Source organism: Cheilinus undulatus, linkage group 3 (assembly GCF_018320785.1).
Source record: "Cheilinus undulatus linkage group 3, ASM1832078v1, whole genome shotgun sequence".
In the NCBI taxonomy this organism is placed as follows: domain Eukaryota; kingdom Metazoa; phylum Chordata; class Actinopteri; order Labriformes; family Labridae; genus Cheilinus; species Cheilinus undulatus.
The window spans coordinates 28,626,429-28,696,707 of NC_054867.1; the positions used below are offsets into that span (position 1 = coordinate 28,626,429).

The window sequence follows — 70,279 nt, forward strand, 5'->3', positions numbered from 1 at the left end:
AGTGCCACTCTCCAATGCTGGATAGCCTAAACAAGATGGTGTTGTGAGGGTTTCTCTGTTTGAGCTGAAAGCTTAACAGGTTTTACAACCCCAATTACAAAAAAGTTGGGATGCTGTGTGAAAAGTAACTAAAAACAGAATCCAATGATTTGCAAATCACACATCTCAAAAACACAGGGTCAGGGTCATGTTAACAATTGTGTAGCAACCCCTCTTCTTTTAAGAATAAGCCCTTAAATGTCTGGGAAGTGAGGAGACCAGTAGCTGGAATTTTGTCCCATTCTTGCCTGATGTGAGATTCTTCTGCTCAACTGTCCTCAGTCTTCTCTGCCCATTTTTTTTGTTTTGTTTTGTTTTATAATGTGCTGTGTGTTTTCTAATTGTGAAAGGTCTAGACTTCAGGCAGGCCAGTCTAGCACCCGGACTCTTCTGGGACTGTGAAGCCATGCTGTTGTGATGGATGCAGTATGTGTTTTAGCACTGTATTAGTGCATAACATTAGTTCTTATGCCCACACCATAGGCACTTTTGCAACCCCATACCATCAGAGATGCAAACTCATCTTGAGTCTGCAGGACATGGCTTCCATGGTTTCCAAAAACAATTTCCAATTTTGATTCATCTGACCACAGAGCAGTTTTTTTCCTTTTGTCTCAACCCATTTCAAATGAGTTTTGGCCAACAGAAGATGTTGGCGTATTTGGATCATGCTAGCATATGGTTTTGTCTCTGCATGATGCAGCTTTAACTTGCATTTGTGGATGGCACAGCAGCTAAATTGAGGGAGTGTTCCTGAGCCCATGTAGTGATTTCCAGTACAGAATCATGTCTGTTTTGCCTTGTCTCTTGCTCTCTTGCCCACAGAGATTTCTCCAGATTCTGTTCAGAATCTTATGATGATATTATACTTTAAACATGGGATACTCAAAAATATCCAAATTTCATGTTGCAGAACATTTTATGAAATTGTTTCACAATCTTTAGATGCAGTTTTTGAATATTAGTAAACTTCTGCCCAACTTTACTTCTGGGAGACTTTGCCTCTCTAAAATTCTCTGTTTTATACCCAGTCATGTTTCTGGTCTGATGCCAGTTAACCTAATTGCATTGGTACCACTTACTTTTCCAGCTGTTTGATGCACTGCTCTTTTTTCATATTTTACTTTTTTTGGGGGGGGGCTGTCATCAAATTCAAAATGAGCTAACACTTTGCATGAAATGGTAAAATGTAGTCTATTAGTTTACCATCTGATATGTTGTTTATGTTCCATTGTGAAGAAGATATGGGTTTAGGAGATTTGCAAGTCATTGCAATGTTTTCATTTATTTTTACACAGCAGCCCATTTTTTGGAATTTTAGGTTGTACTTAAAACAGGCAAGAGAGGATTTTTTTACTCATTAGGTAGAAGTTGTTTTTACCCTCCGTAGCTTTGATTTAGACCTTATCTTTATTTACCCTTTATTACTTTAATACCCTTAACTATTCCCTTTTCTCATATGGTGATTTTACCGTTCCCTTGCTAATAATGCAGTGGGCTAAATATACGACAATTCTCAAGGTTTGAACTTCATCGATCCACCCAAGACCAAATTGAGTAACTGGTGAATTTTTGTCTGTGATAAAGAAATAACCATAAGTGGGCGGGGATTATAAACTGCGTCTGACGTACGACGCAGGCGTTGTTTTGGAGGAGGAAGTGAAAGGGGAACAGAGAAGCTGGGGATAGCAGGTAGATAGCTCGCTGGCAGATAACCCTTCCAGAAAAGTGCCAAATTAACGCACCACTTGTCCAGAATTTGCATCGTCATTTGACTACCGTTTTTTAAAAGTTGCGCTCGCAAAGGGAGACTCATTTTCTACTAATTCAAAACGAGACATTGCCAAATTAACTCTAGCTAACGAAGTCAGTGCCAGTGAGCTAGCTAGCTAACGTAACGCCTAGTTAGCCACAGACGCTAACTGTCCTGAACAATAACAGCTGGTTTGCTCGCAGCCAGGTCTGTCCCCGTCAAGAAGTCGGTGCTCCGGTGTGTTACAGGTTGAAGGTAAGTTCTAAGACGACAGTACAGAGCAAATATATACTAAATTTGACCCCATTATCAGTTCGTGTTGAATCTTATTAACGCAAACGCTACACCAGCTAATGGTGGTGCAATAATTTTCGAGAAGCTACTTGGCAAAAACAAGGCCGGCCTGTGGCTCCTCTGGGTCGACTCTAGTAGGAAAGGACAACCGCAAAGACTTGGTGTGTCGAGCAAATCACCGCTATGGCTGATATTTATTCGTTACACTTGAGTTTTTTTTTTTTTTTAAATCTGCCGTCTTTGCATACAAGAAGGGAAATGAGTGTGATGGACTCTAACTCTTACATCTCCCATATAGTCGTTTATGGATGGTTGGTGAATTTCATGACGAGGGGACATATATCTGTAAGAGTTTAATACGTTGTACTTTAGCTGTAGTGTCATCAGGGGCTGGTCATGTGTTTTCCTTGTTATCTAGTTTTTGTTTCGGTTATGACTCACAGGTCACGTAGGTACATGTCGCTGGATCACAGACACCTGAACAACAATCTGCTGTGCCTACAACGCCCATTACATAATCAACAATATACTGGTTTTAAATAAAAGTCTGTTACTGTGAACTAAACTTTTAAGTCGTGTAACTGTTACCACATCCCTACACATATATGCTGACAATGTCAGTTAACTTTTCCTCGACTTTCTCATTTCAAAAAGTGAAATGTTGCAAAAGAGTCAGCCTATGCGGACTGAGACACGTCACTGCACCATGAATTTGTAATTTTCACCCTGTAAATTGCCCCTTAGGTGCCTCTGAAGTACCTGTGTTGAACTTTTGACCAGCTCTAATTTTGAGATTTACTCATATCCCATGAGTTTGCAGGAGTTTAATGGTTCTTTGATTAGAGTTTCTGAGTATAGCCTCTATTCACATTGGCCTCTATGGCTGACTGTCCTGAAAACCTTTCTCACAGTTTACATTATAGCCTACAGTACACAGCTGTGTCCAATTTTGTGCTGTACAGTCTACCTTCCAGTTTGTTTTGCTGCACTACTGCTATGACTACCTCAGTGTTTTGTCTGTAAGCTTATATGAAAAGACATCTTTTCTGTGGCCATGTGTTTCTTTTTTGCATCATAAACCTTAAATCAACTCGTAAGAGTGTTATTTCTCAGTAAATGTAGATCAAAATTTCACTTGAAGGATTACTGCCTGAAAATCTTGTACGGAAAATGCTTAACTAGTTACAGGGCTGTTTAAAGATTAAGGTTTTTAATCGCAGTTAAACTCTGGATTTTTGCAGTTAATCACAATTAATCACATCCATTTTATTCCATTTTAAAATGACACTTTTTGTCACCATAACTATTTTTGTGTCATTATGGATTTTTCTACTGTCTGAACCTAAGTGTAATTGACTTCCTGTGTGGATACAGTCCTGCTTTTATAGGGAGATGGAAGATTTTAGCTTAACAACAGATAAAGGAACTTTTTATGGACCGCAACAAGCTGCAGATGGCTTTTGAATTGTCCTCTGAGCTATCTGTGAGTTTTAAAAGGGAAAGGGACATTACGGAGCAGTGCTGGACTTATTTTACCTTTATCTCTGTTGCTGCAGGGAGACACTGACATGGTTTAGCCTAGGCCCATTAAAAGGCCCAATAAAGCATAAAGTTAAATAAAGTTTTAACCCTAGACCACTGCACTATTGCTCCAGTGGAGCAGTGCTACCCCTACAATAATTATCCAAAAAATATAAAGCTGTTAAAACTCTAATATGTGGATGTGTAAAAATGGGTTTCAGCTTCCAGTAACACCAGACAGGCTCTAAAACTCTATACTCCGCATTTTGTTATTGTTTGTTGGTGTGTGAATCTCTTCAAACCAGAGGTAATCTCTGATGAAAGCAGTTTCTTTATTAAGTGATTTACCAGTTTTGTATGTATTTATCAGTAGTGCGTGATTAACATAGTTTAATTTTTCTTCTTTTAAAACAAGATAATTGAGATTTTAAATGATTACTGTGCCACATGGCATGTAGCACTAGAATAGAAGGCCCCCTATGTCTTTAACAGCACAGCATGTTCTTTGCCCCTCCCACTAAAACAGCTCTCACTTAAATTTAAGTGTGGAGCAGAGGGAGCCACAGCACAGCCTCTGGGTAGTTTGAAAAGTGAAAGAGCAAAAGAAGATTACAGGCAGCCATTGGTTAATAAAACAGTAAAAAGATCTCAGTCATGTAGAGACACTTTGGTATTGAGGAGCTGGCCCTGGATTGATGCAGAATTGGCTTCACAGTTGTGACTGCCCCTCAAGAATTTAATTAATCATCCCAAAACCAAGCACAAAGTGGTGTATATTATAATCCTGATCTCAGGACCAATCCAAATATTATGGTTTTGGCCATAATCAAGTAGCCCTCATTGTGTCAGTTACACTTCTTTATGTCAGTCAGTTAAGTAACAGTACTCACTGCAATAATGTCGCTTTAAAAAAGCTATACATGTGTGTTTTCATGATTCCTCTTTAAAGTAAATGCAGACACTCACCTAGCTCAGTTTTTTCTTGACTAATCAGAATTGTTAAACTGACTGTGAAGAAAGATTTTAAAGACTTAGGCTGTATAACTTTGAAAAAGAAAAAACTGAAATAGTATGCCTTCTCTAAAGGTTTACAAAATGACTGCTAGTAAAGATTCTTGATAGTGATTTCTGTCAATCTCTGATCTGCAGATATTTACAAAAAACATATTTGAATCTAGGTCAGACCTAAACCTTCAGTCCTTAAAACACAGTTTAAGGATGAACAAATGAACACTTTCCAGTCCTAAAAATACACTTTACAGTGTAAGGAATGATGATTGATTAATAAAGAAAAATACTTCAGCTGATGCAGGTCTGTTGGTCAAGTCTAAAATCTGTTATTTGTTTGTACAGCCAAGATATTGATATAATTTAATTTTTATAGCCAAAATATTGGTTATAAACATGGGCAGAAATTTTCATATCTGCCAATACTGATCTCATACTGATATTATAAAGCATCTGTAAGTGATAGATGGTCACCAAAGTGGGGAAAAAAATATTTAAACTTGTGAATAAACAGAATTTCACGTGTTTCAGTTTAAAGGTTTAATGAAGCAATTATTCAAGTTCACTACAGTTCATCAGAATGAAACTTTTACCATGGCGATAGATCACACTTACTGAACATAATAAGATTATACACTTAAGTTACAGTTCCCTGTGCAACACGTACTTTTGTCTATATGTGAGTAAACATGTTAGATTTTAGCAGTTGTGAGCTAAAGTACCTTAACATCCTACACTAAACTAGCAGCATGCATCTATTTAAACAAAATGATAATAAACTAATATTGAATCCGGCAGGAGAAGTCTGTAAATATATCACAATTTTTCCAACAAAGCATTTAAGTGGGATTTTCAGGGTTTAATACAGAACCTTACCCAAAGGGAACAAACATTTGTTCTTTATCACTGTCAAATTCATTGACTTTGTGTAAAAAAACTACTGACAGCACAAATGAGTCTGAACCTAGAGTTACAGCTGTAATCTGCTCTGTCTTTGTCTACCACTCAGCTGTTTTTCTAAGGCCACACATCTGAGCTGAGTTTCTTCTATCATGTGACTGTGATCTGAGCATGCTCAGACATCAGGGATGTGCTGTAGTTCAAGCTGCTGTCTGCTAATCTCTGCTTCACAGTCTGCTTGTCACTCCAGTGCTGTGCTTGCTTGCTCTGTTCAAAAACAACACAAGTGTACTTTCCACACGACTCTCTGGAGAGTTTGTGTTTTATTGAGAGCGGTCTTAAACTTTGGATGACTTTGGAAGGCTCCATGAATTAAGTTTGTTTTTGCTCCTTTAAAGATGTTAAGTGGTGTTTTGCTCGATAATTGAGATGATGCAAAAACATGTCGGCACATGATAGATGTACACAAAGAGCTATGCTGAGATTTGAGTTTTCAGTCATGTCATACCTGTTATCAAAAACCTTTTTTTTCTGTGTGAAACATTTATCTACCTTTTACAGTGTGAAATTGTCATTTTATGCATTCTGATAATAATGTGTTAAATTCACTGATCATTTTCAGGGCTGTGAGGATTAAACACAGTCATAGATCAGATATATTCCCATCAGGCAGCTGTTAAAGCTGTTAGTCTCACTGAAAGTGTGCATGACTTTTGCAGACTCTAGTAGAGGTTTTCCTCATGCAAATAGCGCTGTGTTTGACTGCATATTTGGCTCTGATATGATAAAGGTGTAAAAAGATAAAGCAGTCCCCAAAGAAATCAAAGTTTATTTTTGTCTCTTTGGTCTGTTTGCATAAATATGGTTTTCAGATAATGTGAACAGACCGGAATTAACTTTTTTCACTGCCCCAAGTTAATTTTTGATTTGTTTCCTTCATAAAAAGTTTAGTCATTATGTTTGATACTTCAGCATAATAGAATATTTTATGATAGTGGGAATAAAACTAAATACAGCTTTTTTTTTTTACCACTTATGTCATTTATACGATATAGTAAGATTAATATGTCAAAGAATAATTTCATATACTTGCTTCAGTCACTGATTCATGGGTGGATTAATAACTTAGAACTTGATGACTATATTTTTACAGACAATCTGTAAACAGAAATACAGCTTTTTGCCCACAACTATATTGAAGCTGTAAAAAGTTCCCCAGTATTATCCAGTGATTAACAGTACTGTCACAAATTGCATCTCTGGCTGGCAGCCAAATTGGTGCCTCTGCCTTGTAGTCTCCATTATTAAACCAGGATTTAGTTTCTTCTATTATGGGTTGTCCCTTGAATAGTTGCATATATCAGCAGAAAAGTTCCAGATGTGTCACTTTATTGGTGCAGTACTGAGAGTGAGTCAGTCCTCTAGGAGGTAACTTCCTGTGGTGCGTGAGAGAGAAAGAATGATGTGTTCCTCGTGATTTGCCCAACAGCTTAGAAAGCACATGACTAGAATGAACGGTATTCGAACCTGATTGGTCCAAGGGCAAAGAAACTCGGCACACATACACACAAACTTTTGGCCTAATGTTTTCCAAAGGGCCTGAGTGCATATAGACATATTTAGCATACACTTAAATTATATGATCCTTGGACAGTATGAAACTGGTGATTAGGCCATAGCAATGAAGAGGTTAGAAAGGCGTGTGCTGTGTTGCCTGTCAGGGCTCTCTGTGTGCTAAAGGTTGCTGCTCTTTGTCTTTCAGCTGCTGTGGAAAAATGACATCCAGGAAGAAAGTGCTTTTGAAAGTCATCATCCTGGGAGATTCTGGGTGAGTCATTACTTGACATGTTTCTCTCATGTGTTTTAAGAAGCACAAACATCGGGCAGGAAATCAATCAGTCAGGTGTCTTCTAAAAATAGTTATGATGGGAATAAAAGTCGTACTTCCTTTATGGCAGGGGTTAATATTCGATCATCAGCTGTCTCCAGGCAGAACACAGCCTATTTTTTCTGCTGATGAATGAAACTTAATCACTGCTGTTTATATTCAGAAGTATGGCACATGATTGTCTGTGATAAATGCAGTATATTTAAAGCATTTCCTAATCATAAAGTTAGATAAAACAATAAAATAGTGGAAAAATGTTCATACATTTAAAAATGAATAAATCATAAACAACAATGGAAATATGACAGTGACACAGTTGGGAATGTGCACCAATCTCACAGAGAAATGTTGTGGAAAAAAACTGTGTAACAGTTACTAACCACAACATTTCATATTTCATATTTTCATATTGCAATCAAGAAATATTAGGTCTGTAGATATAGTAATTAAGACTTTGGGCTTGGTATTTCATACTGAAATAAAGTCCAGAGCTTTTATTTATTTATTTTATTTTATTTTATTTTATTTTATTTTATTTTATTTTATTTTATTTTATTTTATTTTATTTTATTTTATTTTATTTTATTTTACACAAACTTGAATGTGTTTGTTCGCCTATAATGAATGTTTTTGCATCAGGATGGACCCAAACAGAATATAAGACTTATTAATAGTTACAACTTTTTAATAATGGACCTGTAGTTTTGCATTTTGTGTTCACTTGAATTAAAGAAAAATATTAGTCATATATTCTGTTATCAAAGTTCAAAAAACAGTGAAAAATGTTTTCTTCTCGTTCTCGTGAGCTCAAAATCTTCTCTCATTCTGTTTTTGTCACCTCCCTTATAACCTTCTATTTCAGTGCCACTTTTATCTCTAGCTGTGGGTGCTTTGCCCCTTTTGTTGTTATACTGATTGTTCAGATTGAGTTTCATTTGCAGTGTGCTGTGGTTGCTTTCTCAGTTTATACAACTCGCAGATGCTACCTAAACTGATGAAGTCATAAAAAGCATGAATAGTCTATTGACAGCTCAGTGAACTCTTCACAGATTATATCACTGCATTCCTCATACTACCTATCAGTCAGTTACCTTCCCCTGTTCTGCTTTGAAGTATCTGAAGTATCTGTCTGTCTTTGTTGTCTTCTGTTCTCAGTGTTGGAAAGACCTCCCTAATGAACCAGTATGTGAACAAGAAGTTTAGTAACCAGTACAAAGCTACAATAGGAGCGGACTTCCTGACTAAGGAGGTGATGGTGGACGACCGGCTTGTGACGATGCAGGTACAGAGCAATTCAACTCAAAGGCTGCTTCTTGGTACTGTTGTGCTTCTCTGCTTCACAAGAGGATCTCATATGAATCTCTATTCATAGGCTACACTCCCACTGAGGGCTAGTTAACTAAAATAAGAAGCAGTCCAATCCCATGCAAAATAGATCATATATTAAAAAAAAGGAAAAACACTGGTCTCATGTCAGAATAACATGTCTTTTTCTTCATTACTAGGGAAAAAACTAGGCCGCCGGTACAAAAACTCTGGTGTAACTATGTTGTATATGAGCTGAAACATATAGAACACAATAATGCCTAAGTTTTAGACGGTACAAGTTTACTTTATAATATTCAAGTCTGCTTGTGATACCACTTGCTACTACTAGGGCATTTTAGCACAGGTTTCACCATGCTTTCTCACCAGGGGAAAATGGTTGAGCTGTTATTGTACTTGATTGCTTTTGTACAAAAACTACAGACAGACTGTCAGAAAGTCTCTCTTTTTACAGCTGTGCTCATGTGTTTACATAACCTGGCAGACTTTGTAAAATGTGTACCACTTTTTTTTGTCCGTAAGATTTTTTGGGCCATTTTTGTGCCTTTATTTGATAGAGGAGGACAGTGGATAGAGTCGGAAACAGGGACAAGAGTGGGGGAGAGACACAAGGTAAAGGGCCTCAGGCTCGATTTGAAACTGGGCCATCCACGTGCATGGGGCGCCTCTTAAACCACTAGGCCACCTGTGCCCCAAGTGTGTACTATTCTTAAATGAAAACATAAATGATCAGGCAAAATAAATTCATTTTATTTTAAATAGGATTCAAACTAAACTATGAGACATCTAAAAAAAACACAATCATTAAATAAAACAGAGAAAATACTGAGATGGTCCCTGTTCAGAAGTTTTCATACCCTTGTCCTTAATACCTTGTATCGCCCCTTTAGCATCAATGACAGCATGCAGTCTTTTGTGATAGTTGATGCTGAGAGCCTTTATTTTAAAGCTTTTATTCTTGGCAAAAAGTTAGGTCCTGTAAATTCCTGGGCTGTCTTGCATGAACTGCACGTTTGAGATCTCCCCAAAGTGGCCCAATGAGGTCAGGAGACTGTGATGGCCACTCCAGAACCTTCACTTTTTTTTGGCTGTAGACAAAAATGGGTTGACTTGGCCTTGTGTTTTCGATCATTGTCATGTTGGAAACTCCATGTGTGCCCCATGCGCAGCTTCTAGTCTGATGAGTGCAAATTGTCCTCCAGGATTTTCTGATAACATGTTGCATTAATTTTGCCATCAATTTTTTCCAAAATTCCTGTGTCGCTGTAGCTCAAATACCCTAAAAACACCGGAGAGCCACCTCCATGCTTCACAGTAGGGATGGTATACTTTTCATCATAGGCATTGTTGATGCCCCTACAAACACAACATTTATGGTTGTGACCATAAAGTTCAATCTTAGTCTCATCCCTCCAAATGATTTTGTTCCAGAAGCTTTGAGGCTTGTCCAGGTGCTGTTTTGCAGATTGTGAACGGGCTGTTCTGTGGCACTGGTGTAGTTATGGCTTCCTTCTGGCAACCTGACTATAACGCCCATTTTTCTTCAAGTGTTTCCTTATTGTGCTTCTTGAAACAGCCATACCACTTTTCTGTAGAGAAATCTGTACGTCAGCTGAAGTTATTCGTGAGTTTTTCTTGTCATTCCGAACAATTTTCCTGGCAGTTGGTGGAAATTTTTGTTTGTCCAACAGTGACTTGGTATCAACAGAACCTCTTATTTTCCACCTCTTCATCAGAGTTTGAACACTACTGATTGGCATTCTCAAATGTTTGGATATCTTTTCATATCCTTTTCCTGTAATATAAAGTTCAACTACCCTCTATCTCAGGTCCTTTAACATTTCTTTTGCTTTTCTCATGGCTCAGAATCCAGCAAAGTCAGCACTAGAGGAATTGTGCAGGGGTCTGTCAAGAGCCCTGAGACTCACTGACTTTTTAAACTGTTTGTGTCAACTTGTGTGCATATTATCAGGGCAAAACATCAAGGGTATGTATACTTTTGATCAGTTTTGGGTGATTCAACTTGTCATTATGATTTAAAAAGAGCAAATACAATTGCATGATAATAACTTTTTCATTTCCTGAAAAATGTGCAATATTCCACAAATTTGCCAGGGCATGTAAACTAACGAGCACAACTGTATATGAGGGCCACATGGCTCAATTTTTTGAGGTGCAGAAATTTCAAACACAGCTTTTGCTTGTAAGCCAGCCAGCTGGCATGCTACCCAGTGTTACATTAATGTCACAAAAGGTAGAGAGTTAACTCCAGAGTGTCAAGAAATGGAAGACACTAAGCACAGTATGCTGAACAGGATACAAAACCTTAGTTAACTGGATTTTAACTTCAGAACTGGGCCATCAACCAGTTCGAACCATATTCTTACTGAACGTGCTTGCATATTTTACGTTAGGATTGAGGATTCTGATTAGAGGAGGTGAATCTTTACAGCCCTAATCCTGGAGAAAGAGGTGGTAAATTGTTGTTAAACTAGAACTCCAAAGCTGTTAGTATTATCTACATATGTCTATTCAAATCTCCTCTAGTCACGCCAGTTTCCTGATCTTTTTGTCTCCTTGCCCTCATGTAGATCTGGGACACTGCTGGCCAGGAGAGGTTTCAGTCTCTGGGAGTTGCGTTCTACCGTGGAGCAGATTGCTGTGTGCTGGTGTTTGATGTGACTGCACCCAACACCTTCAAGACGCTCGACAGCTGGAGGGATGAGTTCCTGATCCAGGCCAGCCCTCGAGATCCTGAGAACTTCCCCTTTGTGGTGCTAGGCAACAAGATTGACCTGGAGAACAGACAGGTGGGTGTAAAATGATCATGCCTCCTTGATGTCATATTGAAGTGTTATGTCCATGATATAAGATCAATTCCCCTATTGTCTACATCACAAACAGATTCTGCTTTTTTAACTGATGTGTACCGGTGTTTGGTAGTGTATACTGTTGAAATGCAGCATTGTGTTTGCTTCTGTGTGCACTGCCTGGTATGTAGAAGGACTGAGTCCTCAATCAGTTGACATTACCATCTTAGTCAGCACAAATGCCCCACAGGAAGTGTCACTAATGTGATGTTTTTCAGCCTGTGCTTCTGAGTGAAAGTATTTACAAGTTTTCACAGACTCCTGCTGGTTTCCACATGTCATAGTTAACCATGGCTATGAGGTAATTCAGGTCTGGACTGGGTAGTTTCTTTTAGTCCTTTGTCAATCATATCTGAAGTGCACATGGAGAATTAGTGAGCACTGTATGTAAGTCAGCACGGATAGGCAAAATAATTTCAGAGGACATATTGTTGTAGGTTTATATAGACGGTACAGACTGTCTCCATTCAGCCCAGGTATGTCGACTTAGCCAAATGATGTTAGTTTACACTGAGTCACTGTGATCTGTTCATTCATTTAACCTCTGTTTACACAAAGATCAATCATTGGCACTATTCTTGCATGCACAAAACAGAAATTATCTTGAAAATTTATGGGTGACCTGCATGTGTGAATGCAAGCAGCTGAATTTTTCACCCAGACCTCACCAAGAATTTTCCCTGCAAGTTCCAAATGTATGAAGTTTAATGTGTGTTACAAAGCATTTTTGTTTTGTGAATTCAGCACAGGAGTGCAAATCAGTTTTTCGAAATGTAGTGTTTAGAAATCAGGTTTAAACTCTGAGTCTGTCAGTTCTAATATGGGAAAAACTGATTTTTCAGTCTCAGAAAGAGAGATAGCTCAAACCTGAAAAACATTAGCAACTCAAGTCTGTTCCAGATAGGGATAACTTAAACTCTGAGTCAGTTACTATGGTAACTAAGTCTGTTAACCTCACCTGTATGTGAGCAGATTTTCTTCAATTAACCCGGAGTTTCTCTCTGTCTCTTCCCTCTTACAGAATCAGAAATAGTTTTATTCCCATTATTCATTCAAAAGTCTGTCTCATGCAAATATTAATTAGAGATGAGACGGTCCGCCTTTTTGTCCCAATCCAATTCTGTTAAATATTTACTTGCAACCGATATAAAATCTGATATTTTTAAAATCATAATTAGTGCTCTTATTGTTTTTGGTGATACTGTGTAAGGTTGCACAAAGTTCTAGTAAATTTGAAACAGGACTTTTTATTCAGCCAACGATGTAAAATGTATTTTATGTAAAATAATGTAAATATCCGACCCAAAACCGATAATAAATCAGATCTGGCCCATCTCTAATGTTTATGTAGATTCAGTGTTTGTCTAAATAACAATCCAGTTGGTTTTTAGTAGTTTTTACTGAACTAAACAGAATAAAGGCGAGAGGATGTCTGTGTGTGAAACTGGCATTCGGTTAGGGATAAAGCTGATACACAATGAAATAGCCACTGATTAAAATTAACTTTAATACTTACATTTGACCTTAGTGATGCTTTTTCCACACCACTGTCTCCTTTGCTGATTAAGCTTTTTTCCCCTTTTACAAAAACATGGTATACTGGATGTGTGTATGAGCCTTTCTGGTTTGAGAACTGAAACAAGTGTGACGAGCTCTTTTTGACAGGGCCTCATTAATATAGTCTTTATTGTCGTGTTTCATGCACTGAACATAATAAATCCATAAGGGTGAACTTTTGTGCTTGTTAATGTACCTCAAGGCCTGAAATCCAACCACTATATTGCTTTTATACTATGTAATAATTCAGCCTGCTTTTATTTAAAAAGACTTATGTGGAGTTTGACATTCCTGACTTCATTGAAAAAAGATGTTCTTGCACAGCAAACCTTAAACACAGCCCTGTATGTAAACTCTCTATATTAATGCATTTCTCCCAATCTCACACACAGGTAACTACCAAAAGGGCTCAGGCTTGGTGTCTGAGTAAGAATAACATCCCGTACTTTGAGACCAGTGCCAAAGAAGCTATCAATGTAGAACAGGCATTCCAGACAATTGCACGTAACGCCCTCAAACAGGTGAGTTAGCATTGCTTAAATCAAAGCCCAGGCGACTTTAATTAGGTTTGTAAGGCTAACTATTTTCTCCGCTTTGCATCATCAGGAGACAGAGGTGGAGTTGTATAATGAATTCCCAGAGCCCATAAAACTGGATAGGAACGACAGAGCTAAACCTTCAGCAGAAAGCTGCAGCTGCTGAGGGACAACTCGGACCATCTTCTCTCTCGGCCATTTCTGAAACACCGGTTACATCACCTGCACCTCGCTCCCAGGGAAAGGACTTCCCTTCTGGTCTTCCTCCTTCACGCCACTTTTCATTCCATCCACACTGCCCCTCACGCAGCGCACTGCACATGGATGTATACGCCCCCACACGAAAAAACACACTTTACACACAAATTGATACACTAGTGTACTCTAAGAAATTTTGCTGACGAATCCTGTGCCCAAAGATCACACATGAGAAGAATAACACCCTTCTGACCTGGCAGTCCCTGACTTGATCATGTGTGATCTTCTCGCCCCTTCCACCCACTTTTCAGACTGTGGCCCCTGTGTCTCACACTGAGGGGGTGAGATGGAGCCACATTCAAAGAGGGCAATGGGGAACTCTACATGGACTGGCTGATGTTCTGTATTGTGAGATGATGTTGGCTAATGTCAGCATCCCAAGAATCTTGTTCTCTCTTTCTGCTTCCTCTTTGCTTTCTTTTGCCTTTGTGTCAAAAATAATCAAGTTGAACTATATATATAAATATATTTTAATTGGCTGGTGTTATTTTTCAAGCCAATCTGAAACACACTTTTGTTTTTGGTTTTTTTGCACTTTCTTTGTATGTTTTTGCCTTTAAATGTTGTAGAGGGATGACTGATTTTGGACAACGTCTGCTAGCACATGCCTTTCTGTAGGCGTCAGATCTCCCCCCACTTTTCCCCATCAAATATCCCCTTGAGAATCTGTCGAACACTTTGGTGATTGTACTGCCTTTTCCCTCCAAGGTTGCGTTAAGGGGTTTATAATTGCCTCACACTGCAGAAGAAAAGTTCCTAAGTAGACAAGCCGATAACGCAGCCACAGTGTAAAGCAAGGATCAATTCCTCAATATATTAATATTTGCCTTTTATGTAACATTAATTGTACTGCTACTATTACTGCTGTATGTGTTCTGTCCTTCATCAGACATCTTTCAGTGCTGTGTATTTACAGTATATGTCAACAACACAGCAAACACCTGTCTTCTGTCAGTTCTATGTTATTGCTGTTCTCTCTATCTGCTTGTAGCTCAGGTTGGCTAAGTACTTAATATTTTTAACGGATTGTGCATTACAGTGTATAGATGGTAAAGGTAAATGGCAGGCGGATTAAACCGAAATGGATGGTCTCTCTTTCCATTTAAAGAAAAATCCAACTTTTTGCCCTGGTATTACTCTTTCTCCTTATAGAAAAAAATCACTGCGATGCCAATGATGTTGTCAAAGAAACTGGGACGTCAAATAAAACTCTTGAATATATAAAATAATGTGTGGGATCATGTGTTGAAGATTTTAGTAGAAGGATAATCTCCTGGAGCAAAGAGGCACTGCCTTGTGTGCACGTTGACAAGTATGATTTTTTTAGAGTTTGCATGTTGTTAGGTGTGACTTTGAAAGTTAATTTGCGTGATTTATCTTCTCTAGACCTCTCTTTACCATGTGGTGTTGTGAACACAAAATGTTTGACTTCTGATTGTGTAGCCTCCATGTCAGTTGATGAGCAAGCACAATATTAACACCTTCAAACTAAAGCACCTTGATGGAAGGCAAGTATCATCCACATTATTAGAAACACCCGTGCTGCACCTATTATGGGATATCTGCGTCTTAAGTAATGCTGCATGACTTGAGCTTTTGTTGCACTTTTCTATTCATAAGACTACTTGAACAATTTTTACTCAGCAGCTTACTCCCCATTCATGCACTGATGGTGAAGGTTGCTAAAATCCCATTCACACACATATAGTTTGTTCCAAATCACACACTTCAGGTAGCATATTTTATTACAGTATGTAGTACACAACATTAAACACGGCAGGTTAGCTTTGCCCCAGATTGTGTACTGCCATTTCATACTTAGAGGAAGTTTAACTGCCTCTGTTTTCCTTTTTCTACTTCTCTCTTAAAAGCAAACTGTAACCGCCGTTAGGCGATTATCACAGATTTTGACGGCTATTTTTACCCACTATTAAATTAATGTATTTTATATTTTTAGTTTAAACATTGTTCCCACAAACAAAGTGAAATTATGCTTTAAATGTCTTTTTTTAAGAAAATGTGCAGCCATTCACTATCTAGCAAATCTATCTAGCTATTTAAATGTCTTTCTGATACCCACACTTCTCTTTGTGTCTGAGTTTGCGTACAGATACAGTATGCTAAATCCACCTTGAGAAAGTATCTCTCCACTTATACTAGAATTTTAACATTAAATAGAAAAAGAATTGGCTATTTACAATAAATGTAGCCATTCTTGAACAGTTACAAGCTGAGAAATTACCAATTAACATTCATTTCTGTCTGATCTTTTCTAGAGATCTTGGGAAAATAACTATTTTACATCAATCAGGAGAGACTTAATACCAGTTTAACAATAATTTATTTCACAATTTTTGAAAATGTGAAATGTCTTTGACTTCATCGTGATGTTTTTATGAACTTCAAGGGGTTAGTGAGGCTGATAGCAGAATAGGATACCCCCTATGGAGTCTTGACACTGGTGGTAGTAATGAAAGGAGTAGGATAAGATGAGAACCAGCTTCTGAGGAGCTTGATGAGAAGACTTGAAGATGGTGATGAAGGGATGCAGGATGGCATGGAGAGCTGGACCTGGACAAAAGCATCTGCTAAATGACATTGTAACAGAGCTAAAGTGAGTAGATGCTCATGCCAGCTCATTACCAGAGCAGGGAACGAGAGAAAGGTTATTATCAAAAAAGAAAAAAAGAAAGTTTTTATAAAGAAGAGGAAAAGAGATAACTATGTCAAGATCTCAAGAAAACAAACCAACCAAAGTGTTCTTATTATTGTGGAAAAACAGCAAAAAATTGACTAGTAAGTACAGTATATACACTCTGGGCCTCTGTAAATGATAAGACTTTTAGCCACATTTTCCCCAGAGACTTTCTTCACAGCACATTAAAAAAAAAGTCTGCTTTTGGGCCCCAACCCACCAGTTGAGAACCACAGATCTAACCCCCCCCCCAACAAAAATCAACTATTGATAATTTGATAAATACAGCAAAACTGTATTTATCAAATTATACACTGTATAAACGTAATGTGAAGCCATCCCCAGATCTCCAGTGTTCTTTAAAACCTAGTCTCTGCTCAGTTACTCCTGAGCAGGGCAGGTTTCACCACAGTGAACAGAGCTGGGGCAGAGAGCTGACTTCCTGTTTGTACACAGGAAGCTACACTGACAGTGCAGCTACTTCCGCCTTTAGCCGCCGCTCATCACACAGAGAAATGGTAAGAGAAATGACACAAATATCTAACATATCAACGCAGTGTAATTGCTACATTTATACCGTGTCGTTCCACATAGATTTTAGCCTAATACATTCCGTCGTCTAACACTACACCCATGAGAAATGAACGAATTTAGCTGTTTTTTTAACTAGCTTAGCAGAAAGCTATTAGCGTACATGCTAACGTTAGCTTGTCGGTGAAAAATGAGAAGCAGCTCTTTTAGTGGAAAACCTGCTGAAGGACAAACATACCGGTATGATGACGGCAAGAGAGCTAGTCATATTCCTGCAGTTACACTTATTTATTCAAGTAAGGTGGGGAAAGGACGTACACCAACGAAAGGAGGAGAAAACATCTGGTGAACTAGCTAGCTGTCACAGGTAAAGGCTGAAATGATGTTTTCTCTTAGTTGAACCTCTGGATCTGCTACGTCCTTCAGCTTTAAAATTGTTTTATTGCAAAACTGAAATACTGAGGGACAGCCCTTTACAGGAGCTGAAAATAAATATATTTTCTCTTTCGAAATTAGATATTTTCAGTCAGTTTTTAATGTAGTACTCCATAATTTATGTTTATTTTTATTCATCGGCTATAAATTCCTTTAGCTTGTACCGATTTGAATTCTGATATTTATATGCAGTTCAGAACCACAACTTCAGACCTTAAAGCACACAATTAAAATTTTGGGCATGGACCAAGTAACATTTATAATATTTATAATATTTACAGCAGATATAGGCAGATTGTTAATGTCAAAATATTGGCAGAGAAATTCCTATCTGCCGATACAACACTTCACTTTTTTGGCTAATATTAGATACTGATATCATAATGATAATATCCTGAACCCCAGTTTTGTATGCATTCCCTTTTCTCTGTTTTAAACACTTTCTATCTCAATTGAATTTAGACTGATTGATACGCTTGCACATTCATGCTTTCATTTATTCTCTAAAACCAGTACCCAGCAGACTGGTGACCATTATACTGAAAGCACCTGTCAATCAGTTTATGATGTTGATGGAGAAAAGGATGTGGTAGGGTTACATATTTCCTAAGCTTTAGAAAATATTTTATTTAAATCAGCATTTGATGATGATCACTAATCATTACCTCGTGTTTCTCTAACAGCAAGTGAAGGCTCCTCCTGGTGTTGGCATTGTGTTTTGCCCCAGTAAGCTCAGACATGAGGGTCAGCTTTCAAAAATAACAGTCACAGTACGGTTCAATCTAGAGTGAACGCAGCTTTGAAAATAACATTTCCCAACAAAAAGTTATTAGAATTTAAAATAGTTTGAGATACAGCATATTTTTGATTGATATCATTGTTATTTAAATTATCAATTGCATTGAAAAGTACTAAAGCTTAAAAAAATTACAAGTCCCTAGTCATATTTATCAAAAAGATGTATAATCAGATGAGCCAGAATGGATCAGGACCTAGCTAGATATAGTCGGACCCACCTCTACACTGTACTACTGGACTAGGTCAGGAACCAAAGTCCTTCAGGAGGACAGTGAAACTAAACTAACCATGGCCAAAGCTTTGAAAGTTGCAGCTTTGAAGCTAGACTGTGTTTCTGTCCCTGTTGTAGCAGCAGCTGAAGTGCCTCCTCTGGTTGACAGCTGCTCTGATGAAGGCAGTCAAGCTGAAAGAGTGGGCCTGCTGGCTTGGTTTGCCCTGGGGTCTCCTGGGGCAGCAATGAAATTCAAGAATCGCAGCTGTAGTGATAACCAAAGCAAAAACCCAGGTGCTGCTGGAGCGTCTGGGGTGCTGCAATGATGAAAAATTTCACATTTTTAAGCAGCCCAGTTAAGCCTAGAGTTACACGCAGTCAGTGCCCACTGAGATTAAAATGCTCTACATGCCTCAAAGGCCCAACAAAAGTACTCTGGGTCAAGGCTGGAGGCAGTCAGTGACCAGTTTCTGTGTAATGTTATCAGGCAGAGTAAAATCAAGGAGGAGTGTGTACCTCCAGGGCCTCTCACAAGGCAGTTTCTCCTGCAACTACTTTCACATTCAGATGATATTTAGGAAAGATCCATTAACTCATCTCACTCTTCTTCCGTCAGACGGCAACCTTGCGCCCTTATCTCAATGCAGTGCGAGCTACTCTGCAGGCTGCCCTCTGCCTGGAGAATTTCTCCTCGCAAGTGGTGGAGAGACACAACAAGCCAGAGGTGGAAGTACGGTGAGTCTGTCTTCACAACTTTGACTGTGACTCAAAGCTACTAAACCCGAGCAACTAATAAAACCCACCTCACCTCTTCATGTCCATGGACTGATTTTGTGTTTACTCCTCGCATTTTTAGGAGCAGTAAAGAGTTGCTTCTCCAGCCTGTGATCATCAGCCGCAATGACAAAGAGAAAGTCCTGATCGAGGGCTCCATCAACTCTGTCAGAGTCAGCATTGCTGTCAAGCAGGTCAGTTAGGAGGTCCCGTGTTATGTTTTTGAACCCTGATACTGAACTATGGTTGTTTAAACATGATTAAATAGTATTATCTTGTATTTAATATCCTGACTGTTGATTTATATAATGTGTTGTAGGCGGATGAGATCGAAAAGATTCTGTGCCATAAATTCATGCGTTTCATGATGATGAGAGCAGAGAACTTCTTCATCCTGAGGAGGAAACCTGTGGAGGTGAGTTGATGCTGAAATGGATCAGATATGATTTTTAATGTATCAAATATCGGGGAAAGTGAAGAGATGTTCTGTGAAAACAGTTCAACAGGATAACCTGCCCCTGAAACCTTTTGGAGTCGCTTGTTCACACAAGTCCCTTCTATCAGATATTTTCCCACTGACAGGGAGGGGGGTTTAGGAGGCCGGACACGCTGTACAAAGGATGTACATAGAAGGGGAACAGGCACTGTAGTCTGATGCAGTGACAACGGTATTTTCCTTTATATCAGTGATTTGTCAGACAGGTACATAATGACCATTTTTAACTTTTTAATCTGTGAAATTGTACGTTTTGGTTCATGTAAGTTCACAACTTTTAAAGTAAAAAAATCCGAGTTTCTTTCTTGTAAATGTGTAACTTTTTAAACTTGTACATTTCCTGTTTATTCTCGAAAGTTAATAGATCCTCGCTATTTTTTAATTTTTTTTGTAGTGGCCTTAATATGCCGTCTTCATAATGAATATTTCATACGTAGATCTTTTGGAAAAACTAAGTGTAGACCTATTATTTTGGGACTTTGTCAATGACAACAACTACAATTGATGTTAAGTTTTTTCCATCTGGGTCTGGGGGGGCTTTAAGCTTTTCTTACATAGGAGTAGAGGGGCCCCTAAGGAAAAAAGGTTGGGAACCTCTGTACTACACTGTTTTTGCCAGTTCTTGTACACAGCAGTTGTTACCAAAACATCATCAAGAACATGGAACTCTTTTGAGTGAAAACAAGAGAGAATTTGTTTCCATTGGATCAACCATTTTTAACAACCGTACAGCTGACCCTCGTCTTTTTTGTCGTCCTCACTTTCAGGGCTACGACATCAGCTTTCTCATCACCAACTTCCACACAGAGCAGATGTACAAACATAAACTGGTGGATTTTGTCATTCACTTCATGGAGGAAATTGACAAAGAGATCAGTGAAATGAAACTGTCTGTCAACGCCAGGGCTCGTATTGTTGCCGAGGAGTTCCTCAAAAATGTAAGCAGTAGCTCTCTTTAAGCTTCCTCTCGATGCTGATGTTTGTGCAGCATTAGTTACTAAGTGTTTTGTCGTCTGTTTTACTCTTGCAGTTCTGAGAGAAAGAAAGAAAACCCTGGTTACATTCCCTTTGTGATCTCAGCTGTCACTGCGGAGGGCTCGCATCACAAATTCTGATCAGCTGAGAGGAGCTGAAGACGTGCAGTCAACACGCACAGGCCAATGGAGGGTTTTGCCCTTTAAACTTAAATTTCCTTTTGCTCAGAAGTATTGATGTTTGTACATAATCTGTGTTCACACCACACATTAGTTTCTGCCTTCATAACATCTACTGATGTCAGGGCAGGCTCTGTTTAAGGCGACATTGTTTTCAGTACTTATGAGCGCAGGGTAAAATGGAATTTTTAAACTTATTTAAATGTTTTCTTTAAATATATATTATATGCATATACATTAAATTGAGGTATTTTTTGTTATAAAAGATTGAAACCATGAGGGCAATCAATTGGTGCATGTTCCTGTCTTAGTACACAGAGTGAACCCTATTGTAAATGGAAATAATAATGAGAATAAATATACATGCTGGCTTGTTATACTTGTGAAGATGAATAAAAATATGCTTTGTAGCGCTGTGACTTTTTTTTGTCTAAAAAAGCACAAACTGCAGTGCTGACTTTACCCCACACATTGACAGTTTATTGAGATGTTGACAGCTCTGTGGGTCAAAGTATAGTTACATACAATAAAAAATGTAAAATGTCACAGAAATGGAAAGTTTTCAGAAAAAAATAGCATAGCACAGCATATATTACATGCTGATTTGAACAGATTCACATCACACACACATGCGGATACAGTTTTCACAGTGCAGTTAAACTCAAACAGGCTCTAATTTGAGGAATTAATCAAGGATCAAATGCTGCCTTTGTAAGACACAAACATACAATTTCAGATTTAATTTGATTCTTAAAAACATCTTAAAACCACCTAGTCCTTTCCAAATAATATACATATTTTTGGTTGTACCATGATTGTTGGAAAAACCCCATCCTATGAGTTCTGATTGCCAGACATTAATACAAAACATTTAAGAGAAAATCTCTGCTTACATTTAAAATGCTGCTGTTTTCAGATGAACATTTATCTTCACTTACCTAGAGATTGACCACATCCAAAGTAGAAAAAAAATCCATATTCCTGTCCATCTTAAAAATGTACACTTGAGGATTTAAGGACTTTGATCACAAGCAAATACACACAGCCTTCTCACAGTTAATATGGGGATTATGAGTCTTGTTTTTTATAAAATAACATCTTCATGAGTCACATGGAAGTATACACAGTACACAATGTTTTTTTTTTTTTTACAGTAATAACTATGATCATGGAGAAACCTGCCAAATGCTGAGGGAGAATTATGATTCTAACAGTAGACATAAAAAAATATTGGCATGTTCCTTTAGTTTTCCCCACTGGGACTCGAGCTACAGAAGCAGTTCCTTTTAGATCACAACATTTATAAAAATGGAAACATTTAGTCAAAGTGCTTTACAGTAAGACTGGGAAAATTAAAACTCAATTCTCTGGACCAGTGAATTGAACAGCACCGTTTTCCCATAATGCTGTTTGACAGAGGAGGTCTCAGCTGGAAAAGGAAGTGCAGATCAGAAGTGAGCTGGGACAGTTTCCAGAGCGTCTTCTGTGGTGCGCTGCACATTTACGTTCTGAAATGAGGACGAGAGGACAGAGTTATTGGCTGATCTGCACACGATGGCCCTTTTTTCATGTAAAATCCAGTTATTCATCCGCTGATGAGCTAAATGACTGAAAAATTGTGTATGCATTTGATATTCAGAGTATTTTGGACCTTGGATTGGCTTGTTGCAACATTTTGATAGTTTTGCTATAAAACCCTTTATTAAAGGTAGATTTGTAGTTATAGTAAAAAATCATTAACAGCAATAACTTCAAACAATAAAGAATTTATTGTTAAGATTTCTTTGTGCTCTGCTGAGAGATCCCTCTGTCCCATTGTCATGTATGATCAACTGATAAAGAAACTTTATGGACATGAAATCAAGCAGCTTTGGCTTCACTTGTTGGATCTCCAGAAGAGTTTTTCAGTGTGGGTTTTTATATATGTAAGTAATTAGACACAACACAAAACAATGAATAAAAATGTCACATTTTGTTTAATTATTTATGCATTTGTTTAAGAAAAAACAGTGAACAATGTAAGAGATGATTCTATGATGAACATGAACATCTAAGACTAAGTAAAGCATCCTTCGTATTTAGATAAAAAACAAAGGATAACTAAGGCATAATATTACTGGTATGAAAGCAGTCAAAAAAAGAGAAAAAAAGAAACAATTGATGTTTAATATAACGTCACATGTAAACACAAGTTAAAAATAATCAAGATTGTATAACACACGGATTGATGAGTTCATGTTCATACAAAAAACATATCAAGATCACGTTTGTAATCAAATGCATGTATTTTTTAATTCTCTATGGTTTTTAATTATGGGAAAAAAAGATCATTTTGAATGTGCTTGTTCTCATGTAAAATAATTCAATCACTGTCCTATTTATTCTGTCACACACACACACACACAAACAAGCACACACAGTGATGAAGCAAAATACCAGCCATGTAGAGTTAGAACGATATTGAAACTGTTGAAAACATGAAGCTGGACTGCTCTGTAGTTACACAAAACATCTGTAAATAGTGAAAAACTGAAGAAAGCACAGAAAAACATCATCACCCATCTGACAAAAAGAAAAAAAACACTGTAAATAAAGAAAACACAACCACCCATAGCAATACTGGGAGTCAGAAAACTAAATGAACCAACAGAAATCCTCAGGGACAGTCAAAGTACTGAAAATGTCTGGAGAGGCGAGTTAACTATGATGAGGTCATTTATAAATATTTTATCTGTCAGTAGTAAAGCTGCCAAAAGTCTGGTACCTTTCAATACCAAATGCTTTTTTTTTTTTTTTAACTAAAGTCTACCTTCAAGATAAGGAACACTAATTCACTGGAAACATATTAGTGCATTCACACAGTGTGCTGGAGTTTGCCTGTATTTTCATAATTAAATCAAGAAATTATCTTTGTTGCTGTGATACTGAAATGGGTATCTATATTGTTTGATTTTTACCTGTTACTTTGATAAGCTTAGTTAATGGTAAAGACAAGTTATGGACTAAGGGATTAAAAGTTAACATCACAGTTTACAATAACCACTAACAAATCATAAATCACGCAATTAATGTTATGAAAAACAGAAATTAACTCATTTAGATTACATTTCTTACGACTCACAGCATCTTTTCTTAATTGGGGTTATTTTCCTCACTTTTGATTATTCATTTCGAATCACCAAATTTGCTTTTATTTATCCCTGCGCTTTCTCAAGTTTCGGTGTGTTGAGCTCTCAGGGTCATTGTAGGAAAAGACCAAAGTGTAAAAAATAAACAGCATGATGCCTCCAATTTCTGCTGCCACTGAGGGTAAAAATGGAGAGAGAAAGTCAGGATGGAGGTAGGAGTGTCATTGCTAAGTGAAGTCACAGTTGTCGGGCTGCCTTGAGTGATCACAGGTAGATGGAGACTGAACACGGCTGCTTCTGCCATGTCAAAGATTTATACTCTGTGCAGCAAGAAGAGAGGGAGGGATCAGTGCCAATGGCTAGGTGTCTGTATGCTGGAAGATAATGTGCCTCTCCACAAATCAATCACAAGAAACACATCTTTAAAAGTTAAAGCATTTCCTGAAGGACATCCTCCTGCTCATATGAGTTGGATAGAAAACAAAGTGAGATAAATCAGCCCTGATAAGGATTTTGGATGAAGCTGTCAATGTCTGCAAAGAGACACTTTGGTCTGCTGACTTGTATACCTACCTCTGGTTTGTCTCTGTGTGTGTTCACAGACTCCACGCCTAAATACACGGACTCCACTTTACATCCTAAAGAAGAGCACAACATTAATTTTAATACACACAAAACTGTAAAGAAGACTGTTTCTTAATATAGGATGGGGACCTCTTTTTAAGACCAAATGAATTACAAATCTAAATGTATTTATTTTCTGTTTTTCTTAAAGCTCCAATGAGGACTCCTCAGTCTTTTTCACGATGCATTTCTGCAGCAGCAGGGTAACAAAGCTCCTCCAACACCCTCTTTATGCCTCTGTGACATACATATTCAGGCAAAACATCACAAGAGAGTAAATATCAACCATGAAACGGCAGTGTGAAGAAGCCATTTATGTGGTTATCAAACAGAAACTAAAGACGTTACTCCTTAAAGACCAAAAAGAAAAACAAGACCATCAGCAACAACAATTATTATTTCTATTATGTAATTTCTGACACATTACACACCGCCACAGGGTAGGTATTGGGCAAGCCAATTGCAAAAACTGATTTTTTTTAGATTTCCAACAGCAAAATTTCACTGATTGATACACCTGACTGTTAAAAAAAAGCAGAATAGCATTTTTGCCAGGAAACACTTCTTATTCAAGTGCAAAACAAGAGCAGAAAAGACAATGAGACATACTGCTTCGTCAACTGAGATTGTCACAAAAACACAAACCAAACACGTTTCTCACACAAGCTTTAAGGTGCATGACTGAGGTTGGTTAAAAATGGATCATAAAAGCTACTAACCATAAGCCATGGGGGTCAACTTCAGCACAGTGTGCAAAGGGCACTTCAGATAAGGCAACTCTTCTGTGGAGACAGAGAAAGATAGTTATTAGACCTCTTGTATGTGTGCAGAATTCTTACTTTTAGGTTTCACAAAAGAGAAGAGTGTTTTTTTTAATAACATATCCATGGCAGAAGTCTGGCAAGAATATTGTAGTGGCAGCAGGCAGCATGTCTTTTCCACCAGTAAAAGTCTTTGCATCTCTGCCTCTGCTAACATATATCACTCAGTGAGTTATGAAGCAAAAGCTGGTGCTGTCTCTAACTTTAAAATCAGATTTACAGGCAAAGAGGTGAAGCTTAGTTGACCTTAAGGCTGGAGATATATACTTGCTGTTTCACCTTGCGTTTATGTATATGTCCATCTGCTTCATATGCGTTCTTGTAAATATACTTTCCTGTATGCAACTATTGTTACTAGAAGATACAGTAGCCAGAGAACACCAGAGAGCTACCTGATGTGTGGGATATAAACTAAAAACGTGGTGACAGTAAAAAAGGCCGTAAATCTGAGTTCAGAACTAACATGATCAACATCAACAATAGTACCAACAGATCAGCTCAAACAAGTCATAGCCGGTGTCTGAATACTGTCTGCATCCCATTTTGCCAACCGTTATCTCAGTGCACATCACGTCTCAGGTGTTCTTCTTTCATTTGGACTGCACTGACTGGTGACTTTCAGCCAAATGTGTTTTTAGATGTCGTTGTTACAGCAGCTGATGAAAACAGGAAACAGTCCCTGCGTATGATCCTTTGTTCAATTGTTTAATGTCAAAACATACTCTTAAGAATGCATTTTATGAAGAAAAAAAAAACACACATTCTTAGCCAAAAGTCACCAGTTTACTTGGTTACTGGTTGAACTGAAACACTGATCTTTTCTCCATTGTTTTTACAGGTTTAAACTTTGACTTTGATAACAGACTTTATCTGTCCCAGCTTGTCCCTAGATTGTCTCTGTAGTGAAAATAACACATCCTTAAGCTGTGCCTAACTGCTGACAAGGTTAATCAGTAAGTCAGTGTTGTATTAATTTTGAAGGACATGTTTGTCATGGCAGCCATCATGTTTGCATATATGAGTTAGTAGCAAGTAAATATCTGGCCTAACTGTCCTGGCAAAAAAGCTTCAATTAATCCTATCAGTCAACTCATGCCAATCTGTGCATGACTCATAACTCATGACTCATGACTCATGTCTAAATAATCAAATGGATTTGTTATTTAAAGTGTAAGCAAACCCCGAGCTCAAAGCTAGCTCCACCCATTTCAGTAATTAAAAAAAATGCCCAGAAAATGAGCAGTTTGGTGATGAGAGGAGGAGGGGAAAAAGACCGGGTGTTTTTTTAGCTGAGGCAGGAGTGACAGTGCCAGAGACAGACACAGACAGAGTGCTGCAGGACTGCTGCCTCATAGCAATCTTTTGAGGTGGAGGGTTTTCCCCCTCCAGAGACCCCCTGAAGCAGATGTGGAGTGGTGGTGGACCGTGGTGGTCCTGAGCACTACCTGTTTGGGCCATTGGCTCCGGTACCGGCGTTACTAAAGCCGGAGCTCTCAGAGCCGAAGCAGTGCAGGTGCAGGCAGGAGAGGATGGGAGTGGTCTCTGAATGGTGAAGTCAGTTAGAGGTGGCATGATTATACCTTTTAAATAGAGTTTGTGACTTAGAAACCTACCGATGGTGGGTTCACTACTTCTTTAATAAAAAGTGTTCACTACTTTTTCAAGAAAAAATACACTCCTGTAGTTTGTACTGTTTAAAAATGTGCTCAAAGCCTGAACCCTTTTTGTACAATTCTGTTGACATATTTATTATATTTATTTCTGCTGTAAAAAAAAAAAAAACTATTTTGGGACCTAGTAGGGATTACTTGATATTTTCAGCAAGCTTCAAGAGGACAGTGGAGGAACCACAGTTCACTTGGCCTTTAAAAGTAGACGCTAAATGATGCCAGTTGGTACAGAGTCACAGTGGCTACCTATTTATGAGCAAGCAACTCTGGTTGATTCAGACTTAACTATGTTTTTATAAAATACTACATCGAGCTGCTCAATGACAGGTCAAACACATGTTCATGTATCTGTAAGAGCTCATCAATAGATTTTTGTTAGTGATATGCAATGCTCATAATGTGTTACTCTGAGAAAAAAATCAGTGGACAAAGTGTTAACTTCTGGAACTTCAAGTAAGTGGAAAGACATTTTCATAAACTAGAAAAATAGTAAGTGTTGCAGATCCATCATACCTGCCGTCTTGTCCAGGAAATATGCCAGAAGACAGCGCATGACAGCCTGATGACAAACAACCAGAATGTTCTCCTGCCTCTCCAGCTCCATGATCACAGGCTCCAGTCGCTGAACCAGGTCTTCATAAGACTGACAGAAAATCACAAAACCATCAAAAACACAGTTTTCAGGGTCAAAACATAATGAGATATTTGGAGGAATTACTGTAGACCCTTACTTCTCCTTTAGGGTAGCGGTAGCGGTACTTGTCCTGGTCTCTCAGTGCAAACTCCAGAGGGTAATGCTCCTGGATCTCCTCATACATCATCTCCTCACAGACACCCTGTGTAAAAAAAAGAGAGAAATTTGAGCACACACGTATCATTTCAAAGGTAATCATTTTGGATTGATAAAGAAATAAACATACAGCATCAATTTCATTGAGAGACTTCCACTGCTCATAGGGGACTCCGAGGCATTCTGCTGTCTGGATCGTCCTTTTCATCTGGCTCGTCCACACTTTGAGATCTTTGATTTTCTGCTCCTGGATGAATTTCCTCAGTCTTTTGGCGTACTAAAAACAAATGCAATTGAGTAACTGGAATCCCTTTAAGCTCACATGACTTTATGATGACATTAAAACTGCCACTGGACTCAGAGAGGTCATAAACAAACCTCTTTTCCTCTAGCAGAAAGGCCAGAATCTCCCCCGATGCGCCCCTTGATGTTGAGGTCACTCTCCCCATGACGGCACAGGTAGATGGAGCGTGGTGTAATGTGGATGTTCATCAGGTAGTAGACTATTCGGCTTTGGATGTGGTCCATGACGCGGTTCACCAGGTAACGTCGACCTACGTCCATGATCTTTATGTAGGATAGATCCCTGCAGCAGCACAGTCAATGTAAACACCTGATGTTGAAGAGATTGGGTCAACTAGATCTGAATGACTTGTTCGTGGATGCTCACCTATCGAGATCCTCGTCTAGAGGCTGGTAGGATGACTCGTAACACTTGATCCTCTTCATAAAGTCCTCAATGGCCTCCTCTGTGTTACAGTCGATGTAGTCTGGGCTGCACAGCTTCACTTGCTAGAAAGAGAGGAAACAGAGAGAGAGGATGTGAGCTGAAAGAGGAGGAAGTATGCTGTGCGAAATATTCAATATGTTTGCTTACTTTGAAAGAGCCTGAAAATGTACTTAATCAGCACCAAAATGACCTTCATATTTCCAAATGTTTAAGTACAGCACTTATAATTTTGACAAAAATATCAGTGTATTAAAATACCCAAACAGGCCCAGATATATTTCAAAGATTGTAATGTCAATCTGTACAATATAAGGAAGAATGATGTCCTGTAATATCTTTTGGCAGCCATCTTTTAAATAATAAATAATTAAAAAAAAACAACTTACCACAATATTTTGCGCGATAACATCTGGGTCCTCGCACACAGACTCCACAAAAAACACCTGGATTCACAAGGAAAAACTTTGAGAGAAAGTACTTGATGGCACTGATTAATACAGATAGATCTGATCTTTGGCCTACATACCTTATACCCATTCTGCTCAGCAAACTTGACAATGGTCCCTCTCCTCTCTCTTGTTGTGTTTGTAGCATCAAAGACCTGAAACAGCAAGTAGAAAAAAATGCTTCTGATGAAGCCCTAAAGTGTAACTTTTATGCTGATATTTTGATTATTAATCAGGGGGAAGTCAGACAGCATCGCAGACTCACCGCCACCTGTCCTCCTTCTACACTCAGGTACTGTCGGACATCATTCAGAGCTGCCATGGCGCATTGCCTGTGAAAGGTTAGCAGGCAAACAGTCAGTGTACTTATTATGTGAATCAGTGTCTGCTCAATAACCACCTAGCTAGCTACACTGACTTATGATTTTTTTTTATAATAATAATTATAAATCTTAATATAACGACAAGCATTTTTCTGCTTTTTTTCCCTTTTTTTAAATTTAGATGAACACTTCTTGCACCGTATGGTAATGGGCAAAAAAGGATTTAAATTGTTGTTTATGGTCATCTAATAGTTAAGAGTTTACCAGTTTGGTCAGCATCTAAAGAATTTAATATACATTGTATTTTCTCTCATTGCTTTCTTTGACCTGAGTGATTGTTCCCTCCCCTTTAGTGTATTAACATGTTTTGAGACGCAGTGTTTCCTGAAAGAAAAAGTAGCTAGTTTGGAGGCCCGTCTGGGTTGACACTAATCACATGCCTTATTCTACCCAATAAGAATGAGCTCTCGTTCAATAAAGCACATATCAAACACACTAAACACACTACAGCACTACACCACTGCTGTGAGACATTTGAGACATCAAGGTTGAAATATTATTGCTTTTTGTGAATTATAGGCACAAGCACTGCTCATTTAAGTTTAAATATAGAATATATTTGTAAAACATTGTGATGCTTTGTAGTAGCTGAGGGCCTGATTCACAAAAGGATGGCACAGCTTTTGTGCCCAGGCATCATCATCGATACCAGTAACTGCTTTAATTAAATGCTGATGATCAACAACTGAAAGTATTTCAAGTCAAAAGGTAAATCAGAACTACTCAATTCGTTGGGAGGTTAAACTTTCATGGCAATTTGTGAAAAATTAAATAACACCCAGGTATGTTTTTTTCCATTGGTTAACATGTTGAGATGACAACAGCTAATATTTTTTTGATAGTATAAAATTATTAACCCAAAGCTACAGTCAGGGGGGAGAGAACTGTCTAAATTGCATACATATATGTTCGCAATGCAAATGCTCATTTTTGCTTGCATTTTTTATTAAAAACTATAGATTAACCAGTGTTGGGTGCCAGAGACTATTTTTGTTGCCATGCTTTTATAACAGGTGTTAATAAATCTTGATTTTTACCAGTGTCATTATACCAAATTTAATATTCTGTTATCCTGACAACATAAAATTAGATCATAAAAAAACCTTTTTCAATAAACTACTGCAGAAATAAATTGAGATCTGTGGTCATTTGATTTGTAGTCTGGTCTTGGGCACTCACTTGACACAGCTTTTGTTCTGGTGCATTAGTTGTGATTTATCTCTACATAAAGCACTGTTTAGTTCTCAGAACACTGTATAAAAGTTGTTTATCAGGGTGGTCAGTGCTGTGAAATCTGAATGCAGAAGACTTCATAGATGGGCTCATAGTTTGTCCTAAAAAGAGCTCCTCTTGTCACTACCTGAAACAAAAGCTGCAGACCATCTTGTCTTTCTTCATCGAGACTTACCGCCTGATTTTTAAACCTTCTTCATTATCTGGACGGAAAAATTCGAAGGACTTGTAGATCTTCAGACACTCTCTGCGATACTGGCCGACGTTGAACTCTGTGATAGATGAAAAAATGTTTAGATAGGTCTCTGGCACCCTTACTGATGTAAATTAATCCTTGGAGAAACAATCTCCCGACTGTTTTAACAACTGAAATGAAACAGACTTTTTTAAACAAAAAATGTAATCCAACACACATAAAATAAACTGTGCAGCCATGTAGCACTTCACAGTGAAGAGAAATGGTAAAAGCATTGGATCTGGAGGAGTTAGGGTTGCATCCATGAATTATATTCGAATAGACCTTTTCAGAGAAATTACTAATGCATATCCACTGTAGAAATCTTTGATTTTCTTATAAATGTTCTCTTTGTCATGTAATGAATGGTCACTTTGTACTTTTTAACAGATAAACTATATCTTCTAACCAAGTAGAGCACTGAAAGTTGTCTTTATCTAGGCTTTGCTATGTCTTTTGTTTTTGTTTGGTTCTCCTGGAGTGCTCTGAAAATATAATAAACACATATATAAGAACATTTTCGTTTTAAGATGGGACAGACTCTGGTTAAAGAAATATGTAAACATATCAACATATACATGTGATTATGTGACAGAGCTGCAGCTGTTACCTTTGGTTGGCACACCTATCCAGTTCAAGTATCGCGTCAGCTTCTTTGAGATGTAAGTCTTCCCTCGGGCTGGAAGTCCGACAGTCACGATGACGGTCGGGCAATTTGTCATACACACTGAGAGAGACCAGCAGAAAAGAGAGAGAGAGCCATACATAATTAATTTTGTGTAAAGATTTTAACTCACTTGGACAAATCAGACAAACAGCGTGCTACTAAAAGCAGAAGAAATTATTCTGAATTCTTCTCCATTCTCATGAAAACAAACCAAAAAAAACTCGTTTTGGTATTATTCATGAATATCAAAAACAAAACTTGCAAAAATTTGGATTCTGCAAACACAAGTTATTTCCCTGATATCCATTTAGAGTAAATGTGTTCATTTCCTTTTCACTTTTCTTTAAATTACCAAACATTGCTCCTGGGGGAAGTTGTCAAATGTTCGATACTCAAATAATTTTTTCAAAGCACTTTCTTGAATATAAACTAATCTATTTAATGACATTATCTAAAAGTACCCTAACTACATCTGTTTCACAAGACTGGCATACAAGAGAGGGAAAATCCATCAGAAATCACAGGTATACTCCTATGCAATGTCTATACTGCACAAGAACAATGGCACTGAAACCTTGCCAATGTTTTTGTGCAGTTTAAAGCAGTGGTTCTCAACAGTTCTAGCTTTGGGACCCAGTGTCCCATAATGAGAAACTGAGACCCAAATTTCTGATATACTTGTCAATCAGTCAGATTTATTAAATAAAAGTCGGTGCAGTTTGGACCCCAGATAGAAAAGTTGCAAAACAGACTGAAGAAAATAAGACAAATAATATAAACAATTAAGAATAAAATGTCTGGAAAAGTATCATAGAAGATTTCATAAAGCTTCTGAGAAAATCCCAGAATTTATGAAATACTATTGGACAAGATCGATGAAAGCTTCTAGGTAAAGTCCTGATAATGACAGGGGAAATTCTTAGAAATGTTATTAAATTTAAGAGAAAATTTCCAAAGAAGAGTACTAACCGTTTCTGGGGATATGCCCAAAAAAGACTTTAAAAAAATACAGGAAAATTTCTTTAGTCTTAGAAAGATTACCTGATGTTTCTTTTTAGGGTAGAGAACGTCTGCTAAAAATTCGGGCAAATTCACAACCATCACAATGAGCACTGAGAAGACTGACACATTCGCAACCCACTGAAAACAGTCCACCACAGAACTTCTGATTTAACGATGGGAGCCTAAATGTATCTTTTGATAACTGTAGCACATAACCCAGTACTGGGTGCCTAGGATTTCTATTTTTGTTGCTGTGGTATCAAAACAGCTATGTTTAATTTATTTATTTTTCCATCATAAACTGTATTTCAAGTGCCTAATAATAGAGAAAAAGAAATATTCAAAAGTCATATGTCCCTGCAAGACAACATGCTCCTGAAATATATGTCAGACATCAGCATGTTTTTGAATTTCTATCTGAAGACATACTGCTGCTGTAAATATTACTATATAGGTGCATCAATATCCCACTTAACCGTCTGGTGTCAGATGCTGATCTAGCCGCAGTCCGTTTTAAAGGGAACAGCTCTAAGGAGAGCCCAGCTTGACTCAGCAGAAACCAGCTGAAAGAGAAAACCATCAGCTCCCTCTCAGCCCCAGACTGAAGGGTTAATGTATGAGACGTGCAGGATCAGTGCTGCTTATCCAAGGTGCAGTTTGGTCATGCGTGCCTCATAAGTTTCTCTCCACGAGCTTGAAATTAACTCCCCGTATGCGGTTCAAATTTACCTGAACGCACGTGATATGAGGAGGTTAGGTGAAGCAGATAGTCTGAGCATGACGCAACACTTTGTAGCACAAAAGAGAGGATGTTCAGCACTTTAAGAGTGCGCAGTATCCAAAACAACGGGCTAGACAACGGAGAGTCTGAACTAAATGGACAATCCTGGATATTTAAATAAATGAAAAATACGCTGTCTTTCAGCAGACGCCCAGTCTTTTCTCCGAGTCCTTTTCTTTAGGGACTTGCCGGTCAGCATCATCTTACCCCGTCTCTGAGCTATGTGTCCGTTCCTGTACGGCATCCAGATCTTCCTGAGCGGGTTCTGCATGAGTTCCCGTGGGGAAGTCTCCAACCTGTACTCGTCATTGTCTAACATATTGGATCTTTGATCATTGGTGTTGTTCTCCTAGACTGAGAGTGAGGCGGTGGGCTCTATCCTTAACAGTCTGATTCTGCAGGGGGGATGGATGCCTCATATCAGCTGAGGAACAGCAGTTTCTTATTACCGTAACAGCTGGAGACGACGCGCATCGCAAAGCGCGAGAGGAAAACAAGGATGCGGGAACAGGATGTGACTTTGCTTACCCAGCATTTGAGCCGTGTTATTTCACCTCACTTAGCATTTCTAACTATTCACCACGACCCAGTTACAATGTTGGACACACTGTTATATATTTTTAATTAATTAACTCACAGTTCACTCTCTATCAGTGTTATGACCAGGGTAGCATCTGTGTCAGCAAAAGAAAGACCCGGAGCACAAAGAATCCAACTCAAGGTACTACTTATTAGCTGAACAAGAGCTTAAAAGAACACAAACTTGGTTAGAAAATCTGCAAATAGAACAGAAAAACATCACAAGGCTGTGAATAAAGGGAACCTCACTTTTGCAAAACCATACATAAACAAAATACACCCTTATAAACAGAAAGAAACGGGTGTGGAAATGTAAAGCTTTTGTCGTCTTCATATTGCACAGCTAACGTTATTCATGAGAATTTTCCCTTCGTCTTAAAAGAATCAAAACATTTCCTAGAAACTGTCTCACTCACATTTCCAGACCTTATGCCAGCAATAAACACCTTCTAAGAAAAACACCTTTCTGAATGCTACCGTAATTACTTGACGACGGAGCACCGAGAATAGAGGAAAAGCAGATGTTGGGAGGAAAAACAAGGGTTCACATGCAGCACACATGGGCAGTGAATGCAGCTCTGAGCTGAGCCAATCAGAGAAGAGATGAGAGGGACAGCAGCCAATGGGAAAGGCGGGCCTTTGAAACGGAGGGCGTGCTGACTGCTGCGAACTCGGATAAACATCATCACGAAGAACATTTTAGCCCCATGGTATGGATATACACGACCCAGCCATGGGCCCCACGAGTTCATCACACAGTCAGTGAATGGTAGAAGTCAGCAAGAACTGCACAAACAGAAACTGAAGGATATCCTGCATGTAATGATTTCATTTTAACAACAAAAGCTCTCAGAGAGCTGATATTGGACCCACAATTATTATTATGTTTCTATGGACAAAGCCAGCCACAATAGGAAACTGTTAGAGTTACCGTATATACACCGTCAAAAAATGCACAATTACTTTGAATTTTGTAAACAAGATAATGCTGCTGTTTTTTCAAGCACAGGAGCATAGTTTAAAGCCTAAAACGTTTTTTTTTGTTTCTGTACTCTAGCAAAGTGATTAACTGAATTGTATTAAATTCTGAGTTTTATGCAGGCTATTTTTATTTAAACATATGTCTCGACATAACCCGCGGTTTCATCAAATTATTTAGACATAAGGTTTAGATGCAGCACACAATTAACTTCAAACCTGTGTTTGTCTTGTAGCAGTGTAAAAGCAAAACTATGTTTACATTTTTAAAGGATAAGTAATAAATATAAGCTACTGAGAAAATGCTGACTACAACAGTGTGTGGTGAAGCAGCATTGCACAAACACTCAGCAACTTTCAGTTTGTCAATGATTCATGTTTCACTTCAAGTAATGAATGAGTCCTGTTATATTTACGGTTCATGTGAGTTTACAGTGGGTTGTTATGATCAGGCAGCCTGCAGTGTGGAGTTTAATTTCTGAGAGGTATTGTAGTACCAAGGTCATAACACCAGGCGGCGCTGTGTACTCACTTTAAATGGCCACAAGTTTGAAATTCACTGAAGTAGGACGTTTCCTATTGACAGGTATGTTAACATACAACGTCTTTACTGTGGCAGTGGACACACTACGAGGTCAGCGACCGGGCATCACTGTCAGCATGTCAACAGGACTAATCCCATCAGTAAGACACCAGACTTCACAACTTCTAACAATAATCCCTGCTAATCTGTCCTGACTGCATGTCAACAGGTACAAGAACTTTCAAAACGATACTGATTTAAATATTCCATAACAATGAAACATTCAGTGTTATTGGTTACACCTTCCTATCTAGGCCTGTTTAAATATGTTAGAGAAATCCTTTGGATGAAAACAAAAGATGACTAAAAACAGCTTTCATCTCATTTCCTCTTATCTTATCTGGACGGTTTTCCTCATAAATATTTTCTCCTTTGAAAGCATTTTTAAATCAGCTTGTTTCACGCACATTAGTCATTTTATTGCCCACTTTGTAGTCACTAAAGACACAGCATTAGTTTGGTTTACAAGCCAAGTCTGATACAACTTTGAACCTCTGTTTTAACCTCTTTTCACAGCCTGCTAATAGGTTACAGCTGACGACCTATGCCTACTCATATTCTCATTTATTCATTTAGAGACATTGGAAACTAATTAAAAAAAAAAAGATTACAATTCCTCTTTAGGTGACCAGTTGCAGTGATTTAGATGTTATTCTCAGCATGTTTATTTAGTACAGATCCCTTTTTCATTTGTTTTTTCCAAATGTTTTGACTTATTTCCAGAAATAGTGGCTCAACTTCCCAAAACGTTAAACCCAAACTAATAAAGTTAACTACTTGAAACTCCCCAAATGTCTCAAAAAATTAAACACAGCACTCAAAACTATGTCCTTTTTTCGAAAAAAGTGATTTCTCCCATCAAAGCAAAACACAATACAGTTATATGCTTCAAATGGCTTCATGAGGCCATGTTACATCTTCAAATGAACACAGGGTTGTGGAAAGAAGTTTAATTTTTCTCCTTTTGGTAATGTTCAGGGTTTTGTCCTGAAATAGAATTTGCATTACTATATACAATAAATAAAACTAAACTATAAACTAAAACTATATGAATTCATGCAACACAAATGTTCATTTTATGTACTCAGTGCAAAGATACAAAAGTGAAAAAAAAAGAAATACTTATTTACAGCGATACAGGCTACTGTGAAGCAGCCAAAATTCAACAGGACTTTCTCCTGTCATGGACAAGTTACACTGATTACAATGTCCATATACTCTAAGCTGCATTTCAATGTAAATATTGGCTTGTTGTCACCTTCCTCTTTCTCATCTTTTGTAGTCTCCTCTTAAGGAGGAGGCCTCCAAGAAACCCCCTCTAACTCTCACTCAGCCTCTTCCTTTTTTCTGCTTGATGGGTTCTTCCATCTGAATTTGGAGAACACTGTGCTGATTGCTGACCCGATAGAGTAACATCTATTGGTGGAGGCAGAGTGATGGTGTGGGGCAGCATCTCCCTCACTGGAAAAACAAGTCTTGTCATCACTGGAGGCAATCTCAATGCAGAGAGATATCCAGATGAGATTCTGCAACCAGTGACAATCCCATATCTCCCCAGTCTGAAACTCTATCCTCCAAGATGACAACACCCACCCCCACAGAGCGGGGTTTATCAGAGACAACCTACAGAGTTTGGGAGTGGAGAGGATGGAATGGCCTGCCAGCAGTCCTGACCTCAACCCCACTGATCACTTGTGGGTTCAGCTTGGGCGTGATGTTTGTATCAGAGTGACCAACACAACCACGTTGGCTGACTTACAACAAATGCTGGTTGAATGTGATGCCACCTCACAGCAGTGTGTGACCAGGCTGGTGACCAGCATGAGGAGGAGGTGCCAGGCTGTTGTGGCTGTGTATGGTTCCCCACACTACTGAGGCTCCTGTCTGTTAAATGAGTAAGTTGTTAAATTGCTAATTTGTGTTGTTTCTTCAGACTTCAATCCTCTGGTCCAGTAAACACCAAACAAGATTCAATGGCAGAATAAGCTGTTAAGCATTGGCAGAGAACCCACATACTCAGCTCTGCTGCTCATCCCACAAATGCATGTTCCTTACAAATGTGGCATCATTTAAAAGGAAAATAAACAGGCTTTCTAATGGTGTAAGATTTATTGCCAAGAAGCATTGTTACAACAAAGAAGTATTTCCTTACTTTTTGTGCTAAGTTTAGTTTAGTAATGATTAGATGCTGCAGTTATGTTTTTAATAGACTTGACAATATTTTGCAATAAGAAATAAAACGACACATGATGTAAAATCTATAGTTAAATCATTATTTAAAGCACAAAAAAATGATGTTAAGAAGAATTAAAAACTTCAAAATTCTCTGTTTCTCTCTAACTACTTAACCTTACAGAATAACTCACAAAATACATGTTACTGAGATCAGTAGTGACATGGGGAGAGTGTGTTTAGTGCCCTGTACTTTTGACATCAAAATATCAATATATGGCAACTGGGATTCAATGACTGTGTCACACTAATCGAGACAAAGTATATTTAAATACTGATATTCTTCCCCATCCCAACTTGTGATTGATATTTCCCTTGTCCCCAAGTTTACTGCAACAACAGCCTCCTATATTAAGAAGGCTTTTTACAGGATTTATGAACCAGACTGAAAAGATTTGGATTTCCACATAGCTGTTGGCTTAAGGCTTTGTTTACAGTCTCTGTTAAAACTCCACCCACAGGTGTTAGACAGACCTGGCTGAGGTCGAGACCTTGTGTGGGCCAGTCCAGTTCATCCATAACAAACTTGCACCCACATTAAAATGCAACCAAATATTAGAGATCGAAACCAACTTATCACCACTCTCCTCATACTTTCTTATGAGAAACACAACCGGCCTGCTCTGTAGCCAGTGTTTGCTTTGGCTGTTTCTGGCTGCTGAAACATACCAGACTCTGTGGACAAACTCCAATACCTCTGTTAGAACAAGCTCCTTCTAAGGTAAAGAAAAATCATTCTTCAGATTATTATACATGAATGAAAACACAATATGATATTCAATGTTTTCCACGCCTCTGTGTTACTAACTTAACACAAAACCTTTACATGTCATTACTGTAAAAGACAGCTGTTCACAATTTACAATAAAACCCACAGAGAAATCAGCAGAGCAAGTACAGATCAAGCTTTCTTTTATGTTTCATACCATAGGATGACAGCAGAGAACCTGAAGAAGCAAGATTAGACAAAAATGTTGCTACTTTTGAAAGCATAAATGTCACAAAACAACAGTCCTGCATTTAAATGCCCACAGACGCCAAACATCTGCTAGATGAGGGACCGCGCAGGCGTACAAGTACTGAATAGACACTACACACACGTAGGCTCCAGCTCTGCCTGAAGCCTATAATGAGATTCTGAGTGAGCGGGTGAACTTTCCCCCAGATAGAGAGCAGACACAGAGAGGGAGGGAGGGAGAGAGCTGCAGCAGCGAGAGATTCAGTGAACAAGGATGAGATCGAGTGATGTATTCAGAGGCAGGATCTGACGGAGATAAAACAGAAATAAAAGGATTATAGAGTAAAGTAGGAAGGTGGGGAAAATGGGGGGCAAGAGAAGGAAGGCAGATTTACTGCAGCTGTTAGCTAAAGGAGTAACCTCTTATCGCATGCAGATAAATATCCTGCATGACATACGGACACAGTAGAAGGGTGCATATAAGGATATAATCTGTGCTGAGTCGACTGCACACGCTGAAGCACATCTCTCTGCAGTTGCACATAAGAGTTGCATGTGCAGCCCCGAGACAAAGATAGGCCAATGCTCTTACAACCAGTGCCTTAACATCTTAGCTTCCAACTGCACACCAATGGCTATAACTCAAAGAAGCTGTTTATTTCATAAAATAAATACACAAGCCTCTACTATTACGCAATTGTGTCACTTTGTATCATGTTTTTCCTGTTCTTCTGCATGGCTCCACCTCTGTGTGTTGGCAGACAGTCAGCAGAGCACATATCCCCCTCAGCAGCAGCAGCAGCACAGCCTGAGCTCTGTTCAAATAACTCATATCTGCCACACCATCTCAGCTGCACACCTTTAAACAACAGTGGCTGTGTTTTTACATTTCATGGAGGTGATGGGATTCAACGTCTGCCAGAGACTTTGTTTGAGCCAGGCCTTTCTGCAAACACCATGCCAGCAAGACAGCATGTTCAGCAGACCCTCTGGGCAGCATGGCAAACAGAATTACATAATAGCATGTCCTTATAACAAATGAGTCACTGGATTATGTAGGTGAAAGTATTAAAAGCACTGTTCCAGATGCCTTTCATATGCATGCAACCCTTTAATACTAGGGGAAGTATTCATATAGGAACCAAAAACACAGATCAAACACAACAGACTGGTTTTAAAGCATGCAAAAGTAAACATTATTAAGTTAGCTGACTGTGATGTTGGTGTAACATTCAAGTTAGACAAGGGTTTTTGGAACAAAACAACATTTAACTCTGTCCTCCATCTGACCTATCCACAGCGAACAGCAGAATTTACTGTAGGTATCTGCAATGATATTACTTCTACAAGTAAAACTATTTTTAGTGCAACAATTCAACCATGCAGCAAGTAAAAAAAATGTCTTAAGTGGCTCAGAAACTAGTAAATTCATTATAAATCATAACATTGCTATAGGACTATAGGCACTACTCTGCTAGAGCAATAGGAACTCAGCACCTGTAATTTCCAGTGCAAAGAACTAGCAGTTAAATATCAATGACTAACTGAAAATTTTTAACAAATAAATCAAATAAACTCTTTAAATACAAGTAAATTTGGGAGTGGGTTTCATACTAAGTGGTGTAATGTTTTCAAACCACAATGAAACAGTCATCCAGTGTTTACATCCTGCAAACTGTCAGCCCACCAGCTAGCTTACAGGCTAGCTAAGCAGCAGCTGCAGCCAGGCTAAGCAGCAGATAAGACGGGGTGTAATGTTTTCTACCAAGGCACCATTTGCATTAGCAAGAGGCAAACATTTTTTCCACTTTATACAGTATAAAAATCCAGTCTTCCCCTTGTTTCAGGGCTGTGTGCCGCGGTCCGTCCCACCTCGGTATGCATGTAATGCTCCCGTGAAGTCTGAAACGTGCCTACGTGACACAGACTTGTTTACTTCATCCTCTCGCTAGCACAGCTGCTCTGTAGCCCTCACTGCTGCATACTGTCACCTCACTAAACAGTGTCCAAACATTAATAAAAGAAAGGTGGGATTTAAGAGAGAGTTGGCGCCTCACCTGCCCTGTCCTGCGGGTGTCTCGGGCGGCAGGAGCCCCTCATGGTCCCGGTTTAAAGCCTCTTCGTCCCCGTTCTGTGAAGAGGAGTGAGTCCCTTCAGCCGCTCAGGCTACAATGAATGAAGCGAGCGAGCGTTGAGAGGCGCGCACATTATCACGTCCACACGCACGTGCACAAACGCACTTGGTATTGTTTGTTTCTATCTTTGATTTCACTGTCCCCCTTTTGCAGAGATGTTTGGGCTGTTTACCGTTTGAATTGTTATGCGCAATACTAGGACCAGGAAGTGCGAGTCACTAATGCCCCTGCACCTTTCTTTTCAGCCAGTTAGTTTAGCTCAGTTTAGTTTTTGCATGATTTGTAGGTCCAGTAAGTGGTGCACTCACATAATTTACACATATTTGTATGTTTTATTAACTTGACATAAATAAGTTTTTTTTTATTACAAATATTTCTTCAAAAAAAAAAAAAAAAAGTAAACAAATTACACACATAAAATCTGAGTTTGGCTGTTGGCCAGCCCACAGAAATAAAAATCCTTTGAAAAGGTTGAACATCTTTACAGATTTACAGTAAAGGTCTTTCTGAGCATAGGATATCACACATACTGGCTGCCAGTGTTTATATGATTATTTCAGTGTAGCTAGTCCAAGCCCAGACAGTCTGGTGCAAGATGTACATCTACAGCCACTCTCGCAGACTGTTCAGCTCGAATGCCATATATATTATATATATTTCCAGTTATATATTTTTCTTTCTTAATTCAAGTTTATTCATAAACAAAGTCTGGCAGTTAATTTCAAATAAACACATCGCAAGCATTGCAGACTAAGAAACATTTAATAAATAAAACAGAGAACAAGATCAGAGGTTTTATCCAGGATTAAATTATGGATAGAAGTAGTTACATAAACTATGGCTTGCTTTAGCTTTGTTAGCTTTAGCTAGCTACACAATTAGCATAATTACATAAGCCAATGTAGCTAAGTTAGCTTTAGCTAGCGAGCTTTAGCAAACATAGCCAAAGCTAAAGTAGCTACGTAGATATCCACCCTATAACACTAACCATCTCAACCGTAATAAAACATAAAACAAGACTCTATCAGTCACTGGATGGCAAAAGAGCTGAAGTCACAGTTATTGATGCATTGCTAATAAAAAAAGAAATACATTGTTTCAGACCAGACAGCCAACCAGATTAAGTCTGGAATTAACGTTACCCAAGCTAGCACCAGCCATTAGTTCAACTAACCAGCCGAGGACAGCACACAGGGCAGACTTGATAAGTAATGCAGTAGACAACAAAGTTGTAAGGTCACGATGGCTTGTCCCTTGTGGAACGTGGGCCACCCAAAAAATCTGGGAAACACTGAGTTAGTGTGTTTTCATGTAGTTCAAGCTTTTTTCCTATAAGCACACTGTTTACTGGGCTTACTTAAATGTTTTGTAATCAGGTTTTGTAGGCCAGTCTTTTAACTTTTGGTAACCTTACCCTAACCCTAAACAGAAGTTTTATCTGGTTTTATTTCAAATGATTTAGCGTTCTTTTCCACTCTGAAGAAGAGGGTGTTTAAGATGAACGGTCTGTAAGAGTGGACATCAGAGATGTAAAGTCTGATGAAGAAAGAAGCCACTGCAGTTCCTTGAGTGTCCACTTGAGGCTTGTTTCAGAAGTCCTAGAGGTAACAAACACCCAATGTTAAAATGCTGATGCTGAAACATGTTTACAGCCTGGTTCAGTAAATGATTTTGGTCTTAAGAGTTCAGCCACACTCTGGACAGGGATTAAACTATTGGTCCCTTTCTGTTAAAGGATATAGTTCTGGATAATCAGGGGTGTGGCTAATATGACTGCATGTGGCACATTGTTCTGTTTGTCAGGAGGCGGAGTTTCTCTTCTCTATCTGTTTCTAGGCTGATCTAGTTACTTTGAGAGAGTGTTTTTAGTAAGTCATTTTCAAACAGTTGAGATTGGCCTCAAGAGGCCCCTTTCTATAACCAAATGGCTGATGTCATTCAGCTTCGCTCAATAATTCCTTGATAAGTCCTTGGCCCTGTCCACACAGAGACGAATGCAGGAGTATACGTAAAAGTATTTTGTCGTATCTGCGCTTCATCCACACGGAAACAGCGTTTTTGGAGGCCGTAAACCCCACCTTTTTGAAACCGGGTCCCAAAGTGAACAAATCTGTATACGCTTACTGTTTTGTTTCCGTGTGGACAGCCAACCGCATCTTTCTTGAAATGACTACATCACACATAGCGTAGCCCACTTACACCGCATGTGCAGTGGTACCAAAACAACAGTGGCGGATTACATGGTTGTGTTATTATAGCTTTTACAGCAAAATCTGATACTCCTTTACCACCACTGAGAACAGCATACCCCAGATGTTCTTAGAACAACCAGAAGGGCAACTAGGAGAAAGTTTGTGGCAGTTTTCTGTAATCTTCTTCTTCCCCTTTGGTGCATTTCCATGGCAGCATTACAGCGCCACTAACAGGCTTGGCATATATACTACAGCGTTTTCAGTCGTTTTAGTGGTATAGTGCTTATGTGGACATTTCCTGAAACGATCCTGTGTTTACGGAAAATTTTTTCAAAACGAAACGGAAATGTATGGTTTTCGTCTCCATGTGGACAAGGAGCTAGTCTAGTACTTGAGGTTGTGAGGCCAGCCCAAAATGCATTTCTTAAGTCACACTCAAACATCACATTAAATGAAGGGGAAATTCTGTCATGAAACAAGCTTTTATTTTACTTGAACAACAATTAATGGAATGCAGAGTTTTGTTGTGACTTATGGTTAGCATTTGAGCTCCATATTTTTTTCATTGCTTATATTTAGGATTGATAGGTTTGTAGCTGGCCTAAATGGGCCCCCAATAGCAGCTAGGCCTCAGAAAGATCACCCCTTTCCTCCTTGGGGCCGCCCTGCTGTAAGGTTTGTAAGTGAGTACTGTGCTCTGAAAAGGACTGATTTGATTCAGGTGTTGTTGCAGTAAGCAGAGATGTCTCGTGTTATTAGTGACCTGCTTCTTATTACCAGACATCCCTTTGTCTAGATTAACCCTTGGGTGATGATTTGAAACATGAAATCAGTTTTGTATCATCCAAGCTACTTTTCATCCCTCCTTAAATTTTAACTAGTCTGCCCTTTGACTAGCTACAGTTGGCCAAAGTGGCTTAACTGTTCACATGAAACAGAAAAAAAAGCCATCACTTTGACTTGAACAAAGGAAATCAAACCTTAAGCACTGAAAACCCAAGCTCTGGTTAGTATGTGTTTCGTGTATATGTGTCAGGTCTTTCATGTATGTATCATATGTACATACATATGTATTGCACTTTGAAAGTTGTCACATATTTGAACTAAATACAAGCTCCTGCTCACAGAGTGACTCTGCATGCTGTGTTAAAGGCAGGATTAAGGAAAAAGGACAATGGAATGAGGGCTTGGCCAGCTATAGCATGAGGAAAACACACCCATCAAAATAAGTCTCCCTATTGTTATTAGAGGAAATTACAAATGAAAGGAGACACTGTAAGTTGTCAAATGCAAATAACTGTGCACAAGCACAAAATGGGAGTAAGATGGCAACTTATTAAAGGAAGTGGTGTGTTGGTCAACCTGAATAAACAAATCTATGATCAACAAAGAAATACTCTCTCAGTTCTGAAGTCCCTGATGAGATGCCACCTGTTTGAATAAAACATTAAAATGTGATGGGAATTGATTCCCATTTAGTACCCTGATTGGAAAAAAATGTTTCTTTTCTATACTTCATTCCCTTTATTCTACCTAATTTTAGCTAACTGAAAAGCTTCTATTATGGCAAATCTCTTGAAAGGAAACCCAAGAAACTTTTCAAGACAAAAATTGAAACAAGCTGTAGTTTAGTTTCAGGACATTGTGTTCCTCTGGGAGACACTGTCCTCCTTTTAGAGGCTCACAATGCTGGAAATAATCCATTTAATTCTGTTTTTATTTCTGTCTGCTTGATGTGACAGGAGCCACAGGCAAATCATCGCCCTGACAAAAATATTTTGGGTGCAGGTTTGAGATCTAATCTTGTTAAGATTTTATTACATAAGTTAAATGTTATGCTGATGACACCCTGCTTCACCTATTTGTTTAAAAAAATTGCTAAAACGTGTTCAAAAGTTGTTATTTTCAAAAATGGAGCAGTACATATTCAGTTTTGAAAGAATGCAATCTGATCTTGTTAAACTATAATAATTCATGTTTACTGTTATGCTGATGATACTATAGTGAAAATTACAGTACTTAAACAAAACTCCGAAGTCCCAAGACTGGCAAGTCCAGGTCTTTGCTGTTATAGATCTTCTTATTGCTTACATGACCTGTTGTTACCCACTGTAAGAGTTCTATGCTTTATTCAGTTTTGTGCTCCCTCCTCTTTTCTTTACGATTATTCTTGGTGCCCAAATTACGTAGTGCACAAATTTCTTTTGTTAAGGTAAATAAAAGTTGTTATGATGTTAATAAGTCATTCAGCAGCAACAACACTGAATAAAACAAATTAAATGTATTGATTAATCATTCATCGTTGATGACAGTGATAATGGTGAAATTAGATTTTACAGGGAGCCTGTACACAGAGGCTACAGGTATAATTAGATCTCTTTCCTAGCTCTTGTCAGTTCATTGTGCTGCAGTGGACCAGCTGAAGAGTCTTTGGAGACAGCCTAATAAAAGAGATCTACAATAATCCAGCCAAGAGGTCAAAATCTATTGACTACTTTATTCCTTCATAGATCTGCAGGATATGTCTGATTTTTGCAATGTTATGAGGGTGAAAAAAAGGCCACCCACACGCTTTGTTTAATGTGGGAGTTGAAGGACATGCTGCATCCTAATCGAAAAAGAATTTCCAGGTCAAACATTAAATGACTATTAATCTTACTGACTGTGTGTGTAGAAATAGTCAAGTCATTTACTCCATCACAACTGTAAAACTTAAAGAAGTGAATTAATTATTAGTAAGCTGTTACAGTTTTCATTGTGTCTGCAAGGCTGTGCATAAGGCCAACTGGGGGGCCCATGGAGGTCAGCAAAATCATGGTCTATTGTAGAGTTAAACTGTGATAACCATATAAATATACCCAATACCTAAATAATAACCACTCTTAACAAAACACAGTAAATGTTTTTATATATTTATGCAAGATGTAAAGCCTTCTTCAAAGTGTAAACCCCTTTTCTTAAACAAGAATTAAAAAGGGTTTAAACAGGCCAACAGTGGGTTAGAAGTGGCAAACACAGGTTAACAGAGGCAACCAGTACATGAGACAAGGGAAAAAACAGGCAGGAAAATGGTGAAGATGGGTTACTGAAAAGTGGTAAAACGGGTAGAAAAGGGTATTAAAAAATGAAATGTAGTTAAGATTGGAAAAAATGAACATAACAGGTGACTAGAGGCAGAAAAGGGAAAACAGAGGCACAAAAAGTTGCAAAAATGGGTTATAGTGGCAAAAAGGGCAGTAGGAGGAGTGGCAAAAAAGAGCAGGAAATGTGGGGAAACATGATAACAAAGTGGCAAGCCAAAATGGATTAATAGTGCCAAACTGTGTTTAAAGTGGCAAAAGTGGTTTAATAGAGGGGAAAAAAAGTTGGTGGACACTGGTAAAAATTGATTCAAAGTGACAAAAACAGGCAAAAAATATTGGTGGAAAGGGGTTTCAGGTGGTGAGAATGAATTTAAATTCGCAAAATTGGACAATGAAATAGTAAATGCATTTAAAATGGGCAACAATGTGCATAAAAAGTGTTTAATATTGGCAAAATGGCTTTAACGTTGCATAAATTGGCAGGAGAATGTGGAAAAATAGAATTATTAAGTAGCAAAAACCATGTAAACCATATCAGGATAAAACCACCACAGCAGCCACAATTAATGCATTTATCAGACAAGAAACAATAATAGTAACAGTAACACAGCTCTCCATTAGAAACTCTCCTGTACTTTCTTGATCATAATATTCCATCAAAAACAGTCCCGCTGCACCAGGAAGAGTCCACACAACCTGAATCTAGAACATTTTGGTCCAAATACAGGATTACATCCATAAAGACCCATGGACCAGTTTTGCATCATTTAAAAATAATTTGCCATTGTTGTTCTCAATAGTTCACTGTATTTGCAGTGAGGTTTTTTTTTTCCAGGCAATTATTAGTGATGCTATACAGAAAAATGTCTGCCAACCTTGATCCTTTTTGGAATCTCCTATTTGAAACATCTGGACTTTTCCTCATAAAACAGCTGTAAAATCCTCTTTCTCTTCTATTGTTATCAGTTTTGAACTTGGTCTGGCTCAGGCTTCATGCTTCGGTCCAGTTGAGTTTTCCAGCTAATATCTCCCAGCTACAGCCATCTGCAGGCCTCAGTTTCACTATAAATTTAGATTTTTTATTTTTTTTTATTTATTTATTTTTGCATTACTAAAAAGGAGTTACACAACAAATTGGGCAAAATGTGATTTCATGCCCCTCTCTGATGACTTTTCATCAGGTTTCCTGGCTAATGTCCCATCTAAAGTAGTAAAAGACCACTTCACTTATCTTGGCCTAACAATACCCGAAAACCAAAGTTGATATTCAAATTGAATTTTGCTGAGTTCTTCTCAACACTTAATAAAGATATAGCTAGCTGGAAAAGGGGGGACTAAGTCTACCCCTGTTCAAGTATTACTATTCAGCTGCTAACCTCAAAGCTTTAATGTTCTGACAGCAGGGGACCCCAAGTGCCTTGGCTCCAGGGACTCCCCTTTGGGCTAGTATGGAGGCCAATTTAGTTGCCAGTTCTTCTCTACCAGATATGCTATTTTCAAAATTAGAGAAACCAGAATTTTCCAAGAATTTAAATTTACTGTTAAACACTCTGTCAGAATCTTGAATCAGGTCTGAGGCTTTCTGAATCTACCAGGTACCTCTGTACAAACACCAGTTTTTTAACCATTCCTTTTTACCTTCACAGTCAGACAGAGGTTATGATGCCTGGAGAGAGAGGGGTCTAGTCTCCATCGAGGACTTATAAACAGCATCCTTCAGTCAATTGCAAGATAAATTTAATTTTTCACAGTTACATTTTTTCCTACCTGCAAGTAAGACATTATGTCCGATCTCACATCCATAATTTTGAAACCTTTCCATCAGAACATGCATTTTTTGACATTCTAAAAAGCCCATGACTCCAGGCGTGTTATTTCCAAGCTTGTATGTTTTTTTTGATGAATGCACTTCAGCTCACACTGATGGAGGTAGGAATGCATGGAAAGAAGAACTAGGCACTCAATTATCTGATGATGTGTGGGAGAGAAGTCTGTCTATGATACATTCATGCTCTGTAAACAGTAGGCATCAGCTAATCAAGTTTAAGGTTGTTCATCGTCTGCATTATTCCAAAGTCAGACTGCATACATTTTATCCACCAATTTTACCACTGTGTGACAGGTGTAAAGTGTTGGAGGGTACGCTGTCCCATACATTTTGATTTTGCTCATCATTAACAGCATTCTGATCTAAAATATTTGACTGGTATTCAAAAGCTTACAACAGACCTCTCAAACCAGAATGTGGACTTGCTATCTTTGGCCACTCTCACCTAACTAAAGGGCTTCCAACATCCTTGAAACAGGCACTCATTTTGGCAATTATTGTGGCCAAGAGACTCATTCTTGGTGATTGGAAATCCCTCTCTCCACTGTCTTTTTATAAATGGGTTTCTAGTATGTTGTCGGTAATACAAGCAGAAAGATGATTTTTAAGGTCTTACTCAATAAAAACTTACTCTGCTATCTGGAATCCATTTCTTGTCCACTTGGACAAGGCCCATGTGGGATGAATATTGACTACATGCAAACATATTTCATCCATTTTATCTGTTTTATCTGTTTTCCTTTTTGCTAATTGATTTGTCTGAGCCCTGCTGTTTGTATTTATCTTTTTTTCATGTTGTTGTTTCTTGTAAAAGTTGAAAAAATACTCTCTCTCTCTCTCTCTCTCTCTCTCTCTCTCTCTATATATATATATATACATACATAGTGCTTAACAAATTTATTAGACCACCTGTCATATTTGTCTCAAAGACCATCCAGCATCATGAAGTGCTTTAATGCGGACTCCTTCATTTTCAGTGAGCGCTCCACGTTTTAGCATTTTGAACAGGAATGAGGAATTTCAAACTGAATTCACCCAAATTTGAGCCGGCTCACTGGGCTTCTCTGAGAAGTCAGAAATGAATCAAGCATAACATTCAACCACTAATACTCATTTTTCTGTTCAGGAATGCAAGTGAATTACTATAATTTGACATATTAATCAAGAAGTATTAATGTGCTTTACTATTTTTTCAGGCTTTTTTTTATAAATCAGCGAATTTGAAAATTCATGGATAACAATAATGATTATACTTTAGTATTAAAAATATATTTTGGGTTAAAGAGCTTCTACATATTGGTGTTTTAACCATTGCAGAAATATAAAAAATGATTTTGGTAATTACCAATGCTGTTAATTTAGGGCAGCTGTGGCATAAACCTTACTTTAGTTAGGGTTAGTGTGGTCTAATAAATTTGTTAAGCACTGCTTAAATCTGACAGTTATGGAATAAACTTCAGAGTGTTAACTTTTAGAGACACCTTGTTTGTGTTTGTATTCCAAATGGTTCAAACACAGCATTCAGTTTAATTTGGGTGTACCTGGGCAGGAGCTTTTGACTCATTTCACCCAGAATACTACAGGGTTAAAAGAGGTCAAAAGGGGTCAAAAGTGATAGAAACAGAAAAAGTGTTGAAAGGTGATCAAAAAGGGGGAAAATGGTTTAAAGTCACAAGAATGGTTTGGAAAAAAGTGATAAAAATGAGTTAAAATCTGGCCAAAAGTGTGTAAAAACCAAAACCGTAAAAAGTGTGTAAAATTGCTGATAAGTGGCATCAAGATTAGCACTAATGCTACTGATCCAACACACATTGATACCATCAATAAATCACATCTGGGGAGGGCCCATTGGTAATTTTCATTGGCTACATCTTCAGTTAGAATGAATTCACACCTTCACTGCACATTAAAGATTAACAACAGGTGTTGGGTTCACAGGTTGTCCTGTTGGTCCCACACAAGAAAGGTCTTATGTTTAATTGATTAATTTTTCTTAAGAAGAAGTCAACATTTACATAGTAGAACCAGTAAGTTAATGTTTTACATCAGGTGGCAGGGATATCTCACCAGAAACTTCAAGATAAAGAATTGCCAAATGGGCAGGAATGTTTGTGTGGGTTGATGGTTTGTTACTTCCTAAACTCTCAAAGCTTGAATGTCTTTTCATTGTGCCTGTTACAGGGACCATGTAATAAAATCACAAAGCTGCCCTAGATTACCTCCTGGTTGAAGGTAATATAATCAAATAGATATTTTATGACTTTCATATAAAGTCTGTCTTCAGAAAGAAGATTCAGACTCCTACACTGTCATGCAATCTCTGAGTCATGTGATTCTGAGTAAAAATCTGTGTCTAAAAATCTGTACAGCTTTAAAATATAAATATGACACAGAACACTTTTAAAACACTCTTAAAAACATTTATTTAAATGTCAGGGTGTCATCAATCAAAATAACTAATGCTTTATGCAAGACTCAAGTGCAGCGATACAAAATAAGATGAAACATGGGTAAATTGCAGTAAGTGATATGTGAATGGGAAACTTTTGCTCATATGTTTATACTACTTGTGTCAAATGATCATTTCTCCATGCTCTTCAGAAAATGTGACTTCTCTGTGGCTATTAGACAACACTCCTCTGTCTCCTGCATCACCGTCTCCTCCTGTTTCTTCTCCTCCAGACGTGGGCTTCTTCCTCCTCTTGTTAAGGAGAGGATTGTTGGACAGGTCCAGGTCTTTGATCTTCACTTGGTCATAGTCAACTCGCATGGTGGCCAGAGCACTGGTCATTTCCTCCTGTTGGCAGACATTTTTGCAGTTTATATGACACTTTACCGCCATCTGGTGGTCAGTTTTTAGAAAATAAACAGTACAGTGAGTTCACCTTCACATCATCCCACAGCTCTTTATCTTCTGTCAAAACCCGAGAGGTGTGCAGGGGCGTCGGAGGAACCACCATGGACTGCTGCAGTGTCAACAACACAAAAATCGTATGAATAATAGTGGTAAGAATATCCATCTATTAAAAATGGTTGACAGTGATTGATGACTTACACTGATCCAGGGATGGTTCACAAACTGTCCAATGGTCATCCTCTCATTGGGGTCTGTCTTCAGAAGCTGAATGATGAGCTGTTTGGCTAGAGGATGTCACAAAAATCTGTCAACAATACCTAATCCATCTGGTAATTCTTTATAATAATAATGATTGTTTAATGCTGTATAAATTATGCACAGTGAGTATGAAATGTGACCTCAGCCAAACCTCTAGATAATTTTGCAAAGCTGATGGTTGGTCAGATTTGATGTCTATCATCAAGCAAATCTTGCAAATCTTCAACCTGGTACACTTGATCCCAGTCAGATTCTATCACTTAAACGTTCCTTTAAGTTGAAGGATACATTTTTCTCTCAGTCAGATTTTGTATTATATATCTCATCAATCTTGGTAGTGTGCTGCTCTGGCCTCCTGATGGCCATCATCCAAGCCTGTGCTAGGCCCATGCCCCATCTCTCCAGGTAACCTCCCAGCTGCCAGCTCCACAATTCACACATTCAGCTCCAGCATCTGGACCAGCCCACTGGGCCCTGGGCACCCAGTATGCGGTGAGCTGGATCAGGCCTAGGATAGCACACCAGGTGCCCAAAAAAGAGCAGCTGCCAGTCCTGTATCAGGCAGCCGACCCTTCCCATCTCTGAGCATGCCAGCATTAGACACATGGTCTTGCCAATGATACCCAAAGATGCGCCAAAGAGAAGCTGTCACAAGGAGTCCAGTTGGCGCCTCTGGACATCAGTCAACGTCCAGGCGTCACAAGAGCATAATAAGACGAAGGGCACCAAGGACTGAAAGACTCTGACTTTCGTCCGAGAAACGCCACACTGTCTTGCTCAGCGAACCTTTTGCTCCATGAACAAATCTAAGTTGGCGATTGATCTCAGCCTCACAAAGAACTGATGGATTATGCTGCCAAGGTAGGTGAACTGCTCTACTACTTCCACACTCTCACTATTCACAGACACAGAATCGATGGTAGCATCCAAGGCATCTCCAAGTGCATTCCCACAGTTCAGCCTCCTCACTCAGCAATTACAGAGCCCCCATAAGGACATCTACAGTCTCCACAATGATCACAGCATCATCAGCAAAGTCCAGATCCGTGATCTGGACATCGCCAAATGACACTCCAGAGTTCGCTGCGCCTGTTACCTGCAGCTGCAGGTAACAGGATACAGGATGCTGAAGAGCGTAGGGGCTAAGATGCACCCTGCCTCACCCAAGAATCAACTAGGAAGAAGTCGGGGATGGAGCCACAACACGTCACAGTACTCTCTGTACCAGAATATCAGGCAAACATCAGCTGGATGAGCAAACATGGAATCCTGTAGAGCTCCAGAATCCTTCAAACGGATTCTCTGATCACTGAGTCGAATGCCTTCTGGGCTGCAAGCAACTCTCAGCTGAATTCCCGAAGGTACTCAGTGAGGACCTGAGGTGCCAGGATGTGGTCTACCATAGACCTCTTAGGTGTAAAGCCCAACTGTGCTTGCTGCTGGTGTTGGAGGAGCGGATCACGGATCCTGTTCAGCAGTATCAGTGCAAGGGCCGTGTTCAGCACTGAGAGAAGTGTAATACCCTTGTAGTTGTTACACTCTCGCACATTGACCTTTCCCTTCCAGATCAGGACAGCTATGCCCCTCTGCAGTCGATAGGGATACTGCCTGTTCTCCATATGAAGCAGATGAGAGCAAAAAGCTACAGGAGGGAGGTTTCACTACCTGCGCTGAGTACCTCATATTGATACACACAATTTAAAAAAAGATATGTACTGTAGGAGCACACTCTGACAATAATCTTCTTAAGGTGTATGACGAAGAAGACTTACAAACTGGGAAGTCAGCACTGAAAAATGTCCCTTAAAGCAGTTTTATTTAAGGCAAGGCCACAACAGACATTTTGACTTGCCTTCACAACGCTGAAGAAGACTGTGAGATCCATTGAGGCTTCTTAAAACAAATTTTGCTACCGCCTTGTCAAAAAAAAACTGCTTTTAAGAACATTTTTTGACTCCTCAATTTTATTTAATGCATGCCAAACTTGTTCACAACTTCCTCATCATGCTGGTTGTAATATAAAGTAAGAAGTTTAGGTTTTCCCTGTTTTTATGATTCATACTGTCTGAGGTCTAACCTTCCTCGGAGACATCAGCCCACTCAGGGTTTGGGAACTCATACTGGCCCAGCCTGATCCTCTGCTTCATGCCCGGAGAGATGGCCTGACCCGTGTTTGAGTAGAATGGAGGAAACCCACACAGACTGGAGGCACAAGAGAGGAGGGAAAGGGTGAGATTATTTATCTATCTGATTTTACAAAAACGTATAAAAAAAAAAATTCTGAGAATAGCTATAAATTATTCATCAAAGCTTCTGTGTGGAGATTTTAGCTGGTAATGAAACAGAGAGAGAAATTCATTCTGATGCCTTTATACGAATAACAAAATCATCCATGAAGAGACTGATAGATCCATGTTGTTATTAATACCCAAAACAACACAACTCAAATTCCTCACATGACCAGTATCAGGCTCCTGTGATACTCACAGAATATACATGATAACACCCAGAGACCACATGTCACATGACTTGTCATATTTCTCTGGTCCAAGCACCTCTGGGGCTGAAAAACAGAAATAAACACAAATAAAGTCAGCATGTAGACTCATGTGTACATCATGAAAGTGAAAAACACCAGCAATTTAAAAGAGCACCTGTTAAAGCGCATTGAAAACTCTGGCATCGTTGCAGTACCCCTAACTAAAAGCCCCACAGTGGTACAGCAGCGAGCACTCACCCACATAATAAGGAGTGTAACAGGGAGTCTGCAAGGAGTTGTACAGTGTAGTCTCCTTAGCAAAACCAAAGTCAGTCAGCTTCAGAGTAGCGTTACTGTCTTTGGTGGTGTAGAGCAGGTTTTCAGGCTGCAGTGTGCATGAAAAAGAGGGAAACACTCATAGTCAAATGTTAAAAATCCTTCATACAGTATATTTTAAGATCAGCAGCAGCAGTACCTTTACGTCCCTGTGAGCGATGTCCATGTGATGCAGGTACTCTATAGCTGTGCCGATGTCGTGCATGATCTCCGACGCCTCTGTTGGACGAACATGACATGGATAGAACAAGTACAGGTCACGGTATAGAAACTCCAGTCGAATCTGTTTGAAGTGAATTTTAACCCACCTCTCTCTGTGAAGGCCTGGTCCCCTCGGGACTGGATGCGGCTGAACAGCTCCCCTCCCTCCATACTGGGATGAGATAAACAAAGAGATCAGAGTGGAGCAGAGAGGGCCCTCCTGGCAAACAGCCTCAGCTCTCTAATGTAATCATGGTGGGCCGACAAAGCCAGTCATTATGCCCAATGATTTACTGCTGAAATGAGTCCAGTGTCTGAGACTGAGGACACACACACACACACACAGTAGTTTGGTTGTTATGATACCAGAATTATGAACTTAGATAGCTACAAGTTACCAATGGGTGGCATCACTGAGACTACATCCATGTTTTAAACAATGTGAGGCACATAGGTAGTCTGCTGCTCTGCGCTGGGACTTATTTAAACTTTCAGTCTGAGTTTGATTAAAAATAAACAACAAACAAAACAACAATGAAAGGTGGAAGGGAAAAGTCCGACAAGGGCATATTTGTTATGGCTTCTTGAAGCCTTTAAAATGTCAGAGGCATATTGTTTACAAAATATCGACAAAGGTCAAAGAATTTTCTGCTGATTGAAACTTTTATGTTTTCATATATTGAGAGAAAGACTCAGATTAGGACCCAAGGGTGCAATCTGAAAACAAATCTGCCTTTTTTAAAGCAGCCACAAATAAGAAGAAACTATGGATTCTAAGAAATTGTATCAAAATGTGTGTTTCTGAAAAGAAGCAATGAAGTTTTCCCCATCAAATCTTTTATACCACAGGTCAACTGCTGACTAAAAGCAAAGCAGAGTGCCCTTCATTTTTAGATTGCTGTTCTTCAGTTTATATTGATTTATCAACTTCATGTATATTTTTGTAAAGTGTTTTTTTTATTGAATGTTCATATATGTATTGTAAAGTGGTGTTGTGTTGCAGAATGTAATATTTTATAATATATATAACATATGCATTCACATTGTTTATTTAAAGATTCAACCAGGGACAAAAATTTGACATTAACAGTAAACTCTGTGCTGCATCAGTTTGATGCTCTTTATTAAAACAATGATCAATTTTACATCACTGTCAAATAAAACAGAAATTGATCTCAATTAAAATGAAGGCAAACAATTAAAGACTAATCTCAAAAGGTACCTACAGATTTGTCTGATTGTTTCATCTTCCAGTTTGAACTGAAATCTAGAAAATACACAGACATTTATATGCAATTCTGAAATGTTTTGTTTTCTGAAAAAAAAAAATGTTTGGGCAAAAAACTGAACCTGAGGGCATCATTGGGCTGAAAGGTGGACTGACACAACCCAGGTTGTCTGGATGTCCTTCCATATTACCAGAGGCAAGAAAAATATTCTGTTGAAAAATAACAAAGCCCAGACCTTTAATGCAGAATAAGGAATAGGTGTGGGAAATAAGTGCAGCCTTATGTACTGTCCATGTGGGTAGTAGGGTTGCCACAAGCCCATGGTCATGCTGTGGATATGCCAAGGGCCTAAAAACCGGTGCAGTCTCCGGGCCTATTAAAAAGGTCCAGAAAGCAGAATTGCCATGGAACTTGATCTTGGCTGGTGAGTGACTCCCTCCCTTTCTGCAGGCCGGGATGTGACACACAGGACCCCACAATGAATCCTTCACACCCTACATACCTAAAACCTATGCAAATGACTGCATATATGATGTAAAACTTCTTTCAGATTGTCTGAGATTCTACTACCTTTTTGAAAAGAAAGCTTTTCTCCTATTAAGATGCACAGTATGTAAACTCCACCATCCTGGGGCGCTCAATCAAAACAATGCCAAAAGATGACAGTAAAGACATGCTGCTCAGCTCTGCCTATCTCTCTACTTCATAATCAAAGACAAACCTGTTAAAAGTATTCACACTGTTTTGTGCTATGACTTGAAAAGCATTCTAGGATTGCTTGAATTTTAAACCAAGGGGGCCACTTTTCTTTTTCTCCCTCATTATGAGAAATTCATCCATTGAACAAAAATGGTGGTTCACCTTTAACTAGACTCTCTTTTATATTGAGCAGAGTCCTGATTTCAAACATCAATTAAGTTTTGGAGGTGGGCAGAGCTGAGTGGAGCATCTTTAAAACACTTGGGAATGTCCTTGGGGAAACAGTGCATACATGAGATGACAGGTAGGGGCATTGGTTGGATCGTATTTGTTTTGAGTTGTTATAACTCTTGGAGCCCAGGCCTCATGGGGACAATGAAGATTATATCAAATGAAATCTTTTCTTACTGTACAGTAACGTATCATATCAAATGCAGACCATCTCAAGGAACTTCAATCACAGAGCAGTTTCCTCAACTTTAAATTCCTGTGACCTGGATGACTGAAACCTTCACAGAGAAATAAAGAAGTGCTCACCACTCCATAATAACGAGGAGACATTTCTTCCCCTGGTGCATGTTCTCATACAGGCTGAGGATTCGGACAATGTGGGGGCCTCCAGAAACTCGCCAGTGCAGCTCCACCTCCCGTCGGGCTTTAGGGGTGTCAAACAGGATCTGCTCCACAGAAGACAAGGACACAAATCAGTTGAAGACTCAGCTTTAATGAAGCTTAGCATTAGTTCATGCAGGATGCGGAAGTCATAGCCCAGCCATGATCAGCTAATGGCCATCTATCTATCTATCTATCTTATCTATCTATCTATCTATCTATCTATCTATCTATCTATCTATCTATCTATCTATCTATCTATCTATCTATCTATCTATCTATCTATCTATCTATCTATCTATCTATCTATCTATCTATCTATCTATCTATCTATCTATCGCCTCCCAGCTCCCACAGTCAATCATAGCTCTTTCTCTCAACACAAGAGGTTAATTTAAATATGACGTACTTCTCCCTGATAATGTTGATTTAACATGCTGCTGAAAATGCTTAACTTCCTCCATCCCAGCTGCCTCCTTTATAGCATAAAGCTTGTTGCACCCTCATATTCAGGTTCATGCTACTATGGATTCAACAAATTTAGTATTCAACCATGTGATAATCTTTTAAAAATATTTTCTTATTTGAACTGGCATATTTGAATACAATCTATGAATAAATCTTTTCATTTTATTTTTATTCTACGGTAATAAAATAGCAAAATCTCTTGTTTCCTTATTATTTGTTTTTAGAAATATAAGTAAAACATTTTAATTTGAAGGTCTCCTCTGGTATAGGCTTTGGACAGAGTATCCACAAGCAAATAGCACCATCTGCTGGTTTACTAAGGATACATTTTTGTCAAATGGATTTCAATTTTCCACATTTGTACTGATTTAACATCTTATTGCGAGGTATCACTACATCTGAAGTAGTTGTATTCCAGACATGGGAGGAGGATTTCCTATTTTCCTCCATGTGCAGTGGACATTTTGAGCCCCAGAGGAGGAGAAATGTTCAGATCTGAGTCTTTTTCCAATGTCTAAATTTCCTCAAATGCCTCCACTCACACATCCCAGCATCTTCACACACAAAACATGAGTTAGAAGCTTAGTTTTCATACCTTTTTGCCTTTTGCCTGCCACTAAAGAAAACATATGGAGGCACTTTGGCTGCTCTTCCGCTTGTTTTTCTCATGGCTTTGCTCCAACCCCAGTCCGCTGGTTAATGCATTACCAGCTCTGATTTTCCTGTTTCCTGAATTAGCTTTCAAAATAAACATATATTAAGCTCAATCCTCAGTGAGGGTAAATTCCAGTTTTGTTGGTGGGCAAAGATGGGTATGTGCACCACTCACAGAGTGGATCATTGTCAACACAACAATCATGGAAAATGTGTCAGATCACAGCACATCACTGTCTCACTCTCATCTATCTGGACAGCTCAGTTATTGAATTTTCTCTACAGTTTCTGCTACAAGCTTGAATTAATTATAATTTATGCTTAAAAACACCATAAAACTGGACAAGAACCAATACTGCATATTTCCAGTTTGAGGCAGCAATAAAAAGGGGAGATCACAGAGAGGAAATGAATAATTAATGGATACTCTCTTTCTTCTCAGTGACAGCATCCTCCAGAGAGCAGTTTCAGACCACAGAGAGAGAGAGAGAGAGGAGAAAAAGAAAAATACACACCTTGAGTGCACACTTCTCTCCTGTTGTCTTGCAGAAACACTCCAGCACTTTGCCATTGATGCCCAAGCCGAGAACCTGCGCTGTGATTTTATAGTCATCAGTCACTGCGTTTCTCTTAAACTCCGGGTAAGGGTAGGGGGGAGGCTGGAGGTCAGAGAGGCCACTGACCAGACTGCTACCCGGGCTGCTCCCCGGACTGCTGGAGCTGCTGTGGCGCGCTGTCCCGTGCTGCGCAGTAATTGGATTTCCCGGCTGCTCCCCCTGGTTATGATGCATTTTGTGCACCTTAGATCACCAGCATGGGACTTCAGACTCTGCCACTGGAAACATCATCCTGGTCCACTAGACTTTCGTTCTTCTTCTCGCCTCACTTTGGGCACTGTTGGAGCAAAGTGAGATATGCAGTCTATCCAAAAAGGGCGGAGGTCTGAAAATCGCACCGTTATGACACATGGAGCCTCAGAAGACTCCGCCTGGTTCCTAGAATCATGTGGACGGACAGAAAGTCAAACTAAATAACTACAAGGATGAAAAAAGGCTTAAAAGTAATCTGGCACCCCTGACTGGTCCTCATCACGTTTATCTGCCTCTTCCTGCAGGGAACACCAACCTCTCCAATTCCCTGACGTCACTACAGAACGGCTCAAATTCATCTTAAAGGAACAAACGTGCAGAGCCGCGCGCGATGGCACCAGTTTGATTCATGCAGAAATGAGTGATATAGTTTACAAAAGTCACCAGTTTAGTCCAGTGATAGAGATTACGACGCTAAGACTACTACATGGGGCTACTCAGTGGCTAACTCTGCATAGATGTGTCTGTTTTCTTCAAGTAAAGCATGACTCATAGCCTGCATTGGTTTGAATATCAACTTCTTAATGTTTTTAATGCAGGTATGAGAATGACTAAAACTATAAGCACTCTTCTTTTTAGTGTGCACGTGATTAAATTGGAGGTTGACTTAGACCAGTGAAGCAGGGCCATCTAATCTGCTGTTCTGTCCTTTTGGTTCCTAATAGCCCACAATGAGGGCAGGCCTGCCAGCAGATTTGGCTAGACCCCTGACAAAACCATTGAATGGGTCCTCCCCAGTTGTCATTAAAAAATGGAATCAATGAATGTGTGATGGATCAGAAGCGTTTGTGCTAGTTTTGCTGACACTTTTCATTATTTTGCACACTTTTTACCCATTTTTGACCTATTTGTCTTAAATTTAAAACCCCTTTCCAACACTTTCCTGCCAGTTTTTGTGCCTTTGGACACATTTCCCCACTTTCCTACCATTTTGCCAATATTAAATCCTATTTCAAAACTGTTTTTATCCATGTTTTTCTCTTTGAAACAATATTGCCTCTCTTAACCAATATTTTCCACTTTTTTTTTTACCCTGTTTCACCACATTTCTGTCCATTCAAAACCATTTTGCCACTTAATAAACCAGTTCCACCATGTTTTCTGCCCATTTATGCCACTTTTAACCCCTTCTGTTAGTCCATTTCCCCACTTGTACTTATCGTTTTTGCCTCTTTTATACATTTGAATGTTATTTCACCATCCCTTCTGCCCATTTTTTTTTTTTTTTTTTGCCATTTGAACCCATTTTGGCCTGTTTAAACCAACTGTTGTAACCTTTCAATCCTCTTTCACCACCTTCTCTGTCATTTTTTTCAATTTTACAGTATTTCCACCACGTTTGCTGCCAGTTTGCCACTGGACACATTTTCACAGCGCTTTCCAACCATGCTTTACCTCTATTAAGCCATTTCCCACTTTTATTATGTCACTTTAAACACTTTTTTTTTTTTTAAGATTTTATTTTGGGCATTGTGTGCCTTCAGTGGATAGAGGAGGACAGTGGATAGAGTCTGAAGAAAGCAGGGAGAGACATACGGCAAAGGGCCAAAGGCCAGATTTAAACCCCATCTGCGCACCCTAAACATGTTCTTGTCACTTTCAAATCCTATTTTAAAACATTTTCTACACATTTTTTAACCCATCTTGCCCATCTTCACCAACTTTTGCCATGTTTTAAACCTATTTTACCATCTTTCTGCCTATTTTTGCCTCATTTAAGCCATTTTCCAATTTGAAACCTTTTCCATCACCTTTGCTCCCAGTTTATGCCACTTTCAACCCATTTCTTACCACTGTTAATACATGTGCCATCTTCAACTCCTGTTTTTGCATCTTCAAACACATTTTAGCCACTTTTCTATTCTCTTTGACCACCTTTTTTCCCCATTCTGCCTCATTTTTTCCCAATTTATGCCACTATTAACCTATTTTACTACTTTCCCCCTATATATTTCCCAAGGCTATGTATTACAACATGAAGAAAAATTAAACATAAATATTTGTTGCTTTGTTAAGACTGGTTATTATGATATTTTCTGACCTCCATGGGGGCCCAATTTGGCTGGGCCCAAGACAGCTTTCCCCCTTTAACCCCTCATAGGCCTTGTATGGAGGGAAAATTTATAAACAATTTAAAGATGATCCCAAAAAAGTGCAATGCAATCTGTGTCAACAGCTTTTGTAATACCTGTCAACATCAGGTAACATGGCCTCCCACTTATAAAAGTATAGAGGAGTACAAGTATCAGCCTACTGTAAATGGACATGTTATGTCATTATTAAGCCCCCATAATGACCTTAACATGTCAAGAAAAAAGTGGATCAAGTCCTGTAGACTATTTTTTCATTCTAGGTCCAGAAAACAGATATTTTATTTATTAGCTATGTTCATCTCTTTTGTTGCAAATAAGATAATTGATCAATGACAATTCTCTCTATGTAGTACATTTTGATGTTATAAAAAGCAGGATGATAAAAACACATACAAAGAGAGAAGAGGTGCTTTGCAAACAAGTGGTGAATTCCCACAGAAGCTCTGAAATGCCATCAAATCAGTTAACCTTGTGATGAATGTAGGGTAATGCAATCTGGATTTGGGGAGACTATTATACCCATCAAAAGCCATGAAATCATTCAAATTTGACACAAGAGGTGTGGCAGCTACTGAAACAACAAAGTCAGACAGTTATCTATTTTATTCAAGACAGTTTTCCTGTGATAATGAGTGGTTTCCAGTCTTGTATTCAGGAGTCTCAAATGTGAAAAACAAACTGAAATGGCCTTAATTTACCTGATTAATGTGGGCTATAGTAGCAGGGCATGCGGCCTGGGAGCAGCCCAATATTTTATTTTTCTAAACTGCCCTAAAAAATCAAGCCTTTTTGAATCCAGATGATAAGAGTCAGTATTTTATTAGGACTTTATTATTAGATATTGAGAAAAATGTGTTTAAGCCTGAAAAAACAAAGGCAAATACACTGTTCTAACAAGAAATTTGATTTGGTTAAAAGAAGGATGCATGCACTAAGAGGGCTTCTGATTATCTGATCAAAATGCTTGCTGATTTATGACTATTTATGGTTCTTCCACAGCTTTCAACAGAGTTGTGACTCACAGCACCCTATTTAAAATGCAGTTTTGTCTCTGCATCTTTTAACATCACCAGTGAGTATGTAGGAGAAAATAAAAGCAGAATATATCTGCATTTATGGATGGGAGTGCTTGTTGTTTTAGTGTTATCAAAACAGATTTAGCCTCATTTCAGAAGATCCTCCAGTCTTTGCTTTCTGCATGAGGTGTCACTACATTTCTCCATTTTCTATGGAAGTCTTAAAAGGACATGCAGCCATCCAGTATCTTGACTTATTCATCTTGTTACTTTGAATAGCAATGCTGGTTAATGCAGGCTCTACAGAGGTAGAAAAATAAGTCATCATGGAAAAAACTTGTTGCTATCTCAGGATGATGACATATTTAAGACAAGTTTTAAAAGAAAATAACATTTTTCTACAAAACAGAGTAAAATAAACTATGAGAATGTATTTAAAATCGTGGTTTTGTCATTTTCATCTCTCATTACATTTAAGACCAAATATTTTGTAATTGGTTGACACAAATGGTTCAGATGGATTTTGTTTTGCAATTCGAGTTTAATTTTCAGCACAAGAAAAAATAATGATTAAAGATTAAATAAAAACAGCATAGCACAATATTAAAGCTAACTTTGCATATAGTGTGTTCATGGCAGAAGACTGCATGAGATCTGACACAGTGTTTTCAGGTTATCAGTGCATCCATCTGTCTTCCAGCGTGATTTTTTAAGACATCAATGTGTAAATAATCAGCTGAACAAGACCTGATTCAAACCATATCCAGCTAAAGACAGGTTTTGTTTCAGAGTAGCTGACTGTTCACTTAAGCTAATGCTCAGCCTTGCAGAGCTCTATCCAGCACATGCTCATCCTGGACGGGAAATGGCATGGTGACCCGCAACTGCCTGTTGTCCTCCATGGTGCGCTGGATGGTGTCGTAGGCGTTGGCATTTCCAGACCAGCAGCGACGAGCCACCTGCAGCACATACAGACAGATTATAGCCGGGCACAGCTGTCATTTGACATCACTTAAACGAAAGTGAGAATCTGTCATGAGGCTCTTCTCTCACCCCGTTAGAAACGTCCCAGTTGAGCATCAGTCTGGCTCGATTGGCTGCCTCATCTGACCCATCCAATAGCAAACCGAAGCCTCCGTTCATCACCTCACCCCTGAGGGTTCAACATGAGACAGAGAAATAAACAAACTGGCATTGTTTTGATTTTCTAAATAGTTAGGAAAAGCAATGGCCATTCACACAGATTTGTATCTTGAAGCAGTCAGCCTTACCAGCCAACACCACCACCATTGTGCAGAGCCACCCATGTGGCACCCCTGAATGCATCACCAACAAAGTTCTGGACTGCCATGTCTGCACAGAGGAGATATTATGAGCCCCTTTCTATTCAGAAAAAAACTCATGCGTTGTTGGTTTAGGCTCATTAATATGATGGGAGAATAGTTTGGAAGACATATTCCCACCATCACACAAAAACAGCTCTTTTCAAAGTTGCAGATGAGCTACATATAAACACAGACTCTGATAAACGATCTGTTCTTGTGATTCTGGATCTCAGTACTGCTTTTGATACTGCAGACTATGACATACTGGGATTAGGCTTGTCCAATCCAGTCCTAAACTGGTTCAGAACACACTTACATAAATGGGAAACCTGTATCTATCAGAGACTTAGCCTCAAACAAAGTGAGTGTGATGTGCAAGCCAGTCTGGCAGCAGCCTGTTCATTGTCATACTCTCATGACCGTTCACATGAGACCATCCCAGTATGGAAAACATACTAAATCTTTCAAATAAAAACATCAGACTATGCTTTTATGCTCCTGATGTTACAATGTTACAGACACTTTTATCCAAAGTTAAGGACCTGACTGGGATTTAAACCATCAATCTCCCAGACAAAAGTCAGCAGAGTAACCCACTATGCTATCCAGCATCTCAGCTGGCAGCTGAGAGGAGGATCAGGAGGTGAGTGCGGAACTTTCTTCCAAGTGGTGCCAAACAAACCTGGTGACAGGGCTAACTCTCCATGTGACATCATGAGGGTAAAATCTGAGAATGGCTTGTTTTAGAACACATTTTCTGAAAGGTGGAAAAAGGGGGGAAGGTAATGGATTTTTCTGGTATTTGAGGGGATTGCGGACAGGCCAGGGGTACATATTTTTGTTAGAAAAGCCTGAAAAAGTGATTTTTGCATAATATGTCCCCTTTAAAAAAAAGGCGAGCTAACCGTCTGCTTACAGGACAAAAGCTCGTCCTCCATTGAAACATTCCAACTCAGTCAGTATAACTTGCGCAACTCCATTAGCTGTGTGAACTACGTAGATAATGTATGTAGCTAACAGAGCTTTTTAGCCAGCAAAGCTAAAACTAAGCTCACAAACAGCTTTGTAAACTATGTATTTACATTATATGTGTAGCGAAGTTTGCTAGAGCTCATGTTGCTAATGTGCACATTGCTAAAATGCACATTGCCAAAGCTAATGTTGCTAAAGCTAATGGAGCTATGTAGCTACATAGCTAAATGTAGCTAAAGCCAAGCTCACAAAGCAGCTATGCAAACCATGTAGGTGTTAACTATGTAGTTACATTAGTTTTAGCTATGTTTGCAAAAGATCATACTTTTACAGCTAACTTAACTACACTAGCTTATGTAGTAACGTTAATTACATAGTTAGCATAGCTTTGTTTTTGTGTGTTCTTTTTAGCCGATGCTAACAAACCTAAAGCAAGCCACTGTTCGTGTAACTATTCCTAGAACAGATCTATGCATCATTTAATCCCAGATAAGACCGCTGGCCTTTTTCGCTGTTTCATTTATGAAATGTTTCTGAGTCTGTGATGTTTGAAATGTGGTTATTTTATGAATGTAACTGCCAAACTTTGTTTATGAATAAAGTTGAATTAAAAAAAAAACATCCGGAATTGGAGATATTGGTAAATTATGGCACTTCCTCTCTGAGATATATGGTGTCTCAGATGAACAGTGCGCGAGTGGCTGCACTGAAAAAATGACCAGGATTTCACAATATCTAACGGTAATATTTTTGAGTAAATTACCATAATACCACTTTACAGGTTTTAACTGTAAAGTACACAGTATTTTATTGTAATTTTGAAATTTGTAGTGTACATTATTACCAGGATTTCCCAATATTTTACAGTAATATTTCACAGTAAATTACCAAAACTACTTCACAGTATTTTCCTGTGAAATAATTCACAGGAAAATACTGTGAACTTAGTGTAAAGGCCATGCAATTAGTAGCCAGTAATTTACTGTGAATTTACAAGGACTTTTTTTTTTTTTAGTGTGTTGGAAATGTACGGTCTCCTACAGCCTGGCGGCCACATCTTACTATGTGCTCTTTCCCCCAAGGTTCTGTTCTCAAACCCACATTGTTTAATCTTTATAGGCTTTCACTAGCACATTTTATTCAGAACTTCAAAACAAATGGGTGGAATTACACAGATGAATCTCTTCAAAAAAAAAAAAAAAAAAAAAAAGACAACTTGCACATGTTGTCACATTTTTGTATTTTCAGTATCTCAATCTTAACTTGTCTTAACTTTTATTAATTTAAGAAGGACAAAAAGAAGAAAAAATATATTTTGGCTCAGGGAATCATGTACAAAAAAACTTAACTAATCTTGGTTTTATGTCTTTAAATAGCAAGATACAAAGCAAATATTTTGACATAACTATGGTCTGTTTGACTTTTCCCCAGGCCTACAAAATCTGATGCCAAGTAACTATTCTTCAATCAAAATGCAGCAGCCTGAAGCCTCATCACAACTGAACACTTGCACACATTAATTATTTTTAAATTGTCCTGTGCACAAATCTCTAAATAGCTTTTTACTGTACATACAAGACAAGCTAAAAGCTACACGCCTGCTAAAAATCACAGTCCAGAAGCATCCCTGCTAAAAAGTACAAACATTTTTTTAACTTTATAATAATCTGGTTATGTAGTTGAAAGCAAGATGTATTTGTTCCTGTCAGTCTGAAACATAAATATCATCATCTCTAACTGCAAATTTAAGTTTCCTTCCTCTGCAGAAGTACATACCCGCACAGAAAGCAGAACCATCATACACATTTGAGGTTTCTCTGAAGGGGCTGTCCGTGCCGCTAACATCATGATGGTCTCTACTAATAACCACAGGAGCCTGAGCAACAGAGACAACATGAGACAACAATTAGAGCCCAGTGAAAACTTGATGTAAAGCAGACAGCACGAAATGATCATCTAAGCAGAAAATCTATCCTCTTACTGAGACTCTTCCATCAGCGATCGCCTGGTTTATAGCCAGAGCAATGCTGACTCTTCCTTTCTGGTCAGAGTAGAGGATTCTGGCCTGGGATCCCACAACCTAAACAAAGACAAAGTAAAAAGGAAATAATCCCATCAATGACGTGTCTCCTTACCAGATTTTCACTAAGAGAATAAAACATCAATTGATACTAAAGCTGCTGACCATTTTGTGTTTTCCAGCCTCTCTTATCCAGCGGATGTTGTCATTGTACTGCTGTCTGATGCGATCAGCAACGCTGGCACCAATTTCCTCCAGGACGGTCGCAGCAATGTTGTCTGTCATTGAAAGATCCTGAGGGTCCCCAGATGTGCAGACCCAGCGAAACGGGCCAAAACCCAAAGAGAAAATATCTCTGTAGCACGAGCAGAACAGAGGGATTGTTGGCATAAATGCTAGAAGACGAGCTGTTCACAGTAAGTCGGTCTGCCTTTTTCTGGAGGAAATGTCAACTTTTAGATAAAGTAGCAAAAAAAAGGTCTCACCCCATAATGTGCTGCACATATGAAGGGTAACGAAATTCTGTGGCTCCTCCACCAACTTTTTCAACATCTGCTCCTATTAAAACACAAGAAACACAAACCTCCTCAGCAGTTGGACGTTTAGGTAAAGATGATTCAATGTGTAAGTTTTGAAGTACTAACCAGCTCTTTGAGCCTCTAGTAGAAACGCATTGCCGTAGTCCCAGAAGAACATGCCAGCATCAGACAGCTTGTTGATGGCCTTGATGTGTCTTCGTAGGCTGTGATTGTTTACAGACTGTTTAAATCAGCTCTCTGGAACCACATATTTATAAAAATATACCAAAAAAGTTCAATCTGGTGGGCAGTTTTACCTTTCTTGAACCATAGACCTGAACCGATTAGGATCAGTTGCCATGAGCTGATTGGCCTGACGAAAGCTGAGCTGGACGGGGTAGTATCCTCCATTAAAGGGGTTGTGAAGGGAGGTCTGGTCTGATCCCAGATCCACCAGAAGCTCCCCTGTCCTCTCATACTCCAATAGCAGCCTCTCCCTGATCACAAAGAGGGAAAACAGTTTGCAACAAAAGTTTCCTTTGCAGCTGCTGACAAGGGTCATCATGTCTTTAGAGGTAGAGTTTTCTTCTCACCATAGGTCTACAATGTTGCCATGGTAACCCAGACTTAGGGCAGTCTTGGAGCTCTTTGCCTCTCTGAAAGACAAAAACAGTGAATGCCACTATTTCTTAAGTCTGTTAATCTTCTTTTTAAAGTTTTATTACATTGTGGATCAGAAATAATTTTTCCTGAATCTGGAACAGCTCTAACATACTACATGTAAAACCGTACAATGACTGACAGCAGACAAATATTTTTAAGGTCCTACTGCTATGAGTGTTTCAGGCTCATGTCAGTTCATAAAATATAACAAAATAATACAGATTAAACTAGCTACAAGTATATGAAGTGGTTACAATAAAAGATAATCCACTTTATTAACTGAACATTATAGAAACACATGAAAGTTTTACAAAGTACTGCTAAGTGAATTAAGAAGCAGCAAAAAAAGAAAACAATGTTTAACATAAAAGCACATAAAAACACAAAAGAGATAAAATCATTTAATTTAATGTGACGATGTCTGTGGTTCCTGAGTAGCGCAACACTAGAAACATGACACTTGTTAAAATCTTGATACATTTCATTTCATACTTTAAAGAAGTTTCACTTTTTGAATTTAATTACCTGAAAAAAAAAATCCATGATATCTTAATTCATTGAGATGCACTTGTACACTTTCTGTGTCGATTTCTTAAAGTTTCCTTTGATCACTCTTAAACATGTGGAGCATCAGTGATTTCCCATGACTGATCTGCACAAAAGTATAGATTTTTGTTTGTTACCTGATGCATTTAATGCAGTGCTCAATGTTGCTGGTGACCTCCATCAGCCAGCCCTGCTCATGCCTCTTTCTAAGCGGAGCTTCATCCACCTACACAGAATCAAAATCACACAATGACACACTGGGCTTCCTCTCATCTAGCACCATTAGCAGTGAACATTAAAAGGAAATGACTCAGTACCAGCTGACCTCTGCTATTACACCGATACAGCCAGCAATGACAGCGGCTTTAGCCTGAGCTCCACTCATGCCCCCGAGGCCAGAAGTGACAAAGACACGCCCACTCAGGTCGCCTGAGCCCAGGTACCTCCGGCCTGCATTCAGCACAGTCAGCTACACAGAAAGACATGAAATTTATTGTAAAACATCAAAAAAGACTTGTTTTCACAATACTATGAGCTAAAGCAGTGATCACAACCAGATCATATCAGAGAAAATCTTTACACAATAAAAGTTTTCTGAGAAAAGTTGATTATGACATTAATCATAAGACTTCATTGTTAAAAAAAACTTTATCTTATGCATGGGTCCTATGTAAACTTCTCTTTCTCTTTTATTTCACTAACCATTGTGCCATGAACGATTCCTTGAGGTCCAATGTAGCAGTAACTGCCTGCTGTCATTTGACCGTACCTATAAATGGAAAAAAAGAAGATAAAATACAATTCTATGTATAACTCCCCTCTAACAAATAAAACACTGCCTTCTACCTGAAAAAAAACAAATAACTGAATAAAAAGCATCTTAAAGGACTTACATTGACACACCGAGAGCAAACATCTTCTCATACTGCTCTTTGGAGGAATAATTAGGAATGACCTGAGTGATTCAAACAAGAAGAAAGAGGGATTTAGAAAACTTGGAATCATGTAGGCTGAATGGGCCAGTTTGTTACATATTTGTTGGTTTGGTACCATGCCGTTAGTGATGATGGCGCGGGGCGAAGAAGGCAGGCTGGGGAACAGGCCCATGGGGTGACCACTGTACATGACCAGAGTCTGCTCCTCCGTCATCTCACTCAGGTAATGCATTACCAAGCGAAACTGCAACCAGACGCACACAAAAATCACTAATACTCATCCACGCAGACTCTACAGCAAAGCAAACTCAACAAGATATAGAATTTAAGGCAACTCAATCTTACCTGGGCCCAATTACTGAACACCTGTCCGTTCCCTCCATAGGTAACCAGCTCCTGGGGGAACTGAGGGAAAACACTTTACATGAGAAGCTTTCACAAAGAAGAGCATTAAACAGGCATAAAATAGCTTCAAATCTAAGTAAGTTTATTTTTCTAATTTCCAACAATCATACACCTACAACATACATTATTACACGTGAGAAGTCCAGACAGACATCTTTAGTCAAGGTATAAAAAACAAAAAAAGGCTCTGTTTGCTTGGGGAAAAACATCTGTGAATGGAGCAAATTGTTGTTGCGAAGTGTATTAAAATAAGAGATGCCTAACTAGTTTGCACATCTCATTTCAAGATAAAAATTGCTGGCCTCCAATCTCCAAAATCAACACTTTTCAGGGAACTAAAACTGTATTTTACAAATAATTTAACACTGAATTTAACACTTTGTTAAAACCCACTGACAGATGTAAAGTGTGACCAACAGCACTGAATTATGAAAATAAATAAAATCATGGAAAATGGAGATACGAGATTTTGGCTTAATGCCAGCGAAATTCAATTTTCTGTACTGACAGCTACTGTGTTTTTACTACAATCCTGGCATTATTATTTGCATTTTTAATCCTGACAAAGGTTGTTATCTGGGCTTGTAGGTAAACATGACTTCTGTTGACTGTAATTAGGTATTTTTGACTAGATATTAGAGAAATACACTTGCTAAGGTGAAAGTTTTACCAGTTATAATTTTCAACACAAATCACCTGAGCCACGGCGGGGTCCAGGTTGTTCATGATCATAAGCATGATGGAAGCAGCCTGACGTGAGCGGCATGGATACTCATCTATGGGGTAAGCTCTGAGGAAATACAAAAAAAGAAAAAAACATAAAAGGAAGACAGTGAACCATGCAGATTTAACTGCAGGACAACACGTGGACTCATTATCTACTTTAAATTTATTCAGTTTTGTGATGAAACTTTTAAAACATTTATCTGAACATACAAAGTATTGTTCAACATTAGAAACTCAAAGCTATTTGCCATACCCAACCAGGTAACTGTAGTAGCA

General features: G+C 38.7%; 5 protein-coding genes across 8 annotated transcripts in view; 2 read left to right on the forward strand and 3 right to left on the reverse strand.

The window, feature by feature from the left end:
- Positions 1–1,686: 1,686 nt before the first annotated feature.
- LOC121506916 (ras-related protein rab7-like) lies at positions 1,687–15,179 on the forward strand. The gene is made up of 6 exons (XM_041782961.1): positions 1,687–2,047; positions 7,278–7,343; positions 8,559–8,685; positions 11,321–11,539; positions 13,549–13,677; positions 13,763–15,179. Exons 2-6 carry the CDS (start codon positions 7,291–7,293, stop codon positions 13,856–13,858), a joined length of 624 nt encoding a protein of 207 aa, XP_041638895.1. The 5' UTR covers positions 1,687–2,047; positions 7,278–7,290; the 3' UTR covers positions 13,859–15,179.
- A 1,323-nt stretch (positions 15,180–16,502) lies between these two features.
- arpc4 (actin related protein 2/3 complex, subunit 4) lies at positions 16,503–21,454 on the forward strand. The gene is made up of 7 exons (XM_041783576.1): positions 16,503–16,564; positions 17,016–17,163; positions 19,237–19,355; positions 19,477–19,588; positions 19,714–19,809; positions 20,658–20,828; positions 20,921–21,454. Exons 1-7 carry the CDS (start codon positions 16,503–16,505, stop codon positions 20,924–20,926), a joined length of 714 nt encoding a protein of 237 aa, XP_041639510.1. The 3' UTR covers positions 20,927–21,454.
- A 58-nt stretch (positions 21,455–21,512) lies between these two features.
- On the reverse strand, positions 21,513–41,177 carry pfkfb4b (6-phosphofructo-2-kinase/fructose-2,6-biphosphatase 4b). 4 transcript variants are annotated; one of them, XM_041783937.1, is made up of 14 exons: positions 33,762–34,023; positions 31,715–31,831; positions 31,045–31,141; positions 29,519–29,585; positions 29,334–29,408; positions 29,194–29,250; positions 28,748–28,869; positions 28,456–28,663; positions 28,208–28,354; positions 28,019–28,123; positions 27,801–27,930; positions 25,516–25,578; positions 24,746–24,810; positions 21,513–22,552 (listed from the first exon to the last, which is right to left on the reverse strand). In XM_041783937.1, exons 1-14 carry the CDS (start codon positions 33,871–33,873, stop codon positions 22,493–22,495), a joined length of 1,425 nt encoding a protein of 474 aa, XP_041639871.1. In that variant the 5' UTR covers positions 33,874–34,023; the 3' UTR covers positions 21,513–22,492. The 4 variants fall into 4 exon arrangements, with proteins under 4 accessions (XP_041639871.1, XP_041639872.1, XP_041639870.1 ...); XM_041783938.1 differs by lacking the exons at positions 21,513–22,552; positions 33,762–34,023 and adding exons at positions 23,002–24,347; positions 40,942–41,177; XM_041783936.1 differs by lacking the exon at positions 21,513–22,552 and adding an exon at positions 23,002–24,347 and having other exon boundaries at positions 33,762–34,026.
- Positions 41,178–50,541: 9,364 nt separating this feature from the next.
- LOC121506953 (MAP kinase-activated protein kinase 2-like) lies at positions 50,542–59,028 on the reverse strand. The gene is made up of 10 exons (XM_041783019.1): positions 58,431–59,028; positions 56,719–56,858; positions 54,361–54,425; positions 54,192–54,271; positions 53,975–54,101; positions 53,725–53,800; positions 53,315–53,439; positions 51,178–51,263; positions 51,008–51,088; positions 50,542–50,919 (listed from the first exon to the last, which is right to left on the reverse strand). The coding sequence occupies exons 1-10, from the start codon at positions 58,704–58,706 to the stop codon at positions 50,695–50,697; spliced, it is 1,281 nt and encodes a 426-aa protein (XP_041638953.1). The 5' UTR covers positions 58,707–59,028; the 3' UTR covers positions 50,542–50,694.
- A 2,311-nt stretch (positions 59,029–61,339) lies between these two features.
- Positions 61,340–70,279, reverse strand: part of uroc1 (urocanate hydratase 1) — a 10,949-nt gene continuing 2,009 nt past the window's right edge. The window contains exons 3-19 of the mRNA XM_041817205.1: positions 69,974–70,067; positions 69,218–69,277; positions 68,988–69,116; positions 68,831–68,892; positions 68,640–68,706; positions 68,263–68,406; positions 68,075–68,163; positions 67,322–67,384; positions 67,046–67,225; positions 66,855–66,952; positions 66,696–66,768; positions 66,376–66,565; positions 66,172–66,270; positions 65,967–66,066; positions 63,165–63,246; positions 62,947–63,046; positions 61,340–62,852 (exon numbers count right to left, since the gene is read on the reverse strand). Coding sequence (XP_041673139.1) covers positions 62,712–62,852; positions 62,947–63,046; positions 63,165–63,246; positions 65,967–66,066; positions 66,172–66,270; positions 66,376–66,565; positions 66,696–66,768; positions 66,855–66,952; positions 67,046–67,225; positions 67,322–67,384; positions 68,075–68,163; positions 68,263–68,406; positions 68,640–68,706; positions 68,831–68,892; positions 68,988–69,116; positions 69,218–69,277; positions 69,974–70,067 — 1,771 coding nt within the window. The 3' untranslated portion in view covers positions 61,340–62,711. The remainder of the gene's footprint in view (positions 62,853–62,946; positions 63,047–63,164; positions 63,247–65,966; positions 66,067–66,171; positions 66,271–66,375; positions 66,566–66,695; positions 66,769–66,854; positions 66,953–67,045; positions 67,226–67,321; positions 67,385–68,074; positions 68,164–68,262; positions 68,407–68,639; positions 68,707–68,830; positions 68,893–68,987; positions 69,117–69,217; positions 69,278–69,973; positions 70,068–70,279) is intronic.

Excerpts from the sequence above, each read along its gene's own strand:
- LOC121506916 (XM_041782961.1), top strand. The coding sequence starts at position 7,291 with ATGACATCCAGGAAGAAAGTGCTTTTGAAAGTCATCATCCTGGGAGAT. Across the intron at positions 7,344-8,558 it reads ATCATCCTGGGAGATTCTGG|TGTTGGAAAGACCTCCCTAA; the intron begins GTGAGTCATTAC and ends TTCTGTTCTCAG. Across the intron at positions 11,540-13,548 it reads TTGACCTGGAGAACAGACAG|GTAACTACCAAAAGGGCTCA; the intron begins GTGGGTGTAAAA and ends TCTCACACACAG.
- arpc4 (XM_041783576.1), top strand. The coding sequence starts at position 16,503 with ATGGCATGGAGAGCTGGACCTGGACAAAAGCATCTGCTAAATGACATT. Across the intron at positions 16,565-17,015 it reads GACATTGTAACAGAGCTAAA|TCTCTGCTCAGTTACTCCTG; the intron begins GTGAGTAGATGC and ends TTTAAAACCTAG. Across the intron at positions 19,589-19,713 it reads TCAGCATTGCTGTCAAGCAG|GCGGATGAGATCGAAAAGAT; the intron begins GTCAGTTAGGAG and ends AATGTGTTGTAG.
- pfkfb4b (XM_041783936.1), bottom strand. The coding sequence starts at position 33,873 with ATGTTAGACAATGACGAGTACAGGTTGGAGACTTCCCCACGGGAACTC. Across the intron at positions 28,124-28,207 it reads CTCTCAATGAAATTGATGCT|GGTGTCTGTGAGGAGATGAT; the intron begins GTATGTTTATTT and ends TTTTTTACACAG. Across the intron at positions 25,579-27,800 it reads TTTCCTGGACAAGACGGCAG|AAGAGTTGCCTTATCTGAAG; the intron begins GTATGATGGATC and ends CTGTCTCCACAG.
- LOC121506953 (XM_041783019.1), bottom strand. The coding sequence starts at position 58,706 with ATGCATCATAACCAGGGGGAGCAGCCGGGAAATCCAATTACTGCGCAG. Across the intron at positions 54,102-54,191 it reads TCGCTCACAGGGACGTAAAG|CCTGAAAACCTGCTCTACAC; the intron begins GTACTGCTGCTG and ends TGCACACTGCAG. Across the intron at positions 53,801-53,974 it reads TTACACTCCTTATTATGTGG|CCCCAGAGGTGCTTGGACCA; the intron begins GTGAGTGCTCGC and ends TCTGTTTTTCAG.